Genomic DNA, 72,089 nt, shown 5'->3' with positions numbered 1-72,089 from the left:
GCCCGGCTGCCTCCCCCCAGCCCGTGAGGGCGGCCGGGCGGGCTCGGCCACCCCAGGGCTGCTCCGAGCCGGGGCAGGGCAGGGCCCCCCGAGCCACGGACACACCGGGAAAAGGGCCAGGATCTCAGCAATGGGCTCGGCTTCTTTTGGTTATCGGGGCTCCTGGTTGGAAACGGGGCCCGGCAGCCTCCCGAGCCCAGCCCTGCCTGGCCCCACAGGAGAGGGACCCGGGCCAGGTCGGTGTTACCTTGTGAGAGGATGGAAATGCAAGAGGAGCTTTCCCGGGGTTTACTTGCTTCAAATGTGATTCACAGAGCGAACCGACTTTTCCAATTGGATTCTCAGGCAGTCAATAATTAAACCAGCCTCCAACAGGTCCCATCAATTCACAGAGGAAGTTCTCATAGAAAAAAACTTCCTAGTGTGCCCTCCCCCCAGGTGTCTTCAAGGTAAAACCAGCGCACACACACAGAGGATAAAAAATTCTTTATTGATATGTTTTTTATTTAAATGAGCCAATAAGTTTAAATCTAAGTAATCCTAACTATTATTTTATATATATATATATAAAATAAGAGTATTTTTATCTCTATACCCTGTCAAATCAACAATTCTGTGTGATGAGGCCAAGAATTTCACAATAACTAATACCAAGAGAAAAAAGTATGCATTTATTCTGTGCTAAATAAAAGACAAGTTTAATGACTGAAGGAGACAATTGTCATCAGATCTATTGCTTAAGGCAGTTCATTGAACTTCCACAGTAAACTTCCCTAGTTGAGTTGAGCACAGAACCTCTGATTGAATCTTAGAAAGATATCCACGTAACTAGGGAAATGGAAATATTATCTACCATGCAGACAACCATTTAAAAAAAAAAAAAGGCAGCTGGACAGATGCAAAATTTAAAAACTACTTTCTAATGGAACACTGTAGTGGGGTTTTGTGGACAGTTTTTAGTAATAGTAGGGAATATAGAGGTAGCTGCTATAGAAGAAGGAGAAGCTGCCAGAAGCCTCCCCCTCGTCCAACAGAGCCAGTACTAGCTGGCTCTAGAACAGAGCCAAGGCTAGGCCAATCAGAGATAATAACCTGTGATAACCTTTAAAAGGGAAAACAAGCTATTGTGCAGATGTAATTGCAGCCAAAGAAGAGTGGACTGGGAATAGGTGAGAGGAACAACTGTGCACACACCAAGGTCAGTGGAAAAGGATAGGGACAAGATGATCCAAGCACCAGACTCAGGATTTTTCTGCAGCCCATGGTGCAGACCATGGTGAAGCAGCTGTGCCCCTGCAGCCCATGGAAGTCCACGGTGGAGCAGAGATTCACCTGCAGCCCCTGGAGGAGTCCCACATTAGAGCAGGTGGATGTCTGAGAGGAGGCTGTGAATCTGTGGGAATCCCATGCTAGAGCTGGCTCCTGGCAGGGGCCTGTGAATTCATGAAAGAGGAGCTCACACTAGAGCAGGACTTGTAACTCTTTGAAAAACCCATGTTAGAGCAGGCTGCACCAGAAGGATTGCACCCCGTGGAAACAGACTCATGCTGGAGCAGTTCATGGAGAACTGCTGCCCATGGGATGGATTCACACTGGAAAAGTTTGTTAAGAGCTGTCTCCAGTGGGAGCAACCCCACATTGGAGCAGGGGAAGGACTCCTCTCCCTGACCAGAGGCATAAACAACATGTGATGGACTGGCCCTAACCTCTATTCCCTGTCTCCCTGTGCCACTGGGGGGAAGGAGATAGAGCTGGGAAGGAAGGAGGCATGGGGAGGATGTTGTTTTTAAGATTGGTTTTAGATCTTATTATCCCGATCTGATTTTCATTAGCAATAAATTCAGTTAATATCCCCAATTCAAATCTGTTTTTCCCCTTATCAATAATTGGTGAATGATCTACTCCAGTCCTTATCTTAAGAAATGAACCTTTATGATATTTTCTTTCCCCTCAAAACGGAATGATTGAGAAGCTCTGGTGAGTGCCTGATATTCAGCCATGGTCAACATACCACAAATACTGAGGAGCAGTCCCAGACTCTGGGGTACAGATATTACAGATTTCTGCAAAAAATATTGTCATATACACCTTAATTTCATGTCATTATATCATCCTATAACTGCTAGTTCACTATAAAGATTTTGTTTATTTAATAGATTAGGTATAGTTTATATTGAGAGAAACACTGTGCCATTATCTACAGGCAATAATGGGGAAAATATTTATTTGTACTTGAGTAAGTAGATCAGCATTAAGAATGTTGAAATTTGAAGGACCAAGCTTGGGAAAAAAAATATTAACCACAGTCTAAAGATGCTGTCACTCTGTAGAATCAATTCAACAGCAAAACTGCTGTGAAGTTAATGACTATAGAATGTGTTTGAAAATGCACATACTTAAAATGATTAAAAAATATAATTCAGAAAGACACAGTTCACAAAAAAAATTTAACATCATCTTTATAAGCCTGTGATACACTGGTCTGTTAAAGGTTAATGACTCAAACAATCGATGTTTAACGTCTCAAATCCACTGCGTAAAAAAAATCTTCAAACTTTAGATAATCAGATCTGGAAATGCTTTCATCAAGTCAGGAATAATCTACTGAGCTTAACAATATCACAGATTTTAAAAACCTCTATCTCGATTTCCATCATCCATAAAGAGACCTCCAAAATTTTAGATAACTCCAGTTTCTCATCCAATATATTATATAAGTTGATAGGTCAGAAGGTGTCCCTTTAGCTGTGCTTTTCTGAGTAGTGGAAAATCTTTTCAGCTTGTCATGTTTGCAAGTGGTTTCACTCATCAGTTTGAGAGGCAAATATGCAGTTTGTAGGGATGTTCATCTGCTTTTATAGCCCAAAACGGTAACACAGAAAATAGAATATACTTCTCTCTGCTTGATCGTGGACACAAACCACAGTTCACCTTTATTGAAGCTTTTTGGTCTCTGAAGGTGAGTATGTGCAAAACTGAGCACTGAAGAAGAATCTCATCCTGTCATGGTCTCAAGGGCCATGAGGAAGCTAGTGCTGTACAAACACCTGCAAGTTATACCTTGAAAGAACATTTGGGAGTTCCATGGGTTGAACCCCAGAGTTCCATGCATCCTTTACCTTCTTTGTGTTTCCCTTTGTAAAGAACATTTAACTTGTCATCTGTATTTAAGCTTTACAGACAGAAAGTACTAGCATTATGGTTCATTTTCACATACATATAGTGGCTATAAAACTGTACTTTGCAAAGTAGCATCAAGCCTCACCCTTTTGTGATATTAAATATTTACCTGACAAGAATCAGCCTTTAACTCAATATCTATTAAATGTTAAAGAACATAAAAATTATTCAAAATCTGCATACTGAAATATTTTTTCTTCTTATTTCCAGTACATGGTCACACCATGTATGACCAAGGGAAATTGTTTGTCACCCTTGTATTTCTTCCAAGTATTGTGATTTTTGGAATCTACTGAAGATTATGTCTTTACAACAACCAGAAATCCCCCTGAACACCAGAATATACTTGTCTGTGTAAATTTCTAAAATACTCCCTAAAAGATCTTTGTCCTGTACCTCTTCCAAGTAGGTCCATGAACATAATTTAGTAAGCAGATTGTTTCAGGAGCTACTCTTAAAAGGCAGCTTGTACTCAACCATTTTTTGGAGGATAAGAGAGCTTGCTGAAGTATGTCACAATATTACCTGCCAGTTAGTCTGGTGCCTGGGAGAGGTTTTAATCTATTGGTCTAGAAATTGTCTTAACTTAGCTAAAGAATTCTTGTAATGCAGGCGGAAGTAGCAACTAACATTGTTAATTTCATGGCAAACATTATTTGAGTAGCTGTTGAAAACATTAATGAGTTGGGTCCAGTGAAGATCCTATATGGCTCATGAGGAGTACTGAGTATTCTAAAATCTAACTTAAAGGAAAAAATAATAAGTTCATGTCCTAGTTTGAAAGACAGGTATTTGCTAAGAAAGGCAGAAGCCTCCCTTTGAACTGAAAAATGTGATCCCTCCTCCCTACAAATTATTATAATTTTGGAATTAAGGGAGCTCTCAGGCAAAGATATGGGGATAGGAATAACAGTTCTTTACTAGTATATCTAACAAGACAAGCAAGAACAACAACAGCTATGAAATTACCCACAAACAGAACAGTAACTCAGTCCCAGTGTTTTTTGGCTGCAGGCACCTTTTCCCTGAGCTGCAGTTCCCGGTGCTGGGGGCGGGCGGGTCCCGCAGAGCCGCAGGAGGGCTGGGGGTGATGGCAGCGCTGTCCCAGGGGGAGAGAGAGATGGAGAGAGAGCTCTCCGCTCACGGTGTGGGTTCCCATACTTAGCAGAGTGCTGGATGGTGGCAGGTTACAGCGAGAAGGCAGCAGGGCAGGGTCTGACAGCAGTGAGGATGGCTCCTGGCGCTGGGATGGCAGGAATGGGACACAGGCACCGATCGTCCTTCTCATCCGAACTCCGCGGGGGAAATGGGCCGAGCCAGAGCCTTCCGTCTGCTCTTCTGGATGTTTGGATATCGAGGGGTTTCCCTCTTCTCTCTCCTCCCCCTTGCCACCAGGGCCCAGTCAACAGGTATCTTAGCATGACAATGGGGAAAATTCCACAGAGGGAAAAGGGAAAGAACCAAACCCCAACAGTTCCGTACAGTGTCCAAGAGGAGAAGATACATAGGATTAGGCACAAATGTTATGATAATATTCAATAAACATTCAAATGTGGTAGGAGAGTTTACTATAGAGTAAACCCTGTATCAGTGAATATAATACATGTTATAAAAGCACTATCAGTAAAAAACTTAATTGCAAATAGTCACACTACAGAAACACTCTTAAGGTAAGAGTTGAAGAGGTTAATGGGAGAAATAAAGAAAAAAAGCAGTAAGGACTCATTGCAATTTTGTCTCTCTTCCTCCTCACGTTTTGTATCATGTAAAAACCACCTCCAGCAATGATTAAGAAGTTTGCATCTACTCATGACATTGCAGGCTATACTACATTTTTTTTTTAAATTACCATTTATAGGGTTTTTAAAGTGAATGGATTTTACAGCACATTTTTCCATCCTTCCTAATTCTCAATTTCCGGATGCTCCTGCTAGAAAACATGCATGTTTTCTACCAAAATATTTCTTCAGCAAATTGTCTTTACATAAGAAAACTGCATTTCTTTGGAAGACAAATACTTGAAATAATTTTTTCATTTACTGTTGTAAGAAAACTATAAAATCCTTTTTCAACTAAAAATATTCCACTGAGGAAAATAAAAAGTTAAGGCCAGAGCATCTTTTTTCATCATTCTTTTGTTCAAGCATTAGACTGAAACTATTACAAAGTACCCAGCAATTACACCAGTTCAGAAGAGGAAAGAATCACAACTCTGAGTCTTGTCATAGTCAGTTGCTATACATTGTCACAGCTAGATGCCTCACTCCAGGTATTTATATCAGCAGAGCACTGGCTCGCTGTCAGAGAAGCCAACGGGAACTAAGGAAATGACCAGGCTGACTTAGGCTACCTAAACTCACTTCTGAAGAAAAGCACTGGGATCCTTAAGAATATTACTGGACAAGCTCTGAAAGCTATGATCCCTTCACACAAGAGTTTAAGACTACCTAGAGTGCCTATACTATGTTGAGTGAAGGAAAGGGATGGGTTGTGGCAAGTAAACATTTCCAAATATATTAGCTGACAAGCAAGTTCACATTTCTGTTCAGCTCTATATGCAGTAAGCACTTGCATCTCCTCCTGTTTTTGAAAGAACCTAAGTACTCAGCAGGAAAGCCAACATGAAGTCTCACCCTCAGTGGAGAACCTTTCTATCAAGCTCATTCTTGTTAATCTTATAGTCAGCACATAGAAATGGAAACATGCAAAATTAGCACCAGAATTGGAAACCGTGAGATCGCAACTCCCTACATTTCAATTTCTTATACTCTTAAAGCCCAGGAACAGTACTGATTAATGATATTTAGCTACTTCATTATTTCATAATATTTGAATATCAAAAGATGATTAAGACCTGTCAGTTGGAGGAATACAAAGCTTACTCAAAACTTCCGCTTGACCAGGCCTGTATTTGTTTCACTGAATCTTTCCTTGTGGACATCATAATTTCTTAGGCTTTTCATTCACTTCTCTCCTTTTTCAATATGTGGTTACAAGTTTGCTGGAAGAATTTGTTTTGAAACTTTATTTACTTTCCCAAGAAAAGCCATCTTCCTGTAAACATATCCCAAAAGTATGTAGAGAAACACAATACCACAAATCTTCACAAAAACTTATGTGTGTTGGTATGCAAGATTATGTGAAATGAATTGGCAAAATAATTACACAGGCTGTGGAAGTAAATAAAAGCTAAAACCTCCAAACATTACTCTTCTCAGTATCACACTTTCAGGAACTCACTCATAAACTGTTTTGGTAAGGGAGACAACACAAAGCAAACTACAAAAAATCTCAGAAGATCTATATTTGTGTGTATGTTCTGAAATCCAAAGGAGACTTTGCAGTCACTACTAAGTTATGCAGACAGGGGAGGAGCATGACATGCTGTAAAAGTGCTAAGACTGCAGCACAACATAACTGAAATATCCATAACCAAATTTTAAGAGCTCCTAATAATAAACATTGTATAATTGAAAGATAAGCAACATCAGATAAAAGGATAATTGTAGTTGTCACCGCATATGAAGTACTATCTACTGGGAGAAACTGTATCAGAGTATTCTGGGCATGGTCTGGCACTACAGAAGGCTTTCCTAAATGTGAAATTATTTTCATAAGCACTGCTCTGTTAAGGTAAGATATCACCAGATATTAGTAAAACCAGATAAATATGGTTTTGGAAGATGTATTATAGCAATAAATCAACTATTCAGTCAAACAAATTATAGCCCTGGATCTACAATAAAACTTTGGAAATATAGGATAGGTTGAAAAAGAACAGAAGAGTTAATGCCTCTCAAAGACACTAATTAATAATCCATACACCTTGTAGGTTTCACAGCCAATGAGCAGTGTCGGTCATTTGCTTGGCTTCCCTAAGCTGTCCTTTCAAATTTACCATTTCTCATTCTGTTTAGCTGCTGGTCTCAATGAATGGTGTTCATAATCTGAATGTAGAAGGAGAAAATAAAAAGACAACTGAGGAAAAGGTATGTTGGATCCGATTACTCATTAGGAATGGAGATTCTTTAACAAATAGGGAGGCTTTATTGCAAATATTAGTATGTTCTCTAGCAAAGTTTCAGAACTCTTTGCAAACATATTACAAGGTCAAGGAGCAATCAGAGCTCCTTAATTATTTTCTCAGTCAGGAACCTTAGATCCATCCTTTTATCAATTATTAGTATGGATAGGCAGAAATATCTCTGGAAATCATGATTTTCTGTATATATAAAAAAGAAATCTATGCCTGTCTAAACAGACATAGTTATGATCTAAATTGTAGAGTCTGTATCACTAACTGGGTTGACCCAAACCTCCATCTCTGATTAAATATAAAATAACATACAAGCACTTTAATATTTAAAATTGTCCCTTCAGTACCAGAAAAAAAATCAGTTACAGAAAGGATAAAACTGCAGCATGAGGAAACATGGTTTCCAGGGTTCTAATTGGGACTATGTTCTTTGAAGAATCTCTTCACCATAAAACTAGAATGCGGCACTTTGCATAACATCTCACAGGAAATGTTCTTGATGCATTAATAATTTCTATCAGCAATGCTTATTCTACTTCCCTTTTCACTCAAGTCCTAATGAAGGGACTATGACTTGTCCTTCCTGAATTATGTTTCTTAATCCAGCTCCCAGTTTTAGATGAATTTCCCTCTATCCCTCAAGAACTACTGTAAGTTAACTGATACAAAACTGACTGACACTTACCTTTTCATTGTATCTATAGAAAAATTTTAGAAGTTTCAAGAAGGTATTTCAGAGACTGGCAAGATTTCCCTATATATCAAAACTTATCACTCAGCTATTAATTTTGCTATTGCTCAACAGCTAAACAAAACTCCTTTCCTCTCTGTGATGCTGAATTTCACAGCCATGTCTATTACAGTAACAGTATACCCAGCTCAGAGATATTTTGCTAAACAAAACTCCTTTCCTCTCTGTGATGCTGAATTTCACAGCCATGTCTATTACAGTAACAGTATACCCAGCTCAGAGATATTTTGCTAAACATGATACATTATCAGATGGAAAATCAGAATTGAAGCAATTTATTAACAGCATGTAATTAACCAGAAATCAGTGATCTCTATATTTAACATTCAGCAATACAAATAAACCACAATATTAGATGCAAGCAAAATGCTAATAAGCCACAATATTAGATGCATATTAAATGCTTATAATAATTATAATACACACAAACAAAAACTACCTCCTGCAACAACCCACCCAAATGCTCTAATGACAGACACATAAACAGTTACATGTGCACATCTTTCTGTTAGGATCTCTGAGTAGTTACAAGTGCACACACCTAATCTGGGCATGCTTGCTCCCCTCCCTACACATCTTCTCCTAGAGGTGTGGGTGGCCTGGCTTTCCACAGCTCTGTTCAGCAGAATCACACACACACTAGTGTGAAAGAGCCACATGACTCCACATATGCACATCACAAGTGTGGGTAAGTGTCGTTGCAGCCTGAGCTGACAGTTCACTGGCTGGATGCAGATACCTCATGGCATCCAACAGGGAGGATGCTTCTCCTTTAGATGAAGGTTTTAATTCCAGCAGAGCAATTTCTCACTGAGTCAAATGTCTTCCGAGTACTGCTGTTTCCAGTACAGTATCTCTCCTCCTCACAAATTTCCATGCTGCTTTTTTATTTCTTTCCAGGCTGCCTCCTTCTTAGAAGAGCCAATGCACATAACTATCTTTCTATTAAGCTAAAGAAACTATGGTGATCTATCTCCCAGTGTAAATCTCCATGAAAGGATGAACATAGTGTCTTTGAACTTGAATATGAAAAAGAAACTTGTTTTTTTCCACACTCATCTTTCTCTTCCTGCACCTTAGCACAGTAAGGGGACCCTTACCTCAACAAAGAATGGACTATTTCTCATTTAGCTTTAGATGTCATCTGCATCCTCTAACAGCCTTAACATTTACACTTTAGGACAAAATAAATCACATATTTTGGCTTCCAGCTCAAATTTAAGTCTGAGCTTTATAACTAAATTTATGCAAGCAAAATCTCATCCCAAATGTTTATAACGTCTTCTAAATTAATATCTTCTAAATCAGCAATCAGCATGAAGCATTTATCTTTACCTTTTTTTTCTCTTTTTTTTTTTCGTTGGTTGGTTGGTTGGTTGGTTGCATATGCATTGGCTTCTGCCTTTGTCCAGAGTGGGGAGTTATCATTTTTAAGGCTTTCTATTTTCTTGTCCTTTCTTGCATCTCCTTCCCATTTTTCTTCCTGCTCCTAACTACAATCCATCAAAGTCAATTTATAATCCAAAAAGACCAGCATTAATACATATCAATACCTTGTGGATCAGATACACTATTGGAAGTAATTCCAGTTTCCCAGTTTCTGTATTTCAACAGAGTAGATCATGCACTTGCAGCATTCTTTAAAGGTCTGCTTCTTACTACAATCTTTCACTAAAGACTATGCACACTTTTTAAAAATTCTCTTTGTATATTATTTTTGCAGGTTGTCTCCTGAAAAGTTTTTTCAGCTGAATTTTGAATATTGTTTGATTATTCAATGGAAAGGAAAGCTGAGAGAGCTGTAATACCTTCCTACAGACGGGTGGTAAGTTTGCATGTAATGCAAAAAGAAATTCCCACAGACTTTAGTGTATGAGCTTAATGGTAAAGAAATTTAATACCTTTAAAGCAGTTCTAAATTACTGTATGCATATTAATAGATATGTGTAATTGAATATAAGCACTTTGTCTTCATTTGAATACCAGGTTCATTAAATTAGTTCTGATTTTCTGCATCCAAACAGATCCAAGACTGTTGGACAGGAAATGTTAATTATTTTTATGCTCCCACATTCAGTAAGTCTGTTAAATAATAATCATAATTCTGTTAGAATGAACACTACATTGAACGGATGGATACGTTTTCCCCTCAAGTCTCACATGCACAGCCACAAAGCGAGCAAACAGTTGTTTTCCTTTATTTTCTTCCTCCATGTACAAAGATCCATCTGCATTCACATCACATCCTAGAAAGTATAATGTGAAGTCCTGAAGGAGGGAAGCAGGCAAATGTGAATTACTGCAGCACTTACCACAGATTTGGCACTACTAGGTAGATATGCTCTCCCATAAAAGAAAAACACTGGGAACAGTGTTCAAAATAGGAAGTCAGTGTTCTTGGTTTTGGCACAAATATACTTATTGCTCACTAAAGTAAGTGAGAGATAGGAAATTAAACAGAATCTAGCAAACTAAACCAAAAAGAGAAGCAAAACTGACACTTTTGAAGAAGTAAACATCAGAGTTGAAAACTAGAAAACAGCAGAATTAAAGATAATATGTCCCTTCACCACTTATTCTCCCATCTATAATCTTTACCCATTTTGCTACAGGACTGACATACTCATAAATTTTCAACCTTTTTAACCACAATCCTGAACTGCAATACGGAAAACTGTACTTCATACATAGAATAAGAAGGAATCACTCTACCTTAAATGCAACTGGAGAGATTTAATATATTTACCTAAAAAATATCTCTATATAAATTGCACGCTTTTTTTGTAATTCTATTTCAACACTCACAGGTAAATCTATTATTATTTAAAATCAGCTTTGTTTCTAACATAAGGGTGATTCTTGGTCAAAGGCTACTGATTCATCAAGCTTAGTAACCATTCTCCAAAAGATCACCCAATAGCGAACAATGCAGCACATAATGGGACTTCACCAAATAATCTAACCTCCCAAAAATTGCAAAATTTGGAATTCCTCAGCCAGAGATAATGTCTTTTTCTGTTCAGTAGGTATTGGTGGATGTTCCTTCTCTAAATTATCAACTATTTGAAGTCACATAAAATGTTTAGAGTGAATTTGTGTAGCTTTTTGAAAAACATATTATAGATGCTAAAACAAGATGAAGAATCAAGCTTTCTTGCTTGCTTTGAATGAGACTTTTGTTAGCTTCAACTGAAGCTAAACAATTTTTTATTGGAAATGAGACTAAACAAGAAATCCTTAACGCACAACCCTCATACCATTTGGGGTTCTTTAGCCCTCTTTAACATTTCCATAGAACAATCTTTTCTCCAGGGTAAAGAACTCTGGTTTGCCTAATTACTATTCCCTTTTTAATATTACAATTTAGATCACCCTTTTCACCTTTCTTTGATTTTTTTCCAGTTTCATTACAGTGTTTTAAAGATGAAAGAATAACCACCATTAAAACCAAACCCACGTTCTTATAGCAACCAAAGACCTTGTTCCCAAGTAAAGATGGGCAGCTCAAAATCCAACATGGTATTGGCAGAGTTTGGGATGTTTTTATGTACATAACAATACATTTTAGATAACACTGTATTCAGTTACATTTGCCACTTCAACCTTCAATCACTATCACAAAGTCTTCTTGTACTGATAATCAGAGATGGTCTGATTGCAGGCATTGCTAGTCACCTTGAAATAAGAAAACTATTCCGTGTGGTAACTTACGAAATCAAAAAATTAATAAGTAAAACAAAGTTTTTTCTTGTGGGACTTCCAGAACAGTAGCCTCTGACTTTACTGATAAATAAACTCATTCTAAAGTAGTCCCATACTCACATTTCACCCTGCCACTGGTTCTGTTAGGCTTCACTCCAGTGTCAAAGCTTTTGACATTCTGCCCAAAACACTGTCACTTATCTACATGCACACACCTTTATATCCCTTCCTCTCCTTCTTCTTTCATTTAAGGCTGCAAAAATTTCCATAAGCACTTTTATTCCCTTAATTTCAGTTCACACTCAAGGATTTGGTTTTGTCTGTATCATTCCTTTTATATACACTCTTTCTTCCCGTTCTCTTTCATAATACTGTCTTACATATAAGTTCCACTTGTTAGTTTACTTATCTGCATGTTAAATACTTCACAAACTTTTATTTAAAAACAGCTATGCTTTGCTTTTTACATTTGTTTTACATATCTTAAAGAATAAGACATTTAAGCCTTTAACAAAGTCTCTTCCCTTATATTGTTTTCACTATGTTTTTATAATGTTAATACTATGAACTGGAATGGAACAGGCACTACCAGACTTATCTCTCACCTGATGTAGTGGAAATTGTGTCTCCTTACTCCAATATATGGACAGAATTACTCAGATCAATGTCAAAGCCAGGCTTGTAGAGTTTGGATGCCAAACTGAAAAAATTGTGGCTTAATAATCAAATCCTTTGAGAGCCTGTAGTTCCATTTGAAGTACAATTACATTCAAAAGATTGAATTCATCTGAGCAAATGCAAATGTCTAAAATGTAGATATCTCAACTAGTTTTCTAGGTTCAGAGTCACAACAGAGCAGTAAGCACTTTTGTGGTATGATTCATCTGACCTTTTAGAAATGTATGAGATCAACTGAACCCTGCAGGCACCTGTTTCTCTGCTAGGAGTACAAAAGACTAGAGGACTTTCCAGATGAGGCTACCTCTGATGTCCCTTAAGCAACTGTAAGGGGAATCCACAATGAATAGCTCAGAAGATGTCTGCAATAAAAAGGCCTGAAGTTGGCAGTATGAATACCGCAGGAAACATTTCAGCCTGAATGTCATATACATCTGAACACTTCTTTGAAAAGCCTTCTAATAGCAAGCAAAAGTCTAAATTGAAGGAGCTAGTCCTTTAAACACTATGAATCCTTCTTTATTAGCAATTAGGTTCCAGAAAAATTGAAAGAAAAAATTGTTGCAACATATAGCATTTTTCATCTTAAAATTAATGCCAACAGCACTTTCTAAAACTTAAAAGGTACTTTTAGTGCATACTCTTACACCATTTAGACCATCTCACAGAATTCTTTTCTTCCTTCTATTTAAGGGTATTTAACTAATCTTTGTCAGCATTAATATAATAAGACATAAATGTAATAACAATACTTAAATTTATTTTTAAAAAAAAGGAGGTAGCAGATCAGATCAGTACTGACTGAATTCTGCAGAATGTTGCATATGATAAGCATTTCTGCCTTTAAAAAACAGATCACGAGCAGAGCAGCGTGATATGTTGCCACCTGGTGTAGAGGTGATGTAAAACTCCTTGGTGACTCCTGCGTGAGCAAAGGCTGCGTCACTGCAGAGGCACATCTCAGCGTGGCCCATCCTGGCAATGCCGTCAGCTACCCTGCCTGCTGACTCACGTCTCGGGAGGAAATTGCTCAGAGGACAGTGTCCTTCAGCCCGCGATGAAGCGCAGCAGGCAAGCACACGGACTGCAGCCCTTGCCGGAGAACGGGAGGAGAGGAACAGATCGCTGCAGGCAAAGGAGCTGAAAGCATTCAAACCAGAATGCAAATATACATGTTTACAGCTGTCAACAGCCAACATGCTGATCCTGCCATAAGATGCTGAAGAGATGCTAAAACATTTTGACTACTATACAAAAGGCTGACTGTCTGCTGCACATTACGAATTTCAAATTTTTCCTGCACTTCATTTGCCAAAAGAGCCTGTGTTTTATGATGGAAACATCATCCAAATACCTAGTATTCCTTTGTGCACAATTGTTTTATATAAAGATTTCATTTTCCTTAGGAACAGATCATTAATACAATCAAGCTTGGAAAATCTTTTACTTATTTTCAACAAGGACAGTTTAATTGCTGCCAACTCCTACAAGAAATACAGTTCTACCTTCCTGTAAAATCCTGTATGCTGCTTCAAGGAACAATTACTAGCCCAGCATTCATTCTTCAGATATGTTATTCAATAGCATATTTCAGTTGGAAATCCTACTAGTCTTGGAAGAAGCAGATGCTTTGCCTTTCACAGTCATTCAATACTCCAGATTACAGTGGTATTCTATTGCCCCTGCAGCTGAATATGTCATCACAAATATGTTGTACATGTGCACCCTGCCACTGAAAGATCTCCAGGGATGTTGATCGTTTAATATATTATGAAAAGACATTTCACTTGTTCTCTACAGTTTAAAAGGAAAACAAAATACAAAAATATTCCCAGTGCTTTTTGGCAAAACTATTGACAGATCTCTTTTGGTATCACACTGAAAAAAAGATAGAAGCTTGAAAAAGGTTAATATATAGTTACCTAAGGTACTGTAAGAGAAGCATTTTTTCTGTGTAACTATATTTTTGTCTAACGTGTCAATAAGTAATTATAGCAGAAAAACTATCCTTGCTATTCATGAAAAATCTCTTCCTCAATTCTGTCATGATAAGTTGTCACTGATGGGGAAAAGACTGATGACTGACTGATGTCAAAACACTTAACTTGAGTGAAAAACACTCAAATGCCCAGGGAGAAACTTTTAAATACATATGAACACGCTTACTGGGCTTTTTGTATTTATAGGCTCTTCAACATTGCCTTGTGCCTGTCAAGATACGAGGTGATCCACCTGTAAAAAAAAAAAAAGAAAGAAAAAAATATGCATTTTTAAAGCTAACAGCAAATACTAAATTCCAGACAACTTTCAAACTCTAAATAATGATTACAAATCCCACTTCCTGGGATTTTTTTTTCTGAAAAATAATATATACTTGATATATGCACTGACCATTATATAAGAGACAGCATAGACAGAGGAGTATTTTTACAAGGGAAGAGGGGGATAATAGATAGAAGATAGAGCCCTTTGACACTGAGGTGTTCACTATTCACATGTTAAGTTTTTTTCCTACTATCAGCATTATCAAAAGAAAAAAAATGCCAGTAATTTCCAAAATACCTGGAACTGCACTGCCACACTGCCCATATTCACTATTACGCATTATTTTTTTGTATAAAATAAGGATTTCAATTGTATCTGAAACAGTGGTATTTTGCAAAACATTTCTTAATGCAGTCAGAACAAAAAACTGTGATGTTTGAAATGAGTAATCTGTCAATCATATATTTAATATTTCAGTTCGTGTGGTGGAAAAGGAATGGTCCTGGACCATCCAATTACAACAGTCCCAATGCACAAGGCAGTAGCCATAATGTGACAGTCTTTTGAATGTAAAGCCCCAAAAGATGGAGCTTAGTACCCTCTGCCTGGCTCTCTGCCTCCAGACACTCAACAGTTCTCTTCGAGACATGTGGAGCCATGGAGCAGAATTTAGATGGTGAGACCACACTGTACAAGGCACAGATCCACCTAGAAGCCAGGGCTGCACCTAGCACTCCACATGAGAGGAAACAGATCTTGTGTTCACACAGCAAACACTCAAATAGATAATCTGGTAGAGTCAAACAATAACCACTCTGGTATTCACTCTTAAGGTATAACAAAATATCCAAATTTTCATCACAGAATCATACAGAGGGGAAATAGAAAACACTGGAAATGTGTTTCAGCAACTACATAAAACACTAAAAATTCGTTATTGTTTCATATAAACTATATGATGTTTATTTTTAAATTTGAATTCCTCAAAAACTGTTTGAAAGTAAGAAAATATTACTTTTTGACATTAGATATGTTAATGCCATTAAATCAGTTCAGCCTCCTGCCTCCCTTCTACCTGTTTGCTCAGAACAGCACCTGCTTCAAAACTAATTCTTAGTCTGCACAGATGACTATACTTTCGCTGACTTCAATCACTGCTGCAGCATTTAGTTGGCTAGAGCAGCAGATACGTGGTCATAAAAGCACAGAAAAATGTCCTTCCGTGAAAATAATTGTACATTCTATTGCACAATAGAATCCAACATGAAAGATGGAAGGTATTTTTAAAATACAACTCAAAATCAGAAAGTTTCAACAGAAGGTTTCATCAGATATACCACAAAATCCCCAGTGTGAGAATAGGGTAATTATAGTAATTTGATTGGTCTCTAACTACCTACAATTACCCCTTTATACTAGTAATCAGCTTGATACCATTTGATCTCCTTTGCTTTTTATCCACCTAATTACAAAGAAGCAGTAGATGTTTGCATCACAAAGACTGGTTTGAGTACCCATTGCAAACTCCTTCCATTTTCAAATGCCTGGATTTTCCCAGAGATGTAAGATTGAAAGCTATCTACATGTTTAAAGGCTTAGTTTTATGTGCCAATGGTAGTCATGTATTTAAAAACTATTTTATGAAGAAAGATTAATCATTTTTTTTACACCAGCAGCATGCAAAATGAATTAACATAAAAAGCATGATAGAGGCATATGCCATCTCTCCATTTTGATAAATAAACTTAAATTATTTGGTCTGAGACAAGAAAAGTGCTCATTTTCACTTGCACCAGACAAACATTGCAGTAGTTCTACTTTCTTGTGACCTTACGTGAGACACACCCAAAGAAAAAGGTAGATTTGGAGGCTGCTTTAGTAGTTAGAAGGCTCAGAAGGGCTTGTCTGGATTCCATTATTTAAGTTGGTCTTTGGAAGATATTCTTTCTCACTCTTAGCTGAGTGCAGCCTCTTAAACCACCAGATATGTGTGGAGGAGATTCTGTGACCAGACAGCCCTTTGCTATGGAGGCCAACTCAGTTCAGTCACAAACGGTATTACGTCTCATGTAGCATATTCTAGAGTTGAGGGATGATCCAATCCTACAAATTCATTGCTGTTAGGGTACAGTAATAACTCTACTCCCCTTTGTCCAGAAATACTTTGGCTTTCTGGTTTATTGCAATATCCTCCCTCAGCTATGACCTTTCGGAAAAGCCAGTAGTGTTAAGGGAAAATAAGCTGTGCTTTGGTGTGGACATTGGTCATCAATATGTGGTTACAGATAAATGTCAGGTTCAGTTCAGTACTCAAAAAAGGGAATGGGACAAGGTATGAGGCCAGTGCTCCTGTAGACCTTACAAAATGCAATTTATTTTTATCCCAAATTTAACTGGAACTGAAGATCCTATCATAGATATTTGTAACCAAATTGATTTTTAAAATATGTATTTCTGAAACCATACACTCCTTCATTCTTATTAAAATACATCTGGAAAGGCAGCCCTTCCATTATGCTTTTCTGGAAACTAACATCAACCAATCTCTTTGTAGGCCTTAATGAAACAATAACTGCACAGTCAGTGACTCCTCAGGCTACAATTTTTGCTCATCAAATCATGCTGACCTTACCAGATGCTGCAGTTAAAAACAACCCTCCACTGCCACTTTGTCTAAATGAGAACTTCAACGAATGTTAAAGCAGGCTTCTACTATGTGAAAAGGCTCACTTTAGGAGGACTTAAATGCCTCTAGGAGAGGTGAAATTTTCTAGTGGTTTCCTTATTTGTTCAACTGTTTCACAGGGGCAAAAGAGCCAAGACCTCCTTCTGCAGCATTACTGAACATACTTAAAACTCCTGCTCGGAGTTATGGCTTCATTATTAGCATAGATGGAAGCATTTAAGAATGAAGGAATTCCACCAAGGAATTCTCTTTCTTCATTTCCAGTTTGGGGTGTGGTTTGTTTTTTTTTTTTTTTTTGGTTGGTTGGTTTTTATGTTATTTTTTCTTGTTTGGTTGGTTTTGTTTTTTTGTTGTTGTTGTGTGTTTTTGGTTTTGTTGTTTTGTTTGGGTTTTCTTCATTCTCCACAGGAACGCCTGTCAGCAGCTGCTCTCCAACATGGAGACCCTGACCCCGCAGCAAAGCTTTTAATCTGGCAGGGTCCCCTCCCCGGCACCGTCAGGGCCACCAGGCACGGCTCTGGCTGCCAGTGCGCGGCGGGAACGCGGCACCCGAGCCCGCCATGTCCTCGTGTCCGCCATTTCCCCCTGTCCGCCACATGCCGGGCCCCGCCATGTCCCCGTGTCCGCCATTTCCCGCTGTCCGCCCGCCGGCTCCACGGCCCAGCCCCGCCCCGCGCCCCCGCCGCCATATTAGCGCGCTGCAGGAGCCGCCGGCAGGCGGGGCGGGGCTGGCGCCGTGCGCGCCCCCGGCCTGGCGATTCGATTGGCTGTTTCGCCGCCAAGCCGCCCAATCGGAGGGTGCCTTGCAAAGGCGGCCCGAGCCTATCGCAGAGGTGGTTCCTCTTCCGCTCCGGCAGTTTGAAACCGTCGGTGCCGGCGGCCGGCGTGGCTGGAGCCGCAGGTGAGCGGGGGGGCCGGGGGCCGCGCCGTGCCGTCCTGTCCTGTCCTTCCCACAGCACCCCTGCTCCTGCCCGGAGGTGGGAGCACTGTCGCCCGCAACCCCACCCCGAGTCTCCTGAGGGTGCTGTGGGCACTCCCTGCTCGCTGGTTGCCTTAAAAGCCCTGTACAAGAAAAGAAAAGAAAAGGAGGATCTTCCGTTCATAATCTATAGTATTCCCCGCTGCCTGATCGCCCTGTGCCTTCCTGGTTTCTGTGGGGCTCTCAGCGGATTGTCGCTGTTGATCCCGGCTGCCATGGCAGCCGTGGTCTCGGTTGTGTCGGGGTAGCTGCGGAGCTGCTGTAGTGAGTGAGGAGATAAAAACGTGAGCAGCGCTGCTTTGCAAGGGGGTGCAGCTAAAGGGGACGAATATGCCCTGCCTCTACTAGCAGGAGGTGTAGTTCTATCACTGGCAGTGTCCCCTATGGTTCAGTACTGGGCCCAGAACTGTTTAACTTGTTCATCCATGATATGGGTGAAGGGGCAAATGCCTGCTTAGCAAATTCACTGAGAACACAAAGTTGAGAGGAATGGCCAGCACCTCAGAGTGCTGATGCAGTGCATCCCTTCAGAAGGACCTCGGTAGGTTGGAGAGATGGACAAAGAAGAAACCCGTGATATTCAGCAAAGGCAAGGGCAGGGTCCTGCACCTGGGGAGGACCAACCCCAGGCACCAGCACAGCCTGGGGCTGACTGCTGGGGAGCAGCTCTGCAGAGAAGGACCTGGGGGTCCTGGTGCACAACAAGCTGTCCATGAGCCAGCAGCGTGTCCTGGTGGCCAAGAAATCCAATGGGATCCTGGAGGGCATTAGGAAGAGCATTGCCAACAGGTCACAGAAGGTGATTCTGGCCCTCTATTCAGTCATGGTGAGGCCTCACCTGGAGTGTTGTGTCCAGTTCTGGGCTCCTCAGGACAGGAGAGACATGGAGCTCCTGGAGTGGGGCAGTAGGGGCTACAGAGATGATGAGGGGTCAGGAGCATCGCTGTTAACAGGAAAGGCAGAGGGAGATGGGCTTGTTCAGCCTCAAGAAGAGAGAACTGAGAGGAGATCTCATCAGTGTCTATAATTATCTGAAGTAAGGGTGTCAAGGCAATGGAGCCAGGCTCTTCCTGGTAGTGCCAAGCAACAGGACAAGAGGTAATGGGCAGAAACTGACACACAGGAAGTTCCATCTGAACATTAGGGGGAACTTTTATATATATGCAGGTGACCACGCACTGGAACTGATTGCTGAGAGTCTCCCTCATTGGAGATACTCAAGAGCCACCTGGATGCAATGCTGGATGTACCATGTGCTAGGATGACCTTGCTTAAGCAGCATGGTTGGACTAGATGACCCACTGTGGTCTGTTCTGACCCTACCCACTACATGATTCTCTTTCCTAGTTGTTGAGTCCTTTGATTTGAAAGCACTAAATTATTTGGAAAATACCACCTTTAGTTAAAAACAAGGCCAAACCCACAAAAACCTGAGCACAGCTTAATTAATCCAGAATTGATGAGAGCAATGACGGTGAGTCAGACCAAAGTCTTTATAGTTGCAACCTGTTTCTTAAAAGTAGCAGTGTTACTGTTGCAGTTGTATGCATGTGATTTGGAAGAAACTGCTGCAGTTAGCAGGAATCTTTCCTGAATGAAGTCAAGACATATATTTTGACCGAAGTCTGGGTAAGTTTAGAAGAAACTGGTAAGCTTGAGGATGTTCTTCTCTCTTGTCTTATACAATATAATGTTTTACAGTTTAGCAAATTAGCTTGTTGCCCAGAGGTGATCTCTTAATATTCCTTTATTTCTCTTTTAGAAACTTATCCGTTATCTTGTGGTACTTAGTGCTTGTTCACTGAGATCAAAGTTGACAAGTTATTCTTAGGCCACCTTGGCTGAGCAGGGATCTTCTTCTGAAGCTAGCGCCAAAAAAGGGAAGCATATGCCAGTGGAAGCAAAGTCAGATTACATGGGAGAACTACAGAGATTCAGCTCTCCATGGTAGACAGGAAATTCATGTATCCAGAGCTCAGTTAGACTTGAAGCTGGCCAGTACTGTGGGGGACAGAAAAAGTAGTTTTTAAAAATATGTCAATAATAAAAGGCAGTCCAGAAATAACATGAGCCTGTTACATGATGAGGATGGTCACTTCATGAGCAGAGCCACAGACAAGGCAGAGATTAGTTCTTTGCTTCAGTGTGCAACGTTGATGAGGTCATTGATTCATATGAAGGTCCTGCCTGAGAAACTTAATTCCCTTTTATGACAAGGTGACCCACCTGCTTGACCAAGGGAAGCCAATTGATATGATCTTCTTGAATTTCAGTAAAGCTTTTAATACTGTCTCTCACAGGATCCTTCTGGACAAAATGTCCAGCACACAGCTGGATAAACACATCACATGATAGGTGAGCAAGTGGCTCACAGGTTGTGCACAAAGGGTTATGGTGAATAAGGTGATATCAGACTGGGGACCTGTCACTACTGGGGGGTTCCACAGGGCTCCCTCTTAGGCCTGGTGCTTTTCAACGTCTTCCTAATTGATTTGGATGCAGGTCCTAAAGGTATACTAAATAAGTTTGTTTACAATCTTAGATTGGGTAGGGCTGTTGATTTCCTCAAAGGCAGAAAAGCCACCTGGGACAGGGCAGCCCTGGAGGTATGAACAAACTGGAAAATGAGAGGCTGGAGAGCAGCCCCACTGAAGTGGTCTGGTGGGTCCTGGTCAATGGCAAGTTGAACATGAGTCAGCAGTGCCCTGGCAGCCAGCAGGGCCACGTGTGTTCTGGTGGAGCACCAGGCCAGGCAAGGGATGGGATTGTCCTGCTCTGCTCTGAGCTGGAGCAGCCTCACCTTGAGTGCTGGGGGCACTTCTGGGTGCCACAATATGAGAAAGACATTCTCCTATTTGAGAGCATCCAAAGGAGGGCAGTGAAGATGGTGAAAGGCTTTGAGAGGAAGCCGTATGAGGAGTGACTAAGGTCACTTTGGTTTGTCACTTGTGATGGAAGGAGCCTTTTGAGTTTTGGAAGACAGAGAGTAGTTTCAGTGATAAGTAGGGAGCTAGATCCTCTAGATTGCAATATCAGGGGCATGATCTTAGAGAACTAAAAAGAGAAGTCAGGACAGTGATCTTAAGTTATTCCTCGGACTTGTCTGTGTTCACATGAAACTCCTGTTTCTCAGAAAAATCAACAGTATAGTTTTTTTGAAGTGTACTGAGAAGGGAAGATATAACAATATTTCTAACTTCTGGCTGCAAATGCACATACAATTCCTGCTAGAGCTGGATAGTTTGTTCTTTGTGATCTTCACTAATGCATGCACATTCTTGAATAGATCCAGGGCTTTGAGAGTAGTCAGGATGCACAATTTGAGAAACTTTGTAGGAAAGATATGAAATTGAAGTTGACTTTTTAGGATTGCAGTAGTAATTTTTGGTATTGAAATAATTTATCATCTGAAAGAAGGTAAAGTGCTAGTGTAGAGCTGTTTGATTATGTAGAGAGGCTAAACCAAGGGTGTATATGTAAGGATTAATTCATGTGAGAGAGGAAAGAAGAAAATTATCTGACCAGGAGGCAATGAAAAAGGCGGAGCTGAAAAAGGTAGTATTTCTTCTGTCATCTACACACAGATATACAGGAATAAAAAAGTATGAGGTAAACCTTCACTAGACTCCATTTTCTGTACTTCAAAAACGTGATTGGTGTATGAGGGCTCAGCAGGAAGTAAGAAAATGATAATCATGTCTTTTGAACCTTGAGCTACAGGAAATCTCAGCATCTGAAATTGTCTTTATACCATTTGTTAAACATCCATCATTGGCACAGAAATGAGCTTGCCATTCTGAAAGGTATAAAAATATCCATTGCAGAGAGAGCTTTTGTGGTATGGGAAGAATCAGTGTTTAGAATAGCTCAAAGGGCAAAAGGATAATTAACTGCTATCTGTATTCCTATATATAGAGAGAGGGCTGTGTGAGGGTTTGAGAAACACTGGTGGTGTTTAAGTAGGATGTTCCTGCCAGTTTTATGACAGTACAACTAGCAATTTAAAATTAACATTTCTGTCAGAAAATGTATCTGTTTAAAAAGCAGAGTATTATAATTGACAGTTGTAAAGATCTCTCTAAAAATAAATTTTCCTTGCAAGTTGTTTGCTATATTGTACAGTCAGCCAGTTTCTTTGGTCATTTACTGTGGTGTGCCTTCTCTCCTGTCAACTCCATGCTCCATGTGTCTGATTGTCCTTCATGTGCATCATGCAGTCTGCCATTTATTCATTAAAAAATTCACTTTGCTTTATACTCAGTTTCCCCTTATTTTGTAATTTCTTTCATCTTTCCCTCCCTTGCCAAATCCTTTAGAGTCCTTTTCCCTTTATTGTGTCAAATCTTACCACAAGAGCTTCAGCTCTTCACTGAAGGACCTATTCAAGGCTGTAGTAAATGAAAATATGCATATGTTTTTCACAGGGTCTTCTTCAAGCTTCTTAACAGTTCTTCAACATCACCCACTTCCTAAATATTCAAAGAATCCCTCACTATCATGCTAAGGAATTGCCGGAATGATTGATATTTATTGAACCTAAGGTATTACTTGTCCTTCCATATCTGTTCATCTTCCTGGGCCTGTAACTCAAAAAAGTGATGGGAAACTGATATTGACCAGTAAGCTTGAGGGTGTTGAACAGGAGTGTTCAGGGCACTGTCTTGTCTTGGTCTGTGTTTGAGGTCATGTAGTGGATGGGTGCAGTGTACCTTATTCATTCTTATGTTTCCCTGAAGGAATTTTGTACTGAAACAGGATGGTAAACTCAAAAATGATACAGTGTGAATAAGAATTAGAGATTGACACAGGAGTGTTTGTAACTGCAGCAACTGACATTGTTGTTTTCGGGTCTTTCCTCGTTTTCTTATAAGTTAGTGAAAGTATTTCCATGATTTTGAGTATGGTGTGGATCAGACAGTTTCCAGCCTAGCATTATATAGTGAGACTATTCAGTTTAGTGTATAGAATAGGCATTGGTCCAGTTTTTACAACAGAATCTGTTTCTGGGGAAAACGTTGGTAAATATGTTTACATACTGAAACTGAAAAATGACATTCAGCTTCTACTGTTTTATAGACTTTGTGCACAATGTCATCAGATGAGGAGAGAAGCACAAGTCCAGTTTTGCCAAAAGACTTTGTTCAGGACAGTTCTGTTTCTTCAGATCCTCAGGTAGGACAGAAGCAATATAATTTGATTTACTGTCATGACATTTTATTTGGCAAAGGATCACTACAAGGAAATCTAACTAAATGTGCATCTTTTTCATATTTTACATACACAGAAAAATAATAAAAACATTAGTGAAAAGAAAGTAGACCGCAAAAAAATGGTACTGAAATGCATTCAATTGGATTCCCCTTCTGTGCATTTCACATGAAATTTATCTAAAAATTCTTATCTAAACTGTAGAGTTTGATCAGCTGCAAGTAAAATAGGTAATTGTCTTTTTTTCCTGGTGTTAGTCTTTGTGTTGAATCTTATCAAAAAGACAGAATTTGACACAGCATAGAAACCCATTATTTTTAAAAGATGAAAAGTAACTATATTTTAGGCTTCCCCCATGATGTTATAAAAACTGAATTCTTTTAAAATTGATCTATTTCCCTTGGAGTAGTATTATGGCCAAGTTAGTCACAGAAAGGAAAAGATTGGGGTTGTTTTTTGGGTTTTTTTAAATTTCTGCATCAAATACATCAGGAAGTGCTGTAAGTATAATACTGGAGGGTTTCCTTTTCTGTACTCATCATTCGTTCAAGAGGATGCAATGATGCTGGATAAAGTCTCGTACCATTCTTTTGAAAGCAGCAGATTTTCATCATTTATTAATTGGTTATTCCTATTTGAGTAGTAGATTATATTTTTTTTTTCCTTTGTTAGGATACAGTCCAAACCAGGATAGTTTTGACAATAACATGTTTTGCTAGTGGCCCTGTAGAAGTGCATCTCCACGTTTGTCACCTGGTGAAATGGGCATATACAGCAGCAGCACTCCTTCATTAAAGGGTTTTCTTCTTTATTTTTTTTACCTTTTGGATTGACTTATACCTTTTAAACAACATTTTAAGAGGCAAATAATTTCTGCAGCTTGTGTACTTCTCTATTTGTATTTGTATATTATGGAGAAGTTTTCATAATCTTTGTTTAGGAATAGTAATACATCTGTGTTTCCAGTGCTTTTTGTAGTCAGAGAACAAGATAAAACCATCAAGCTACAAATTTTGAAGGACCAGAATTTTCTTTTATGACGTGGTTGATTATCAGAGGCTCTAAGGCCACCTTGTAGAGAATGATAAACTTATAGTAATGAGGAACTGTTTTGTCAATGAGAATGTATCTAGACAACAGTAGTTCCAATTGGAAGTGACCTATATCATTGGCCAAACTGCCTGACTATTTTGTGGCTGACGAAAGGTTAAAGCATGTTGTTAGAAGCCATTGTCCAAATGTCTCTTAAACAGTGACAAGCTCATAGCATCCACCATTCTCACTAGGGAAGCCCTTTCTGGTGTTTGATTGCCCTCTCAGTAAAGAAATGCTTCCTAATGTCAAATCTGATCCTCCCTGACACAATTTTGAACCATTCCCACTCATTCCATCACTGGGTCTCAGGGAGAAGAGATGGACATCTGCTCTCACTTCCCCTGCTCAGGAAGCTGTACAGAACAAAGAGGTCACATCTCAGCCTCCCTTTCTCTGAACTAAAGAAGCCCAAAGCTACCCCTTGTAGAAGTTTCTTACTGTTGAAAAAGAAGACCTTTGAGGTCACAGCTGGTCAATAGGAATGTTGACAGGGAGGTACTCTACTCCATTTAGATAATTTTGGAAGGTCTGTTCTGTTTTGTTTGGTTGGGGCTTTTTGATAATGTGTTGCTTTTAAATAGAGACCAGATTATTAATTTTTCCTTACAAAAGGACCCACTCTTAGAGAATTTCCACTATTTATAATGGGTTATGTGAGACTTTACCTATTCATTCTCTTTTTGTCATATTGTATGGTAACCTTGACTACCATCCTTAGCAGTATGTGTAAATTTTTGCTTAAAGAATAGAAAAAAATATCAAAAAGCATCTGATTTTTTGTTCATTGTATCACTGCATTTACTTCTAAAAAACCAAGGCATTAAACAGTCAAAACTCCACTGACCTTCATGTCATAGAACTATATTTCTCTAGTTTTATACATGAACAGAATCGTTTGCAATTGACAAAAGAGCTTGAAAATTTTGTTTAAATCAGAACCAATATAGTAAACCAAAGATATTGTTAATTTTATTTTAATGGTTTTATTTTAAATGTACTGGTCAATGTCGTATTCCAGTTGCAGCATACTTGCTATGGAGTATTTCAGATTGAGGTAATACACTTAATCACTCAATGTTTCCACACATATCCCTTTTGCTATCTCCAGGATTTTTTTTGTGTGTGTAAGTTTCTGGTTACAACTTGGAAACTGTACTTTCTTTAATATTTGCCTTTCAAGTTCATTTCAACAGTGTTGTAATATTGTAATTTATAAACATTTATTTCCAGATTTGTCACTGGATGCTGTCTATTGACACTTTCTGTTGGCGCGTAAGCGTGCATATTCCTTTTCAGAATGGATTCTTTGAGTCTTAATAAAAAGAGTTAGAACTTGAAAGAAATTTCCTACCATAACTTGATACATGTATTTTTAATGCTAGACATGTCTATAGTAGGACAGATAGTTTGATATTGAGTAAATGGAGTGACTCAACATGAGACACCTACTTGCATCTGACATCTAACCTGCTAGGTCCTTTGAAGTGACTGAGATAATCATGGAAGCAGCTGGAACAGCTCTGTCTGAGAACCAACTTGTTTGTGGGGAAGAATTAGCTTTAAGTGGCTATTTGGTTACATGATCTCTTAGAAGAAGACAGAGGTGTGATCTAACATCTTTTGCAAAATCATTGAATTTATATTAGTTGAGGCTAATATTGGGGTTTTTACTCAGCTGAAATTTTGCTACAGGGAGTTTTATATGGTTCCATGTAGCTCCTGGTTAAGAAACAGATCTGAAGATAGCTGTTTTCTTCATTTCATACCTTATAAAATGTAAACTGTATGCATTTAGGAACATGTTGTTGGAAAAATTGGTAATTTGTTGATTTACAGCTAACTATACTTTTTACATGGAATGTGACACTTACTTATCCGAAAAGTAGATCATGTATTTGTAATTCTATAGCTTTGTATCCATTTATTTAGGCTTTTACTTTGAACATGGTAGATTAGAAGATGGGAAATGGGCATTTAAATGGAAACTAGAATTCAGATAAAATGTACCAAACCTAGCTTCTTAAATTCTCTAATTAGTTAAAACACACAAAAATATAGAAGTTACATTGAGAGTTTTGAAGTGTTATCCTTTTCTGTTGTTAGATTCAAAAACATGCTGCATGTAATTGGTACCTTTCATTGATTGTTTTCACTCTAACTTCCCCCAGGTTGAAGAGGAAATAATTTTTGAATTCACACTTGGTTTCTGAGGTTTGACCTCATTAGGATACTGAACAGAACTAATGTGATAATAATAAGTGAAGAAAAAATAACTGCTAGTGGCCTGATTTAGTATTTTCCAACAGGCATTGTTTTCCAAATCTTTAATTTGTAGATTTGATTGGTTTTAGTATGTAACTGGTACTGAAACTTGTTTAATTAATTACTAGATTGTATGTTTAAGCTATAATACATTGATGTTTCAAGTTTCGCAATGAACACTAAATACCTTCATCCTGAAAATCTGTTTCATTATGACGTCTCAAAAAAATATTAATTGGCTTACTTCGGTGCACAGCATAATGCCACATACCAGTTAGATGGGTTTGTAGCTTCTTAACAGGAAAGTTTCTTACCAAGTTATACATACACATTCCATATACCTGAGTAATTTTAAAAATAAATAATATCAGGTGAGAATTATTATTCCCACTCTAAACAAAATTGTGGGTAATCAAATCTCTTTTGATGATTGGCTTTACAACTTCCACCAAAGAAATTATAATGTTACAGAATATGAAGTGTGACTGTGTTCAGTAGCATCTTTGTCATGGCTATAAAAATACGTGTTTTTCTTTGAAGCACCAGTGGTAGTGATTAGAAATAATAATGGTCAATTAATAATTTACGTGATCTGGGACTGACGTTTTTTTCTAGTTCTTATTTTAGATGCCTATTATAGTATCCCATGCTGACATCTGGCAGAGTCTTTCTGTGCAGCTATTACAGTGCATATAGTTGTAATCAGAAGGAATGTGAACATTAAACAAGAGAAAGTTAAGTTATAGTCACTCTAGGAAAACAGCTCACTTTTGCAGCTTTAAAGGAAATTCTCGTAGTTTTCACTGTTTATAATAATAAAAAAGAAGCCTCTCAAAATTGTAGAAAATAATTCTCACTTCTTTTAACATACGCCTGATTTTTAAAAATGTAATTGTAGTTTTATAATTCTTTGTCACTACTTTGCAACAGGATGAATATGAAGAGCTGTTTCGTTATACTGTAGTGACTCCGAAGTTTGAACAGTGTGTCTCAAAGTTGCCAGAACCTGCCCCAGAACAGAGAGCACCTGACAGAATTTCAGGGGTAACAGATGATGCCAGTCACCATAAAATTCCAGGTATTATGCCCAAGGCTATGTGTTGAGCTTACAAGAACAATGACGCAACTTTTATGACTTACATTTTTAAATAGCTTCAGTTTGAAAAATATATTTACCTCATTTGTAGTACATTTGCTTTTTGCACAATAAGAAATATAGGGAGGCATATTCCCTTAAGGGTTCTGCTCTGGCATCTCTTTCAGATGACAGTGTTGATGTGCTGACAATTCTTTGTGTTTTGTGGTGCAAATGTTTAAAGATGGTCGGTGTAATAACAGAAAAAGGGATACCCTTACTTAGAGTATACTTCATTTGAAATTTGATGGGTCACAGCTGTTTTTTGTTCAAGATTGTACTGCTGTGATAGAGAAATGCATATTGAAACAATGATTATTTGGAAGGGAGGATTACCTTAAAAAGGCTTTGTGTGATGACTGATCATGTCACTACACTACATGAATGTCATTCTTGCCATTTTAGTTCAATCCTGTTATTCTAGTTTTATTTTATTGCTTAGGTATTTAGACATAGCATCTTGTGATGCATTAATAACATGGATATTTTTCGATCATGTTGTTTGTTTCTGTCACTAGCATTTAGGTTGAGAATTTTGCTTTGCTGTTAATTTTGCTTCAGAAGAAATAGTAAACAATCATACCTCCATTATTTTTTTTCTAGGAAGTTAAACATAATCAGGAAAATCTAACTTTAACTTCTTTATCATTCTATTTAATTATAAAAATATATAGCTACCTTTCTGTCTTCTCTTTTGAAACCTTTGTGGATGGCTTTATGTCTACTGTTTAGAGTACCTAGTGACATATTTATACCTTCCAACTTGGAAGTTTGGTCAATGCTATTTCTTTAAGTTTTTAGGTTCTGAAGCAACTGCTAGACAATCTGTATGGAAGGATTAAGGCTGCAGGAGATAGCAAGTGGTAGTGATGTCAGCTGCATAATAACCTTTAACCCTTCTGTCCATCATGTCCTGCCTACCTTCTGCTCTCACTTTGACCTCATGGCACCACTCCCAGGATACACCAGGACTTACATGAGCAGTTAGAGCATGAGCAGAATGTCTGCAGTGCACAGATCGCAATGCAGCTGTGACTCCTGTTGCCAGTCTCTGTATGTGAATTATCATGACACAAGCTGTTCCCAGTTCTGCAAGAGTCTGTGTGGGTTAAAGCCGGCTCAAGTCCATTGCTATTTTGAAAGTTCATTTTGCTGGTTGCTTAGTTTTTATGCTATACTGGCTCAAGCCATGTTTGTCTGGCTAGCACAGAAATGCCTTTGGAGTTCTCAGTTAACTAAGGCCATTTGCACAAGCAGTTGATCCACTGAACTGGTGCAACCTTTTATGAAAAACAAAGGCCACTCAGAGCATCTTCCTGTGCTGTGATAACTTCAGCTTTCATTAAAACATGTGTGGTCACTCCCTGTATTCTTCCCAGAGCTACATGAGCAGAGTGCTTACCTCCTCTGAATGTTTTTCCATTGTTTGTCAGTCTCATTATGAGTAGTGGATTGCCAGGATTCAAGTACATTTGCAAATTGATTTGTCTACTTGATTTGTAGACTAGTTAATGACAGCTTCTGGAATTGTTTCTCAGCTTGAGTTGGTTTTCTTAAAAGAGCAGTAGAAAATTTCAAATCCAGGTATGTGGAACTATATTATGGAGTAAATTCTAATTTTGGTATTGTCTTCAGTGCACTGTAGGCTTAGAGTTTTGTCTCCCAGTTTGAGTGGAATATTATTTTGTAAGGGAATGTTTGTGACATTCTGCTGAGAATATCAGAATCAAAGCACTAGACTCTTGGGGCTTTTTTGTTACATGACTGTATACTTTACTTTCTATCATATTTGTCTGAAGAGAAAATTGTAGCCAGTCACCCAGTCTCCTGTGTCTCTTTAACTCTTTCAAATGGGTTATACTCTTACTTTAAATTGTTTTTCTGGGATGTATTTGGCTTGCATGGCCAAACTTTAGTAGTGTGGGTGCTACAGGGATAGCTTCTGTGAGAAGCTGCCAGAAGCTTCCTCTGTGTCCAACAGAGACAGTCCCTGGCAACTCCAAAGGATGGGAGTGCAGCTGGCCAAGGCCGAGCCAATTTGAAATGGTGGTAACACCTCTGTGATAAGAGATTTAAGAAGAAAAAGAAGTTTTGCACATCTGTAATTGTGACCACAGAAGAATAGAGTGAGAATATGTACAAGGAACAGCTCTGTACACACCAAGGTCAGTGGAAAAGCTGGGGCAGGGGGTGCTCCAGGCACTGGAGCTGGGACTTCCCTGCAGACCGTGGAGGTCAATGGGAGTGCAGGGATCCACCTGCTGCCCATGGAGGAGACCCACACTGGAGCAGGGAGATGTCTGAGAGGGGCTGTGACCTCTTGGGGAATCCACAGTGGGTTCAGACCCATGCTGTCTGAAATGAAGTTCTGGTTATGAAGTATTCTTTGGTCTGGATGCTACCATTATGATGGTAGAAGTCTGATTACTGGTAGTCTTTATTTCTTGCAGAAAATTTAGGTATATATAGTATCTTCCCTAGCAGGTTTCAGTCAAATAAGAAAATTGGAATAAACCATGTTGTAGTATTCAGTTCAGTTCAGTGTCCAAATGTTTTTAAACTTTGAAACATAAAACTTAATTTCCTGTTCTTGTTACCAGTTTAGTTGATTAAATTTGAAAACTACTAAGACTGAAGCAGTGAATTATTTCTTGCAGAGATGTGCAATGATGACTCATTTTCCAAAGAGTGGAAAAATTCCTTTTCTTCAGGCCTACCAGTACTCAGTATATATCCATTAGACTTCTTAGAACATTTTAGCAAATTGCTGTGCTCAGCTTGGGCCACTAATAGCATATCATGTGTGAGAACAGTCTGTCAGCGCTTATTTACTTAATAAAAGCAGAAAAAGTCAGGTACCAGAACGACACAGAAAAACCCAACAGTAGTAACAGACATCTGGATAAACAGTTAATTTCATTATCTCTGTCTAGAGATTTGTTGCAGTAAGTGTGTGTGTGTACTATTTAATAAAGTACAATACTATACTTACATTATCCAGATGGTTCCAATATCATTGATACCTTAACACACTGTAACTGAATGACATAATATAATTCTATGGAAGGAATACAGGTGACAGAAGGAGAGCCTTAGAAATAAGAATTAAATTAATATGTGTACAAGTAGAAAATTATGGCAGTGTTGGAAGGCCAAGATGAATTTCATAAAATATGTTATAAACATGTAACAGACTTGGTGGATTCAGTGGAGATACAATACATCCTATGTTAAATGAGAGAAATGAAAGCTATGTTAGGATAATCTGTTCGTAGGCAGAATTAAGGTGAATGGAGTGATGAACTAGTAATACTGTGATTTTCAGGCTATGGCAGTTGTCAGTCTCTTTTAATATCCTGTTTTGATTGGCTTCATTTTGTTCTATTGGGGTTTTTTGGGGTTTTGTTTTGGTTTTTGTGGGTTTTTTGTGTTGTGGTTTTTTTTTTTTTTTTTGTTTTGTTTTGTTTTTTTTTTTGTTTGAAGGTATCTTACAAACTGTGCTGTGTGGGTTGGATATCTTCATAATCTGATCAAGTAGAAGTACAAAAATAAAAATAAGGCTTCATGCATTTCATGTCACAGCTGAAGGAAGGAGTGGCATACAGGAATGGGGAAATGTGGTGAGGGACAGAACTGCAAATATTTGACAATGGTAACAGTGTTAGGTAGTTTTATTGTCTGATGCCAGCCAGATTCTTCATCACAGAAATTAGGTGTGTTTCAAGTAATCTGGATCATCTGTCTGGCATGTATTTTGGAGATTTTCACAAGCAACAAGTATTCAAATTCTGCCACTACCTTAGCAATACTTCTGTCATTATCAAGAGAAACAGTGACAAAAAGCTACAGCCTGATTTTAATATACTCTGTGATGGAGAATAATCTCTTTGTTTTTTTGCTTCTGTATTCGGTAGGGCCTTCAGTCAATTGGAGTGATGTGTTAGGTGGCTACTCCTGTAGCTCAAGCTAGTGTTAATTTTGTGATGTATGGTTGTGTATTAGCTTGAGGAAATACCAAAAAGCAGGTGTAACTGCCTCTGTTTCACAGTTCTTCCTTATTTCCTTTTTGTTTTGGAGTATGGATGTAGTAGTTTTGTGGCAAGAAGTATCAGCAGACAGTTCTTCTCATTTCCTTAAGAGAGGGGACCTAACAGTAAAAATAACTGTAAAAGAATATCAACCATCAGGGTTCTGCCTTAAATAAATTAGAAACACATTTTTCTAGTGTCCACTGAAGGTACTGCTTTGTGACAGACAAGCTTATCTCTTCTAGGTTGAACCAAAAAATTGTACCTATCACATAATATTTGTTTTCAGAAGTGAAGACTAAAATGTTGCTGATTTCCTCTATTTATGAAAAAAAAAAGACTATTTTTTTTAAAGCTGCTGTATTTGTTGTTATTATCGGGAATCTGCTATATAACTCTTCTTTCTAATTTTCTTTTATTCAGTTGTCAACTCAAATAACAAATTTTCTGTAAGAAATGACTAAATACAAAACAATATTTATTTTACTTCCCAAGTTTGCTTAAATATTAATTTTATTCTCAGCTCAAATGCATGCAAACTAGCTTTTGGGCAGGGATTAACTTTTATTACAGTAGTACCTAGCCAGACTCCTGAAAGTGAGGATTTATTGTGTAAGGCATTATATAAATTCATGGTAGATACTTCATTTCTCAAATTGCTTGAACTCTAATTAGATGAACAAACTTAAAGCTTTAAGAAGAATGGATGCAGGTACATATTAACATGGAAATATATCCTCAGGCTATTTTGTGAATTTGTAAAGGAACATCACAGACCTCAGGTGCTTACAGGCTCATTGAGGAAAAAGGCAAAAGTTAGTAGATTGCTGGCCTGAGATGTTAATTGTCAAGAAGCCTTTACTTAAGAGATATTTCTGTCTGTATTTTTGGTGCTTGCTGTGATCATTCTCTTTCAAACGAACTTATATTAAGATACTGTATTTTAATGGAGCAGTACTTCTGAATTTACTGATGTTACAATAGGATTGTCAGTTTTAAATGTGTGTGTCCAGGAAGCATGTATTAGAATTGGATTAGTTTTTCTTATGTGGGAAGAGGAGGTTTCTTATGTGGGGAAAGGAGATTTCTGATGCTATAAATATTTTATTTCCATTTTACCAATGCCAATCTTCTGACTTCCATCCATAATATGGACCAGTTAGCCTTTCCAGAGTGTCAGTCCTTATTCTTTTGTTTCATTTTCAGTCTCAGCATCAGTGAAGCAGGCTGTTATGGAACAACCTGCTCATTCAGAAGCAACTTCTTCTCAGGGGTCCACACATGGTCCAAGAGAAGTCATCAAAACCACAGTGATCGAATTAACTTCACCAGATGAAAAAGTCGCTCAAATAGAAAATATACTTGATCTTTGGAGTGGAAGTCTTAAGGTATTTATATTGTATGTAATCCTTGAAAATCATTCACAGTTATCATTCATTCACAGTTATCATTGTATTGTAGTGAGAGTACAGGAGAAGTTGTGTGATTGCTGGGAGAATAGTGTTTCTTGTTGTTGCATATTGTACATAAGCATATGTAGCATGGAATATCTTGTTTCCAAAACTTTGGAATAACTGTCTCCATTATGGATGTTCAGATATCACGATTCAATAGTTCATTGTGTCTGGTAATACTTACAGCTGTACACAGCCTGTGTAATGAAGTTATCACTGTAAATATTCATGTATCCTTAATTGCTAAGTGTTTTAAGATTAAAATAATGGAGAGGAGGGAGCAGTTCTGACTCACTGCGTTACTATCATCCTTTTAACTTTTCAGACAAATATTCTGACTGAACTGAAAAATTGGAAACTTAATTTGGTTCAACATCACGAGCTTCAAATGAAAAAAGAGAAAGAGAAACATGCTGCACAAGTGAAACAATTGCAGAATGAGGTGGAAAACCTGAAGGAGTTACTTCATACTTATGAAATCTCTATTAGCAGGAAAGATGAGGTAATAACTCAATTTCATATTTTAATAGTTCCTCTCTGTTTAAAAATTTCCATGCTAAATTTTTTGGTCCATCTCTTTGAACATCTTTTTTGAAGCAAGTAACATAGAGAAGTAAATAATACATTCAGACTATGTAGTAGCAAAATAATTATTGTTGCTAAAAGGGCTGTCTATACTAACAATGCAAACATATACGTGCATACTTTGCATTGTTTGCTTCTTAAATCCAGAGTCTGCTCTTGTTTCTTATTTATTTCATGAAGATCACACAGGCTATTAGTTGTTACACTTTAAAAACCTCTACATTTTCAATTATTAGACTGGTTTTCCTCAATTTTAAATGGGCAGCATTCTCATAAGTGTTGCAGAGCTTCTATTTTAGGATTCTTAGAAATTCTACATTTGTACATATACTTAAGATTGAACATTTGGAGTCTCTGGGTTAAAATTTCCTTTTGTCAGCAGTGTAAACAACTTCAAAATTAACTAGAACTGTGAACATGGATATAAAATCTTGACAGTTTTGCAGTTGCATAACATAATTGAGTCTTCTTACTGCTACCCTGAGCATTTAACCTAGTACTTGAGAACACTTAATGGAGTCTGGGTTCCTAATTCTTACTTACATTTTCAAAAACATACATTGCAGGAGTTAAAATATGAATGAAGAAGATGTTCTGTGTCCATTTGGAAAACTGTCTAATCTTACAGACCAAGCAAATATAAATAATTTAACATTACAATAACAGGATTAGTCGTGTACAATGTAAACTAGTACCTATGTGCATGGTTATTTCAGTTTACGTCTTTCAAAGAACTAATTCTGCTGGATATAATTGTATGTCAGTCATATTAATATGCCATAATTCTCAATGATACCTTGAAAGCTCTATTTTGTTTTCTGCTGCCAAAGAAATAATTTCTTCAGCCAATTTTATAGTTCTGTTTCTAAGTAAAAAAATAATTTGAATAGAAAATTACTATTGCTATCACCTGAGTGGAAGGTGGCAGTGCTTCCATGCTTCCATATATCACTCCATAGTTATGAAAACTGCTATATCCTGATATGGGCATAAACCAAGGTCCATCAACCTCAGAAGTATTACAAGTATTGTAGATTCTTATTTCACATTGTTAATCTCAAATGCTTTCTATTTGCAGAAATATGCTAATTAACAAAAGTATACTTAGGCTAAGACTTTAGGATACAGCATTGAAAATTTATTTTTATGACACTTTTTCAACAAAAGTAATTAATGTTTCATTTACTTTCTATTTTAAATTTAGGTATCATTCTTTTCATTGATGCATGTTCAGTGATTATTACTTGTAACAAATGCAATATAACGTTAACAGATGCTAGCATGTATTATCACAAAATGTTGTTCTCAACAGTATTTATGCAGTAGTTTAAATAACTTTACATTATTCTCCAAAGTCCCAAGATAGTCCCTGTTGACCATTGGAGTTGCTCATATGTGGCTGATGGCAGAAGCTAGCTTAAGAAGTTGGGCAGAAATATGGAGTGGTATTCAGATTTGGTCTGCCAAATTTGCATCACAGCTGGCTTAATTTTTAATTGGGGAACCTCAGCTGTTTATATATAGTCATTAAATTCAGAGATTGGAACTTGGGACTTTTACCAGCAATCTCTTTCCAGTATGACATCTTGCCTCTCAAATGTTTTAATTGCTATTATCCTGTATAATATCTTTCATGAGAACTTCTAAAGAGAGTAACAATTCTTAATAATATTTTTCTGGTTCATTGCAATGACTTAGCTTGTTTATTCCTTTCAGACAAGTGAAACGAACTTCTAAAATTTGATTCACCAAAATTCTCTTTGAAATAAGAGGTTCTTCTGATGTTATTCTACAGTAACATTTAATTATAAGAAAGTAGCTCGGAAACCACCAAATGTAGGAGGAAATAAATAACAATTCAGTTGAACTTCTCCTAAAACAACACAATGGAAGTGCCGCAGTCTGAGTGTCGAAGCCCGAGGAATTCTAATTCCGATTTGAACTCTGATTATTGTTTCTTATTTGATCAGAGTAAGGGGAAGTTTCAGTAGAAGACATGTTAAAAGCAAGTGCTTTAAGTGAAAAATAGCTGAGACATATAGTACATTTTCTTTGATCTGACAGTGATCATAGCAGTTGAAATACTGTTAATAAATATTTTTGCAGGTAATTACCAACTTGACCCAAGCATTACAAAAGCAAAAGGAGAGAGTAGAGTTGATGAGAAAGTTTACGCTGTGGCGGATTCAGCATGTTAAAGCCAAACAAGAGGTATGTGCATAAAATCAAAATGCAATGCAAATTAAACCTCTGAGCTCAAAATTTGAGTCAGAGCTGCTGCAGTTCCTGTTACAGTTTGAAGAAATTACGGTGTTTCTATTTTGATGTGTTTGACAGTGTCAAATAAGAGTTTGAAAAGATGAGTTCAAAAAGGAATGTTGCTGTCAGAATACTCTCTGAAATGAGAAAAAAACTGTTGTCTGCTGACATTTTGAAATAGAGTAGAACAGTAGAGTTATTTTAAACTAGTTTTTAAACAATCCTGAAGTCTAAATTTATTCAAAAGGTAAGTGGCTTATGCTATCTGCAATCTTTGTGACTTCAGGTTTTATATGATTCCTGCAGTGAATCCAAATGTGCCACATATCCAACAAATGGCTTCACGCGTCTCTGTACACCATGTATGTAAGGTTGTTGTTTGAATGTCATTAAACAAGGAGTAAGACCACTGTCATATGTTCACAACACACAACACAAGGAGTTCACAAATGTGTTTTCTTCTGGTGGGGACAGTAATGTGCCATGGCACATGTGCAGAGACAACACCGAGCTGCTGACGCTGCTTGTGTAACACTTCACTGCAGGACCTGTAACTCAGTTAAGGGGTTCCTACTGTGATTTGTCTTACACGCTGTAAAACAATGGAGTATCAGACTTAATCAACCCTGAACTTCTGTATGATGTGCTTGTATTTACTTCCTAAGGAATATGCAATTAGAATGGCAGATAAACATTTCCAGACAGCTTTGATGAAGAAAGTGTGGGCAGCGTGGCGTTCTGTTAGTGAAGAAAGATGGAAAGAAAAAGTAGCAAGAGCCTGTCAGTTAAGGGCAGAAGATATCTGTGTTCAGCTCACCAATGATTTTGAAGCCAAAATTGCCGAGGTAAAGTATTTTTTTTCCTTCTTTTACTCCTTGACTCCCAATCCCTGTCCTTCCAAAGTATCTCTTTCTCAGCAAACCTAACAAACATGAGTATTTTCCAGCAGGACAGAGCTCCCAAATATGCAAGAAGATCTGAATGGATCTAAGATCTCTGCTGTGTTTTTAGACATGACTTTTTTTCCCTGCATCCGATATAAAATGTTGCCAATTTGCATGCACAGATGAATTAAATTAGGTTTTCCTGAAACAATGCAAGTCTGTTTGCCTACCAGTGGGAATGGCATTTGTTTTCTAACAGCATCCTATTAGTATGGGCTATACATTTTGTGGTCTTAATGAAGAAAGCAATGGAAATAGAAGAGCATTTTTACTTTGAATGATCATGATGAGTACAATTTTTTTCTGTAGTAGCTACTCTGTTAAAGGCTAAAATTAAGTTTGATTTTTCTTTAGCTTGCCAATTAAACTTGTTAAAGAATTTTCAGAGCTTAAAGTAAAATTGTCAACCTGTGCATTGGTGCATACTAGGTAATCAGCTTTTAAAAATACAACTGTTTAAGAGCTTTGTATTTCAGCAAGAAATTAAACCTAGAATTTTAAGAACAGGCTTACCAAATGTGTCTTAACAGCCCAAAAACCATAAGTAGAAACTTGCTCTTTTCTCAGCATTTTTTGGTTTTTACAGTGCCTAGAGAAGAGAGACTGGTGATGAAAATTTACCCTTATACTTAAATAATTGTCTGAGAACACTTGCTCTTCTGTTGAATGAACCCATGTTTCTGCAGAGATCTGGGTTGTGCCACATGCCAACTTCTAAAAGACAAAGGCTTACAAGATATATTTCTGCTTAGGTAGAGTCTGATCGTCCTTTTGAGTAGTCTTGTCCTTGATATGCTCTATTATTAATATTGTATTAATATTGTGCTGTACTACAAAGAAACTACAATGAGCTGTTCATCTCATTTTCAAGTGAAAACCTCTATCTTTGTAAATATAGTATATTATTTTTAAAGATAATTGATGAATATGTTTGTAGTTGGCATTCAGAAGTAAGAGCGAGCTGTTTCCTCATTCTGTTTTATAGTTAACTGCTACTTTGGAACAGACAAAAGCTGAGATTCTGCGACTGCATAGTGAACGAGATCAGTATGAAGACACCATGAAGAAAGCCTTTATGCGTGGTGTATGTGCTTTGAATCTGGAAGCAATGACCATGTTTCAAAGCAAGGATAGTAGGCCAGATCCTGGTTAGTATGAATAGCAGGTTTAATCTGGTAGTGTGTGGGCATTTTGGTTGGATCTGTTTGGGATTTTTTGTTTGTTTTAATGGAAGAATTCTTTTTCTTTTTGTGATTTGTGAATTTTTGGCTATACAGAGTTTATTAAACTTTTATTGCTTTAAAATGTCCTGTTGAATATGTTGAGAAATACTCTGATGATGGATTTCCTACTGCTGTAGCTGAAAGGAGGAACATGTTCTTTTCATCCCACATTGTTGGGTGACTGCTAACCTGCAGCTGAAGGCAGAACAGGAAGTCAGAGGTGGCAAACTTGATAAAACACCAGGTTATGGAGCAGTGAAGACAAAATCCTGAAAATTCCTTTATACTCTGGAATCTCAGTATGCAGTGAATCAGCTTTTCCCAGACAGCTCTGATTCTTTCTTAATCTTGCTTTTGAATGTAAAAAGGGCAAGCAAATCTCTCAGGTTCTGTATTTAGTTTTAAATCTGTGCCAGAACAGGAAACACCAGTCTACTTTTATCAGCAGCATACCTGTGAAACCTGTGCAGCTACACAGGAAAGAGCTGCACATGCTTACAGATGTAATGAAGTCACTCCCTCAGAGTGAGGCAATCCATAGCAGTAGGAACATAATTGTGCTGGTGCAACAACCTACATTAAAGAGAAAATAGCTGTGCTGGCAGGAGTGCCACAGCTAGACATGTGGCTCAACACCCACCTGTACTGGTTAATAGTCTTAGACAAGTAACTTCACTTGCTGAATTTAACAACCTTACACAGAAATTTCTGAACTACTTTAGGGAAATACTTCACCAAAAAAGGTAGATAGGAAGAGGAGATAAAAACCTGAAGATGATGTAAGAGGATACTTACTTGAGCAGCAGTCTAATCCTGTTAAATATAAGTTCTATTTGTGTAGTTGCTTAGGAATTAATATGATATAAGCTAAATGTAGTAGCTATGTGCTGGTAAAAATTTAAGATCAGTATTTGTAGAAGGTTAAGAATTAATGACTTCTTGAAGATATTGAGTTTGGGAATAAAATTACAGGGCATTTCCCAATACTTTATTTTTTCATTTCATAGAATTATTCTATCTTGAAGCATTTTCTTTTATTTGTTTGTTTGTTGTTTTAAAAAAAAAACATGCAACAGACAACAGGTCTCCCTGAGGTAAATGACTGGTGTGAAAGCATTGTTTCTGTAGACATATGAAAATGAGAATAAGTAGTAAGGAAATTAAGAAAACTGAGCTCTAGAATAGTTGTGACTAACTTGAGTTTCATGGACCAAAGATTTTGCTTGATTTTTACTGAGAAGCTGGAACTGATACTCCATACCAGCACAACACCTAAAAACACCTTTGTTATGCTAGATGTTAGGCTACCCATAACTCATTTTTTTGTGTGTTCACTATTATGCTTTCTAATCAGGCTTCATAACATCTCACAGACTCTGTTGTCCTGGTCCCAAGCAGGTCATCAGTTTCCACCACCTCTGGTACCACCTTCTCCCCTGCCCCAGCCATGCTATCTTTTTCTTACAGCCAGATGGTGGTTTTAATGAAGTTGGTTACATAATTATTTATTATGGTTGAACAACTGTTCATCTTCATTCTTAATCAGATAGAACAGTGATCAGGACACTGGAGGACTGCAAACATCAGAGGAGATGATTGTGATTTGTTTCTGTTAGTCTGTTAATCTGTGAACATCAAAACCCATGTGCCAGAATCAGTCAGCAATTACAAATTTTTATGAGCACTGCAGTGCCACCTACTGTCACTGGATATAAAAAACAGAATTTTATCCCTTTGCAAATTTATTATTAGTTTATTTTAATATACACACAATTTACAGGGAAAATACATATATATCATAATGTATTTATTAATAGTGTGTATGTATCACAGTCTTAATGGCTTAATAATAGTGTCAGTGTTGATGGTGTTAAAGTTATCTGCCTAGTTTGCTGACATTTTTATAATTAGTAGTATATTAAGATTATTTTAACCTCTTTATGTATTTAAAGGAACACTGAAGCTACAGGAACTCAACTTTTTGCTTATAAAAATCCTAACACTGTTTTTCTTCAGTAACATAGATCAGATCTGACTGGTCTATAACTCTGCATTGGTCCTGTCTCTGCTTAAGTGTAATGAGTGTACACACACATAGATTTGTACAAAATTCATATTCTGGCATTCTTTTACTCTTGATGTCTACAAGCATTGCACAGATTTGAAGCACCTTCATTTTATTTTTCCTGCTGATTTCAGCTAATAAAAAAAGCCAAACACAACTACCACATGGTGTCACTCTAGTTCCTGGAATGAGCAAATTTCTCTCATCCTGGAACTCCTGCTAGCATCAGCTTCTCAGAAATAGGAGAGTAAATGAGAATACCTCTCCTTCCTTTTAAAAAAAGTGTGTATTCTAAAAAGAAAAGGCTGGAACTGTTTGGAAAAGACTGGGCTTATGTTTGTAGATCTGGCATCCCCAGTGTCTTCACTGGGAGATAAAAGTATCCTAGATGGTTTTTGTTCAAGTTTGTGCTTGCCAGTGAGGGGAGATGAGAGCTATAGGGTGCCTGTAGATTGTCCCTACAGCCAGGATGAGGCCACTGTGCAGCAATTATATGTGGGGATGAGATGCTGCTGCTGATGATAACATTTGCTTTTATTGTCAGTAAGCCCCCTTTAGGATTTTGTGCCCTCACAGAAGTCTAGTATGACCTTTTTGCTTTCCTACCTGAACTGGATTTTGTCTCTCAGGATAAGAGTACCTCTTGCACACTGGTTTTAGTTTTGGCAAGCAGTAGAAAGAACCTCAGTTCTTTGAACTACAAGTAGTTGACATGTCATGGGGATGTTGAGGCATTAGAAAGAAACAAGCCCCTTGAAAAGCATTTACAAGCATCCCAAAAGAAGATAAAATACAGGAATGTTTCTTTACATATGTGTACCTACCTCTGTAAAGAACAGTCTGCTCGCTTTAATTGGATTTTACAGAAATCACAAAGAAATACTAATATTTTTGTTGTAACTTCTCCTTCTCCATATCCCCATCCCTTAGGGTTAGCTAGATTATGTGCTTATCCCATTACTTTGTGTTTCTAATAATAGATATAGGAAGCAGGAGAAATGATAATGCTACCACTGGTGCAGGAAGGCCACCTCCTTCACAATACAATCAAACCTCACCACCACCTCCACCAGCATCTGTTCTTCAAATGGAAAACATGGTAAGCATGTGGCTGGAACAGAATTGTATTTCCTAGTGACAAAAAATAAATTCTTTGATAGGGGCTTTTTTGAAGAGAGCCCAGGAAGGAAAAAAGGAAAAAGGAAACCTGCACATGTGGAAGGATGAAAAGCTGGCTTGACTTCAGACTTCGTTTTTAAGGGGGTAACACATACAGACATTGAGGGAACTCAGCTTATTGTCCTGTCATATCAACTCAGCCAGATCATCATCTAGTAGAGTGGTTGTTTTGGACCTGCCCTTGAGTCATCCTGAAAACTTGCCACTATAAAACATTATCATGCTAGAGAGTAGGTTAGAACAGAGATGATGTGCGTGCCTCTCTCCTGACTTTTCGTTCTAATGGTGACAAATGTCATTCACACCATTTCTACAATTTACAGACAAATAATTTTAAATTAGACAATAAGCAGTAACACCAGAGATAAAATATCTGCAAAGACTTTACAATTAAAAGGGTAATTGGGATAGTAAAAAAACCAGACTATCTAAGGAGTAAAACCTTATTTTCTAGAAGGTAATACTCATTCTGTGTAAACTCTGGTTTCATTTCAGTTTTCTAGCCACCTGGCTCATGCAAGCACTCCTGAGACCAGACTAGATTCTGATTCTCCGGTAATCGTCACTAGCACAACATCTGTATCTGGTGTGACATCATCTCAAAAGCTGGTAACATGCTAAAGTTATCCTGCTCTTTGAAGTTTCTTCCTCATTCCCTTTGCTGTGCTTCGTGCTAAACTGCCCTCCTTTCTTTTCTGCTTTTGATACAGTTTGCTATCAGCTGTCAGAGAAAGATGCATTATTGTATGCATGAGAGTTTTTTTATTATCTGCTCTGTCATTGCTAGGCAAGATTTCCACAGTGATGGAAGTACCTTAAGCTGTCACTCAAATATGCAATCAGGAAGCAAAGCTAAACTATCCATGCTGCTTGATTTTTGTCAAATTATTCTTCTCTCAGGTCAAAAGTCATTTGCTTGAAATGCTATCTCACAAGTGGAAGAAATTGAGTAATTCTGGTTGCAGCCAGATGGAGCAGATTCAGTCCTGTGTAATGTAACTGGGTTACCTGCAATATCACATTCCATTTAGGCATGTGGCAGATAAAATTGAGCAGAAAAAACACTAGAGCACTGTAAATACTACGTTTAGAATTTTCTACCAATTAATATTTAATTTATTTATAGCCCATGGCAAAAGTAATAACATCTGCACAACAGAAAGCAGGAAGAACAATCACTGCTCGAATCACAGGCCGAGCTGATATGGGACAAAAATCCAGAGCTGCTGGGAGTTTAACAGTGATGGGAGTTTCTCCACCCATGAGTTCAGTCATTGTTGAGAAACATCATCCAGTCACTCAGGTAAATTGGATTATGCTTTTCAAAGTATTTTTATTACAACATATCTGGTAATAGTCTGAAGAAAAATTACCTTGTGAAAAAAATTACCTTGTATTAGACAAAACTCAGACTTGAGACCTGTTGAAAACGGTACTTACCACCTTTGTGTAGAAGGTGCTGGTGAGGAGATGTAGTGGTTTAACCCCAGGCAGCAGCCAAGCCACCCACAGCCACTCACTCACTCCCTCACCAGAGAGATCAAGGAGAGAATCAGAAGGGTGAAAGCTGGAGAACTCATGGGACAGTTTAATAGGGAAAGCAAAGGCTGTGCACACAAGCAAAACAACCCAAGGAATTAATTCAGTGCTTCCCATGGGCAGGCAGGTGTTCAGCCAGCTCCAGGAGAGCCAGGCCCCACCATCCCCAGCTGACTTGGTTACTTGGGAAGACAAATGACATCTCCACAAATGTCCCCCTCTTTCCTGCTTCTTTCCCCCACTTTATACACTGAGTTTGGTGCCACATGGTCTGGAATATCCCTTTGGTCAGTTTGGGTCACCTGTCCTGGCTCTGTCTCCTCCCAAGCACCCCAGTCCCCTCACCAGTGTGGCAGTGCCAAAAGCAGAAAAGGTCCCCATTTCCTGCCACGACTCACAGCTGTGTGGTTTGCTATATATAGCTTTCAAGAATTTGGGCTCCTAAGCAGAATTAATACTTAAATTGAATGTTCTTGGGAGTTTAGAGATTCAATGCGGTAATTATTTCATTAAGAACAATTTCTGGATTCATATTATGTGACTAGTGTGACAAGGAAAGCACCTGAACTGCTGTAACAAAAACTGACTTTAATGTAATAAATGTGGCAGCCCTAGAGATATATTCTGTATACCAATTCTGCAAGTGAAAATCTAAATCAAGTATTTGTCTTGTCTTAATTTGAGAGGGAAAATAATTTAACTGGATTAAAAGCAGAATGACTACTGTTTATTAGACTGGTGGCTAGTTTTATGGGCAGAAAATTAATTCTTGATAAAATTGCAAACCTTTTATTTTCAAAAATCTTTTAGAGACTGCCTCATAGCAAATACTTCAAAAGGAAAGTTGGCATGATTAAATTAGCACTACAGGGGAGAATTATGAGCAGTGCAGTAGAAAAATAAACCAACTTTGAAATAAGATCGTGGTGATAAAAGCTCAAGATACTTAGTTAACTGGAAGTTAGCACTTTGTATTCTAAAAATGCGTTACAGATAAGAAAGGGAAAAAACTTACTCTTTCTGTTAAATGACCATGCATTTTTTTCCTTCTTGGTAAGTGTATTTCAGTTTGCTGGATTGCAGGTCTTTCTTTTAAAACTACAGCTCACCTAGAGCTATTTTAATGTGGATTTTTTGTGCCATTAAGCGTTTTGGTGTGTCTGATTCCTTTTCAGCAAACCATATCACAAGCCACTGCTGCTAAATATCCTCGAACTGTGCTTCATTCTTCTGGCTCTACCACTGCAAGACCTGCAGGACAAGCTGGGCGAGTGCTTCAGGGCCAAAGCCATACCAGTGTTCAGTCAATAAAAGTTGTTGACTGAGTGACTATCTTTCTCACTGGTAGGGGTTTTTAATCAAGGTACCTCTTCCAAGTCTTTTCAAATTTAATGCAGTAAGGCCTAAAGTACATATCATGTTTTTACCTTTTTCTAAAAAAGGAAGGTTTTTTTAAGTAAAAGTACTTTTATAATAAAACCTGGAGGAGAAAAAAGAACTTGAACTATTGTTCTACCTCCAAACTTTTATTTTTAAGACAAACACTTTTTATTTAAGGAATCTTTTGCACACTTTTAAATAAAGAATACCATGTGATTTTTGTCTCAATCTCTTGTTTAATCCTAATGCCATTAACATCTGTGTTCAAGAGAAAATGAAATTTTTTTTTGTTACAAATGCAAGTAAGTGTACTTGACATGCACCATAATTATATCATACAACAGTGTGTTTAAATGAAAAACAGCAGGGTTGCATCATCCACACCAAAGGTCCAATTTAGGCTAGGCAACGTACCCAGTCCGTCAAATTCTTAAACATTTTCGTTTTCCAAGTTTATGTTGCAGAACTTGATGAATATGTAGGGTTCCAAGCATCTGTACTTTAGACTGGTAATTCCAAAACCTTAGGATTTAAAAGTCTGTTCCTTGTATTCCTGGGATGCTCTGCTATTGAGTCAAAGAAGGTTGCACACAAGAGGGCAGTTTGGAGTAGGACTTCAGGCTAAGGTACAGATCCCCTTTTTAGTACAAACAGTAGGGTAGGATTCAGCACAAAATAATGCTAGCTATACTCAAACAGAAAAGGCAATTCATTTCCTCCATTCCATGATGAAATTATGTTATTGCTAAGTTATATTGCTATAACTTGCTATGTTATAAAGAAGATCACAAATATAGATATTTACATAATTTTTCAGATATTAAATATATTCAGTAATAAGAAAACCTTTAAATATATTCATCGGGACACTGCCAAGTATTAATTCAAGATATGAACAAGAAATAGGTAAATAATTGCTAGATGTGTTGAGTATTAAATACTGAATGCTCTTTTGGGGGTGTGCATACAGTGTAATGCCATGACAGAAAATTCTGCAGTGATGTTTACAGTGGTGTTTACATGTGACATTTTTGTGTTTCTTCACTACATAAATCAAATGCTGCAGTACAAAGATTTATCATAATCCTAGCAAGAGTTTGTAAAAACCTGAATCCCAAATGAGGCCAGATGCCAGCTTATTTCTGGAAGTGTTAATTGATTTATACATATCATTTTCACTTATTAGATTTAATTTTTTTCATGTAGAAAACATCTTATTTACATTTCACATCAAACACAAAGTAGCTTAATTTTCCGTTCCAGTACAGAATTATTTTATCACTGTAAGGTCAGGTGTAGAAATTGTAAGTAGTGAGTCTTGTTTAGCAGTTAAAAACTGCCAGTGAACCATTTGCTCTTAAATTTTTGTCATTTCTATATAGCAAGCATTTGAGAAAAAATAACCATTTCAGGAGGGCAAGTTCTTCTAGGGTGGAAAAAGTTGTAGAATTTCAAAATAGGTGTTTTGTTTCCCAAAAAGATATTTAAAAGCCACTTTCCATCTGGCATGTAACTCCATCATGTATGCCAAGTTTTGTTGATGAACTCATGAAATGACACATTTCCTGGAGTCCATGCCAATGCAAATTGGAGCTCTGATTTTTTCTGTAAAGAGAAAACACGTGATTGGTGTGCTCTACTTTGCACAAGGTCAGGCTAACTGAAGGGTGGCCAGTCACAATTTAACCATGGGTACAGAACAGACAAGGGAAGCAAAGTTGGCACATGTCTTCTTTTAGAAACCTGAAGTCTGACATAAAATGCTTTTTCTCAAGCAGTCTCACCCCTCAGGAAGGGCAGTGCCAGAAAAGAAGAAAGTGTCCTCCATCCCTGCCCTGACCACAGCTTCCCAGCACCAGCAGGGACCTCAACATGGCACTGCAGTCTCACAGAGGACACTATAATGTGCTCTGTGTCACCTTACCAGCTAAAGGCTGAAGTCCTACTTCCACCAGATCTTCATATAGATGTTTAACAGGATTCTGATGAGCCAGCAATGTACCATGTAACCAGATGAGCAACATTCTGTTTCCGTGTTCCTTGTAACTTTTTTTCCCTATGCAATACACAAAGTACTTGTTCAATCTCCTGGAAACAGTGTATTTTGTGCTTTTGCACTTCCCAAGAGATTTTAAATTTACTTACTTCCTCTTACTACCTTTCTCATCTAGCAAAAAAATGAAGACTAAACCTTATGAAAGCTTTTTTAAAAGTTCTAAAAAGATTTAAAACCTTGTTTTATCCTAACACTACTGTTAAGACATAAAAAACCACCTAAGTCTTAACGTTAATTTTTCCTTTAATTTTTCCCCAGGCTGCAGAAATATATCTTGGAGTAGTAGTAACAAGTACAGTATGTTCTGTAGAAGTACTGTTTTACCAGCACTTGAAAGGCCTGAAACCAAAAACTCCTGTTTCATGGCAGCTGTGCAGACAGAGCATAAGCAAAATCACTCTGTGTCATGAGATTTCTCAGATGCTCACTTGCAGCATGACCCCCAAGACTCTTCTGTGATGCTCATGGCTTCTAGTTTTGATCTCCAAAGAAGGTTCCTTCAGGCCAAGAGGGAGAGCAAAAGTGTGCTGTACTGCTGCAGCACTGCTTCCCAGGAACCAGGGACAAGACTTGTACCTCTCCACTATGGGATACTCACCTAGTTTAAAAAGTGACACTGCCACGTAGGTTTTTTTTATCCTATATATTTGTTTCTGGCCATTGAGATACTGTTACCTGTCCACTGTTCTTCAATAGCTTTAATTTGTTCGTCACTGAACTTCCAGAATACAGCCAGTTTTTTCCATTCACAGGGTTTTAACTGGTTGTATGCTAGATTCCAAAGGGAGGAACGGATTTGCTTGGTCTGTGTACTGTGATCTTGTTTGAAGGACACGCTGAAGTCTGACCCATTACCACTATGGGCTAGATGTGTCTGAAAAATAAAGTAGATGGTAAATTTTGTAACAGAGCTGGCAAACTTTGTTCAGTGAGCAGTGAGTGTCCTGTTCTGATACAGCTGCTGACAGATGATTTGCTCAATGCCTGTAAAGGAACTGTGTATGGCTCATAGAAACAGAACTGAAACAAAGAGTTCCAGTGTCTGTGGCTATGTATTGGTAAGTTAATTGCAAAATAAGCTACTTTCTCTGGTGCTTGATACACAAAAGCAAAGTAACTGTTGCGCCAGCACTGCTATGCTGCTTGGCTCTGTATGTCCTGTTTAGAACCTATCTGGGTTTCAGGCACAGTTCTTATCCTTTTCTCTTGCTTCTCAAAACACTAATCTCTCCCTAGGGAGAGGGTAGGCACCATGGGCACAGTGTCTGCTCAACCTGTTCCTGCCTCTGCCCTGTCAGCTTCATTTGGCTGAAGTGGGGGCTTCCAGATCCTTTGCTGGCATTAGGTTTATCATGGGGACTCCCATTCAGCAAAGTGTCTAAACACCAATGTGCACATATATGTTGAACATGGATCTAGCTTCATTCCTGCATAAGTAAAATCATAGAAACCAAGATCACATGAATTTTATCCTCCAGATTAAAAGTGATGTTGCTACTGTATATATTGCTCACCAGAAATAGGAATGATGGGGTTACCTCTTGTTTGGGCACCTTGGCAAAAACCATGTCAGTCAGTGATTTCAGTGCTAGCTAAGCTGTGTCCAAGAACATTCCTAGGTAGGTAAGCAATTTTTGTATTTCATTAGGTTTATGTACTAGTCCTGTTTCAAATTTTCAAAGGGAAAGAATTTCTTTACTAATTTGATAGAAGATGACAAAGCAGATACTAAACAAAAAAGAAGATGACAGTAGGCCACATTTTAAAAATGCTAAGCATAAAGTGCTTCATTCCAAATTAAATTCAGAAAAATAAAGTAGGGTTATTTCCTAACCTTTTGAGAGACTTAAAGAGAAGAAAAGTCACAGTTCAGTAACTAAGCATGGGCATGTATGTTTGATTCCATTCATCTGATGCAGTCTTTATTTCATGCTTCCTAACACATGCAAGGTAAAGTTTAAGACATTCTACAGGACACCTTCAGGGTCTCTTCCAGTTAGATCCTTTACTTGTCATGTTTAACACACACAAACCCCCCCCTCCCCCCCCCAAAAAAAAGAAAAAAACAACAAAAACACTCAAGCAAACAAAAGAAACCCTTTTTCAGCAGCACAGCTTTTCTTTGCTGCTAAGTGTGTTGTGAGGCAATGGCAAGGTGGGATAGTAACAGGTGCCCTCAAATTCATTTAACCCAGCCTGGACAATAATAGGGAAGTGTTGGGTGGAAGTGATAAATAGAAAAAACGGCAAACAGAGAAATGACACTGACACTTTAGTCATGTGTCCTTTCTCTCAGCTACGTGACATTTCCTTTTGTAACTAATGCTTTGTCACAAATGGTAAGTCAGCTGAAGGTAACAAAAGGACAGTCTTTAAAATAATGGTTCAAAATGCTATAGTTCCCTGTCTGGTAACACCACCTCAATAGCCATATCATATACCATAGCCGTAAGATTTGTTTCAATGGCTTCACTCTCAGCTTCAGGCAACAGGATATAAACATTTATGTTTGTATTTCCCAACATCTCTGGTGCTTCTGCAGAAAAGCATCTGCTTAACACTTTTCAGAAAATTCAATGAACAATATCAAGAGGTTGAAAACATTATGAGCTTGCTGCTTTCAGACTTGTCATGGCTTCTGTGGCAACAGACTACTTCTAATTCCTCTTTAAGCCAAAAGAAACAATAACATACCTGACAATTCCAGCTGAACTAGTACAAATCAAATGCACAATACAGAGTGTTCATGGAGGCATTTTTTGCAATAATTAATCTAGATCTGTGGTTTACCAGCCCTGTAACATTAAGTGTCATGTATCTGGCCACTGAGGGCAGGAGTGGAGTGGTAAAACTGGTAATTCCTGTACCTGCTCTGGGACAGGTTCAGTATGCTTATACACTAAGCTAACTCAGCAGGAAGCAGGAGTGAAAAGGAAGTCACAAACTGATAAGGTAGTTACTTATAGCCCTTTAGAGAAGCCCACCACTATGCAACTGTACATTTAAGTAACAACTAGGGAAAGAAGGTGAGAAATTCAGATCACTTAAGCCATGTCCTTCACACTTGTTGCAAAGTTCTTTTCCATCTCATTGATTTAATTTTAGAATTAACACACAAGGAACAGAAGAGGGAGCTCCTGTTGAAGAAGTTGTGCTCCTGCTAGCAAAGGAGTCACAGACTTCTTCACTCAGTTATTTTTCAACCTCAGATTTTACTATATCAAAGGATCCAGGAATCAACATGGATCCATGTTATCCCAGCAACAATGCTGATGGCACAGTTTGGATTTGGCTTAGAATCTCCATCCTTTTATGTGTAGAGCACAAGGCAGGAAAATGGTAAGCTCTGCTTACAGTTTTACAGCCAGTCAGGAATAAAACCTGGTGGGCTAGACTTTCCCATTCCCAATGCTAACTTTAGTTCATCAAGGCCAGTCTTGCTGCCTGCCAAAAGAAACCACCTCAGCCAAAAGGTACTTCAAAATCAGAATTGGCTTTTCCCTTAGGTATCTTGTGTTTAACGAAATACCATCTTACCTGTTTCATGGCAAAATACCTTTCTGCTTTAATGATCATATCTACAATGAGGGCATGATGGCTCCTTGATGCTGTGGCTAGTGCAGTTTTTCCATGCTGAAAGCAGAGACAGTGAATCAGAACATTATCTTGGGTAAGTGTGTCACAGAAGATCACAGAAGAAATACAGGGACTGCTTACAGAGCCCCATCCCTTTTTCCCGTTTTTGGTTTGGTTTTTTTTTTTTTTCAGGAAAAGATATTTACTACAATTTTATGGCTTTTGGGTAGCTACAATCAAAGTTCTATGCTTTGCATAAGATGTTTTTCCTCAGCCCAGAGGTGGTCGGTTTCCTCCCACATTAAACTCCCGGGTAAAAAAATTCTGGTGAGGTACAGCTGCTTTCAGAAACCTCAGCACTCGGACTGCTGCATACTTCATACCAGTTTTCATGCTCCAGACACTGCATCCATGTTCAAACTACCACAACTACAGTCCATTCCCATGCTATGGTTAAACTGGCATTTCAGATGGATAGGCTTGCAAAGTTGGAAATCTCCAACTTAAAGGGCAAACCTGTGCCTTGTTTTACATGGTAGGAAAAGTTGGCTCAGAGAATGAAAAGAAAATTACTTTCTCATTACAGCTGAAAGGAACACAACTATAGGATCATGTTTCATGGGTATAGAAGGAGTCACAGTTACTAAAAGCTATTAAAATTTCCAGCTGCAGAGGTTTGCTCAGTCTACCTGAACCCATCTCTCCTATCAGCACTTTGATTCACAGACATCATAGTGGTTCTAAAGGGATCTCTCTGCAATGGTCTGTTTTCGGCAGATCTGCACTGAGTGCAGCTGCCTTGGATTTAAATATTTAGGGTGTTGTCCACTTAACAAGTGCTAGGCATTTCTAGAAAATTAGATCTAAAAAAGCCAATCCCTTAATTAGTAGGCTCATTAATTAAATTATAACATATTTCAACTCTCCAGATAGTATAAAGTTCCCTAATATACACCTTTTGAGTTCTAGCTTCTGGCTCTGATCAAGATCTTTCTAATTAACTTGGTTTTAGAAGAGTATCACATTGGAAGGAACATACATTTCATTAAATCTTTTAGGCATAGGCATATTTTATATGTGAAGAGTCCAGAGACCACAAGCGCTCTTCAGGTTCACCTCTGGAGAGGTGCTCTGCATTTCACAGAGGGAGAGAGAGACACTGGATAACGGGGATATTTCTGTACCTCTATGCTAGTGCAGACACTGCTGGCCCTCTGCATGCACATGTAACATAGCAGTCTTGCACATGCTGTCACTCACAACCAAAGACAGTTTTATTTGCAGATGAGTGAAGGAAGAGCTCCCAGGAGTGCATTTCCTGACCTCTGACAGAAGCAGATGCATTCTCTGGAGACTGAGTATTCCTGATGCCAGGGCAGGGAGGCCAGAAAAATACTGTGCAATCAAAGCAGGCTCCCCTTCTTCCTGTCTACTATTCAGCAAGGACAGTAACATTTTTGGCATCTCAGCACCAATTCAGTTTAAAGAGCACTGTACTTGCATATGTTCCCAGCATGGTCTTAGGGGTCATCCAGCAAATAGGCAAGGAAAAAGATACTCCAAGAAATAAAATCAATGCAGAAAGGTGACTTGTACCAGAATTTGTACTGGCTCAGAACCAAATTTTCATAACAAGTCCTGAGCTCTATCAGTGTTGCCATAATAACAGGGCACTGCCTCGCACAAAGACTTGCAGGTGCTTAAGGTGATAGGCATGAAATAATTTTTTGTGACTGTCTGTAGAGTACAAATAAGTTGAAAAAATTTCCCAGTGTCTGAGGTGCTGTTTAAAGTGGACAAGATTTCATTCTGGGTTGATCCCTTTAAGAACTGCAGCCCTTTGGCAAGTGTAGATGATGCTAAATGGAAAGGCTTAACTACAATGCAGAATCTTAGTTCAGCATCCCAAAACATACCAACCATGCAACCCACACTCGGAGCCCCACTCATATCAGGCTAGGGCAAAACATGACAATCCTAATCCACAGAGCTTCATTTCTCATCAGCAGTTTTGCACAGGAAAGTTACTTTTGAAAGGGTGAGTTTTTGCTCAAAATAAACATGAAATCCATCAACTCACTCCTACAGAATATCAAGAAAAGTGGTAACAGTGTAAAAGGGGACATTCAATCTTGCAGTAATTTAGCCAAATTTGTAAACATTTGGTTTGGTTCTCTGTCCTTTCAGAAGCACTTCCCCAGCGACTTTGCTTGGTACTTCTTCCAGCCACTGCCATTTTGTCTCTATCTTTCCAGGCAGAACATTATCTCAGGGTTTAAGTATCCACCTGAATGGATCTGAAATGTCATCATGATTCTCAGATGACCTGGAGTGCCAAAGAGTGAACTCTCCATCACTGCACCTGGTGAAGCTGCATCTCTCCTGGCAATGAGCCTGCCTGCAGGTGCACAGTGCAAGCAGCCTCAGGCCATTTTCCCCTCTGCAAACCTAGACCTTTTTCCCCTGAAACGTCCCTGGAAGCAGTGTTTATCCTTCAGACCATGGAGTACGACAGCTTTACAGCTCTTCACCCAAACCATTTCAGATCTCTTCAAGCTGCAGGTATAGTAATACTAAAAGAAGACTTCCTTTGTAGTTAGCTTTACTTAGCAAACAAAACTGGCAACATGTGCTTTATGCACCTCTGTAAGGAAGTTTATAAAACAAAAAATCATGTAATCCTTACGTGTGTGAGGAATGCAATTTACCTTATCCGTGATCTTGAGATTGCAGCCTGACTTAAGCAGCACTTCCACCAACTCCACATTGCCAAGATCAGCTGCCAGATGTAGAGGGGTTTCCTGCCTCTTCAATTAAAGACACCAAATAAATGCATTAAGTCAAACTTATGCCTAGAAGCAGCACGCTCACAGGCTGAATCTAAAATAAATTCACAACAAGAGGCGACCTTGGTGAGAAAATACTGAACAGAGGGCAATCATTTAACTTTTGAGTGATCTGCTAGCATTGCTTCAGGCAGACAAGACAGCATATAGGATCTCTGCAGGAAAACCAGGCAGAAGTTCCAGCTGGCTCAGGAGAGAGTTGCTGTTATGCCCCTCTAATGTACAGTAAACAAACAAGCTTGCTCTCTCTCTTCCCTCTTAAAGCAAGGTGCTTTGGACAGAGGCCTTAATGTGTCTGGCAACCCACATCCATATTATCTTCTCAAGTAACCTTTTCCCTGCAGAATTTCATGCCAAGACAACTGGATATCCAGTTTGCAACACTATATTATACCACATCCACAGCAGAGCTTTTTAGTCATCCCTGCCACAAAGTGATGATACATTGCAGATGTCTACCTAACTGGATATCCAGTTTGCAACACTATATTATACCACATCCACAGCAGAGCTTTTTAGTCATCCCTGCCACAAAGTGATGATACATTGCAGATGTCTACCTGCTCCATAATGCGTTCAGTGAACCTTAAACAACACACATACTAAAAACCTCAAAACTAAACTATTAAACCAGGCCAAACAAGAAATACAGCTAAAGTGGCATTCAGCTTCAAGGAAATCTTTGAGTCTGAAAAGAGCATTGTATAATATCTACATAGCTACATATACCCAAATATGTATTTATTTATTTATTCTTTTACAGAAATTAGAGTAAGAAAATCCATATATCTGTGCATAAAATACAGCAGCAAATAATGGAGTAATCATGGAAGCCCTGCATATATCGGAATGTTCCTTAGTATGTTTCTAGGGACACATTATCCTCCTAAGCTGAATGTTTTGTGCCTGTGCTTCTCTGATGTTGCAAGTTTACATTCTGTAAGTCTGTTTAGAAAACTTCTTTGGCCTTTAGATCTTAATTAAAGGTTTGCACACTAAGTAACATTAGTCTCAGGGTTCCACATTAAAAGTCTCATCAGTTAATTTTACAGCTTACAGTATGATCACACAATCTCATGTATTTACCTTACTTTTTTATTCCCATAAATGAATTTATTTTTTTATTCATATACCCTACTTTCTTTCCTGCAGAAATTTAGGGATACATAAGTACCTACTGCAGGCAGCTTCAGGTAAGCTAGAGATAAAGTGAAAAATATTTCTAAAAGATTGTTGAAGAAATCTACAGAAATATCTATTGTATGTGACCAGAAAGTCTTATCATTATACTTAACTCCAGCCACAAATGACAGCCTCTGTCTTCCACAAAAATGTGTATAAATTAATTTCTAGCAATAAAATGAACAATGGGAAGGGGAGAACCACAGAATTCTCAAAGACTTATCCTTCTTTCTATCGTGGGGTGCACCTCTACATGCAATGAGGAAGACCAGGCTGCATTTCCCCAGCAGGGAGCCACAGTGCCCCAAATGGGACTTGACAGGCCTGCTGGGACAGTCCTTCCACAGCTGAGATGTAGGGCTGATGGCGAGGGGGAAGAGAGATTCTCCTTGAAGTGCCGCAGATGGCAGGCCAGTCTGTATATGGTTGGACCACTGGAGTCTGTCATGGTCAGGGGCTCCTGTATGTGAGTTCTGTACAGTATTATGTCATATGGACCATGAGCACTGGATGTCACTGAGATTTTTGGAGGCCTAATTGCTAGCCAGGTCACCACAGTTCACCTCTACCACTGCTCCCTACCTTCTGTGGTAGTATACTTGCCTTGCTGGTTTTCAGTATCTTCTTTGTGGACACACTTAGATTCATACTCAGTAAGAGCCATCTCTAGAGACTTATGAGTGGCTGCTTTTGTTAGGATCCCTTTGTCAATCCCTTAGTCCCTAGAGGTGGACCCCAGCAGCTGGGCTCCCCTACCTTCCCAACACTGGAGCAGTCAGGTAGCAGTGTGTTTGCCTTGGTGACAGATGAATACTTGCTGCTTACCTAAGAGGTCATTCAGGTAGTTTTGCCACTGTTGTCATTCTTGTCTTTTCTCTTATCTGTCATGCTACAGGCCAGGCTGCCTCTTTTGAACCTTCCCCCTTTTGCTCCTCAGCAAGAGCTGTTTTTCTTTATAACCAAATCAACATCTCCCTGTGATGTGCTACCTTTGTTTAACCAGAGACACAGTCCTCAAATATAATAATTGTGCCTTGATCAGGCACAATTATTATATTTGAGGACTGTGTCTCTGGTTAAACAAAGGTATGACTCCTCCAATTAAGTGAGTCTTCACTGTCCATATGGTGGCTTCAGAGCTTCTCAGTGTCCTTTTGTGTGCTCATTGGTCAGGAAACCCTCATTCTCTTTTGAGGGCACTGGATGGGAGCTCAGTAGGCAAGAGCCAGACCCTACACAGCATTGGAAATCCCTGTGTTTCATCAGGGTGGGCAAGGCTCCCCTCCTTCAGATGGTGTATTAATTACTTGGGACTACATTCCTGCCAAGGCATGAAATCCCAAACCATTGGAGGCAGTAAGAACCTCAGGCACTTCTCCAAGTCCTTCCACACATGATGCCACCTGAGAATTGACTGCCTCCAGGAATCCCTGTGTGGCACTCCCAATTAGTTGTTAATTGTTACTCACAATAACCAAAACTGTGCTCACAACACACACTAGTATGGACAGTGTGATTACAAGAGAATATTCAAGGAACTGAGCAGTGTTACAAGAAGGTGGGAGAGACCTGTCCTAGGGAGAAGAAGGGGTAAATGCTATTCATTCCATGCATTCAACAAAGCACCTCTCCAAGGAGGGAAAGGAAAAGGTGCAATTGTGGATTTTCTCCATGAGATGGTCACCTGAGTACACAGAGCGTGGCATTGTAAGTGGCAAAACCACCAGATTAGGCACAGTGCTTTTATCATCACTCTACCAGGCAAAGCAATACAAAGTGATACACAACAGAGCGAAAGCAGAAATGGACATCAACAATTATAGGAGGTTTTGTACAGCAAAAGAGGGATCAAGCATGACAGCACCAAAGTAAGTATGGTACATGTCAGTGGTGGATATGATCTACAGTGAACTGGCCAACAACTAACCTGGCCTCCAAAGACTGCTGACAACAAGCAGGGTGAAAGAATCCTGGTTAAGGCAAAGAAGACTGCTCAGTGGATGGGCTCAAACCACCATGCCTTCAGTTAGTGGCTGAGCACACACACTGATTGTATCACAAAGACCTGTGACCTTGTCATTCAGTGTTGCTGTGCTGCTCAGCTCTGCTCAGCTCTGCCCCCTCCCAGCTCCCTGAGCACCCCAGTCACTAAACATGGGGTCACAGTGTGTGAAACAGAGGCCTTGATGCTGTGCAAGGATTGTTGTACAGTAACAGCTTTAACAGCACTGTCTTACAAGCAGTGCCTTGGTCAGTGATCTAAAACACTGCACGCGGTGGGTTTCTTTAAGGAAAAATTAACTTCTTTCTAGCCAAATAACATTCTGCACTGGGTTTCCCTCTGATGCCAATACCAATGAGACTTTTCTGTCATTTATTACACATGAACCATAACACTTGAACAATACATTACTTGACCATTTTCTGAGTGTACAGCATTGTGCTGTATCCTTTTCTTGCTCAAGCAATATTAGCACAGCATGTACCAGTGACTAATACATAAGTACACACACAAAAAGATTAGGAGGGAACTGCCTCTTCCTTCCTATTTTTCTGTACCCTGAGCTCATAAGGAAAAGAAGATTCAAGCAAAACCCACAGAATCTCCCCTTTACAAGTAAAGGATAAAATCCCAGCTTTTCTTACGTGATTTAAGGAGTTTATGTCGTGATTGGCATCCAAAAGGCTTTTTACTACCAGTAGATTATTACTGATAATGGCTAAATGGAGAGGGGAATTCTTCTGCTGTGGAGGGAAAATAATAAATTGTTATACTTGGGTACATTATTATAAGCTCATGCAAACAAGAAAGAGGTCCTTATTGAAGCCCACCTCTTGTAAAGGTGACAGGCTCTAGCAGAGGTTCAAGACTGTAGAAAACACACCTGCATGTGTGGAGTTACACCAGAGGTGGTAGCCTGCTCCTGCAACACCCACAGAAGCAGGTAAACAAATACAGCTGAGGAAGTGCTGAGTGCATGGGTTGTGCAACAGTGTGCCACCACTTAGAAGTGCAGCAAGGCACTCCTCTTAAGTGTTCCTACCTGGGATGTGCTGATATCCTGACAACAGAGGGATTAGGGTAATACTCCTGCTCCCTCAGAGTAGTGGCTTTGCCCTTTCTTGAATAGCCTGGAGACAGCCTCGTTCTGTATTTTGGTAAACTGATGTTGAAATCTACTTTCCAGAAACAAACCCTTGTCACATGTTGCTGCTGGAAATGCTTTTCATACTAAAGTGACTTGCTGTCGTATTTATAAAATATGACAAATTACAGCTAGTAAGACAGAGGTTTTATTTGAGTGATTATTTGTTACTATACCCAGGGCACAGATGCAACACTAGTCAAAATCCACACTAGGTTGGTAAAATCACTTTGTATGTTGAATCTGTGACTGATGAGTTTCTTCTGAAATACAGCTAAAGAATAGCTCCATGCCTGTACCATTCATGGTGCCAGGCACCAGTTCAGTGTCTTTATAAAACATAGACATTTCTTCAGGTCTACAGAAAAATAAAGCAAGCTCTTATCCAACATTGTGATGGAAAGGTTTGCAAAATGTAGGTTACAATTTTTAGTTGCTTATGCTACAGAAAGCTAATGAGAACAAGCAGCACCACTGCCTGACCTTTAAATTATTTCAAGCACATCATAAATTGTTATTCTTTGATAGGTTTCTGCAAGAGGCCAGTGATCATGGCATAAGTCATGAGGTCCAGATTCTATTTTCATCCTGTATTGTAGAAGCAAAAAATAATTTCCTATTCATAGAAAATCTCAAATATGTATAATATCTAAACAGAGAAAGAATTTGGATAATATAAATACCTCTTCCTTTTTAAATTGAAAATAATGTTGGCATGCAGATTTTGAAGGCACTGAGGGTGCATTTACCTGCAGAGGGTGAAAACACTGAAATGTTTATCTACATTATACTTATCTTTATTCAAAATCATGCTGACTCTTTCCATAGCATTACTACTGCTAAGTTCAAGTACCTGGGCCTTGGCTTAGCCCCGGCTTGTCTGCTGTGTACTGCACCAGCCTGCTCAGGCACTCACTGGGTTGGCAACACGACCTCGCATCTGTTGGTGTGTCTGTGTTGCTAACCAGCATCTAGAAACCAAGTAATAATGTGTCTAGGAAAAAATTCAAGGAGCTACTCAATCTCATTCAGTTCTCTGAATTCCCATGGGAGAGCAGGACAGGTTGAGCAGCAGCAGAAGAGTTATTCTGATAAACACTCACCTCAGGTTTAGTAACCAGGTCAATATTCTTATCAAGAAGAAAATTAACCAAGGATATATGTCCATTCTGAATTGCAGCCTGCAAAGCACTGCTATTGTTCTGAAAGAGATTTGATAGACAGAAAGACTTACATTTTTATTGCTGAAAAAAATCAGTATTAAAGAGAGTTATAAATATAGGATAATCTTGCATTTAAATTTTTATCCCCTCCACCAATAAAACATTTTGACAAAATGATACAAAATGACGCAGATCAGAAGTTAGCATGGTTTTGTCAACAGTGAAGTAAAAGTTCATTTTTGCTATATCATAACAAACATACTGAAGAACACCAGTATCCTATAGCCCCATCCAATTTCTCTTAAAAGACAGATCAGCATCATCATCTATACTGTGCCATGGACAAAAACAATGGCAAGATGTCTCTTACTCTGTTTGTTAGTCTGTTAGAATTATCAAGCAAATACAGTCACATTAACCATGAAATCCATAGAATAGTTAATAAATTGATAGAAAAATAAATATAAATAAGTGAATAGAAAATAAAATTTTTAAATTAATTTTTACAAAATAATTCTGCTTAAACAAAGAAGTTCTCATTCTGCTGGAGTCAAAAACTTCTTGCAGCCGGCTAGCCAAGGCCACTCAGCAGATGTGATTTGGACTGCAGTTCAGGAATCAGATGTAGAGAAGCAGTTTGTCATTCAATCAGTCACATACACTGCCAAAAAGGATGATTTTCGGTTATCGTAGTTGGTTACATTTTCTAGTCATATGTTGTACTAGTGGGCATACAGGAAATTAAAAGCTCCACCACAGTACTCCATCAAATAAAGCTAATGCTATTTTTCTTCTACATTGTTTTTATCCTGTTATACTCTCTACATTCCCGATTCTATTTTTCCCCCGTTTCATAAAAAAAAGCAGAGAAAATACCCTTTTTAAGTAAGGTCCTTTCCACAGTCTAGTATGTCCCATGAGAAGGGATACTATGTACATACCTGAGTTAAAACATTGATGTCACTCCCTGCCTCCAGTAAGAGTTCAGCACATTTTTCATTACCTCCTTCAACAGACAAGTAAAATGGAGTTTCTCCGTTCTAGACCAAGAGACAAAATGTTTGTTCCAATATAAGGCATGTGGCTACAATACTGAGACAAAAAACACTTACAGTAGGCTCATCCAACTCTTGAATGACATGGCTACTCACCTGCAATTAGACAGATGACCTTTATCTGGACAAATGTATAGCAAGGTTTACAATGCAGAAAATTATTTCATTAGTATTAATCATGCTCTTTTTGGTGGACAGCAATTGTTGCCATTCAATACCAGGCAACACCACTAGTATGCTAATACATACAGTTATTCCAATTTCTGTTGAGTACAATGCCATGGATTTCTGACAAATTCACAGCCCCAAGTGCTAGCTAGAAGGAAAACTTTCAGCAGAAATAATCCTGTTTCATACTTATTTCACATCTTTTCACACTGAAGGAGTCTTTATGTCTCCATAGCAATTCTATAAAAAGGGATACATCAGTTATTCAATGGTCTAATTCCTGCTTCTCAACATGTGAAGTACACAAAGGTTTAATGGAACTTACTCTGGTGTTTCAACAATCACAAAGGAATCAGTAACTCATATTTTTTCTTTGCTTAAAATCCTGGCACTATTCTGGGAAACTTAATACATTTTAGTACATTGCTTATGCAATGGGAAGAGAGATCTGTTCATACCCAGATCACAACATCTCCAGCTGGATGGGAAGGTCACATCATTTGCCATGCCAAGACAGGGGCACAGGCAGCACAGGTTTTGTGTGCAGAAGCAACATTCTTAGATGAGCCCTGGAAACTTGATGGCTCCACACTTCAAAAAGGATTGTGTGCCACACAGCAGGCACAGCTGAAAATAGCAGACAAGTTGGATGAGAGGGAACTTCTTAGCTCATCAGTCTGCCACTGAAAAAGGAAGAGGAGGGCCTTGGGTTGGAGTTACTAATTTTGCCTACTGCCCAGCAGAATAAACCATCAGCCACATGGCAGGTTCCCACAGTGGGCATGCCAGCCCACAGCAAAGGAAATGACCTTGCCCAGGTTGTTGCAGCTGCCCTCTAGAAGAAACAGAAGAGACACAAACCCTTTGCAAAGCAAGAACACTGAGATGAGCAGTTAGTGAGCATTTCCTTCCTCCACTCTTTGTTTAAGCCTTAAAATGAAGCTCAAGAGTGCATTAACTTAGGGATACAACCTTCCCAGTTAATACACAGTTGATGAATAAGCTAGCTGAGCTTACCAGCACTAACCCAGGAAAGCAAATTGGGTAGGCAGTGTCTGCAGCCAGTTTTGTGCCACTGAGTTCAGAAGGACAAGGTACAAATCTGAGACCCCCTCTGTTGTGATGGTATGTGCTTGGTATGCAAGTCAAACTGGCTCAGTGAATAGCCTGAAAAGCACCAGAACTGCTTAAAGGTGAGACATTGAAAGGAATGGGATTGCATGGCTAAAAATGCTGGATGACAGAAAGCAAGGGAGGTTAAGGCTTTCCTCTGTTCTCTTCTGCCAGTAGTTATGCAAGGACTTGCCAAATGCCAGGGAGGATGTGTGTAAGGATAGAGGATAGAGGAAGATGCTGAAGGAGTTACTGGAGGTTAAATTATTAGACAAGGAACAAGGAAACACAACGTCTCCTCAGTGTCACATCTCTTCCTTTGAAGTTTGATTTTTTTTTTAGAAAATTTTTCAAACCTCTAACTTTATTTTTTTCAATAGTTTAGTATACTTACCTGATTGAGGTCATTTATTTCTTCCCACTGTTCAAGCAGGACTTCTACAACTCCACTGTGACCATTTTTGGCTGCTAAATGCAATGCTGTGTTTCCCTCCTTGAAATTAAAATATCAAATAATATATTTTAAAACCCAGAATAAAGACATTAACTAAAACCAACACAAACCCTTTGGTCTTTTACATACAAGTCTCTCTTACATACAAGGAGAGGGAGGCAGCTACACACAGCATGTGACAAGATTTAGACTAATGCTGCTGATCCAGTTGGTTGTCTGAAAACTTCAGTGTACACCAGCAAAGAGTTCTGAAATTCTAGCTCCTAACAAATGAATCAGAGGAAAAATTCAGGTACTGGTTCCCACAAGGGTGGGTACTATACTGAGACCACTGATTTAAAGAGTAAAAAAGCCTAGGTCAGTGCATAGAAATTTGTTACGGTTTTGATATCAACATTACAATCTTTGATCTCTATCATGGTCAGTCCAATTTCTTTCCAGGAAATTAAGAAACACAAAACAGAAACAAAACCAAAACCAAAAACAAAACAAAACAAAAAAAAAACCACTAAGCAAATAAAAGCAAAGAACAACTTCAGGTAGAGCAGCAGGTTTTGATACAAAATAGTATAAAAATGGCTAAAAAAAATTAGAAGAGTTCTAACTCTCAGAAAAAATGAGAGTTCAGAGCAGTTTATCATTCACAGCATTGAGTGGGAAGATGTGGAAATCCTTTTTACCATTGATAGTTACAGTGTGATTTAGTTTGGTGATCCTGGAAATTAGTTTCTGTCCTGACTTTTTACCTAATTTTGCAGGACCTCAGCATTTACCTCCTGGTGCTGTTGACACCTTTAACTTGCTAGATGTCTGGGACAACACTATCTTTCAACCTCTGCTAATAAACTGCTTAGCACAGCAGAGCTCTAGGTGGCACTGCAGCTTTTAAACTATTACCAGAATACCAGGAAAACCAACATCACTTCTTGAAATGTGGTTCTGTAAATGCAGTATCTGACAATTTCACAATTTTTAATGCATTTGTCCTTAGAATGCCTCAGATGCAGAGAAATATTAACTTGCTCATTCCAGAAATAGTCAAGTAAGGAAAAATAAATTTAAGAGCAGACTTTTAACATTACTAAGACACCTTAAAATACAGTGTCAAAACAAGCTCAATAAGATTGAAATGTTAAGGTACTGCTGAAAAAAGAATTTACAGGTGTTTATTTGCATCCTGAAACTTTTAAACACCTTCGAAAAATTGGTCACACCATGACACACACACGAAGAGGGTTGAACAGTGGGAAACATGATCTTCCAGAACAGAGACTGACACCATTATCAACAGGCTTCCCCACTTCTCTCAACAGAAAACATATGCTAGTCTTGCTTTGTACAAATTATGAATTTCCATGGAAGAGTCTCCTGGCAATAATTCCAATGCCTTCCCTTTATCACTAAAAAATCATCCTTTATATTTATTGGTCCTGTATATCACTGTAACATATATGCAGCACAATCAGATATTTGATTGTATAATAAACACAGTGAAACAAAATAATGTTTCATAAGCACATTTGTAATTGTACTCTTGTGGAAAATAAACATTTACCTCATCTTTTTCAGACGTAAATAGCTTCAGAGAAATCAAATTTTTTATCATGTCAACATGGCCTTTTTCAGAGGCCAGAAGAAATGGCCTTTTACCCTTCTAGAAAAAAAATTGTGGATAGAAACATAGTGTTACAGAAAGTAGAAATACTTTACTTCTAGTTACTAGATATACAGCATGCATGTGTATATGTGTACCCTACATTAAAATATCATCTCACTAAGGAGATTAACACAATAGTAGATACATAGAAGAGCAGTAATAAAAAAATATTCTTAGTGTATACAAACAGATTATACATTTGCATATCCTGAATAAAATATATAGAAACTGTTTAGAAATGGTAAAAAAATAAGTGGAAAATGCACTCAAAATCTTTTAATCCTACTTTTTCTCAGTATGAAAATATTTATCAAAAGAACTGTGTCATTAAAAATCTGACAATATTCAAAACAGGCAGCCAAGAAATAGCAATATTTATTTCCATGGGTTAATTTGTTTGATCCAAATTCTGGAAACAGAGACCAGAACTGGCATATCTCAGAAGTTTCATCCAGGAGGCCTGAATTTAGCACTGTACATTGAGGGGGATTTTGGTGGTATTGAAACTAACAAAGCTTTTCAAACCATTTACAAACTCAGATGCAGAAAGTTGTCTTGACACAAAACTACACCAGTGTTAGTAAGGCATATAACCAGCTAGGTAAAATGGCTTCATATCATGCCTGATAGTGCCTATAGAAATGTTGAGAAAAAAAATTAACACACCTAGTAGAGAATGTAGCCTCAACAGGTGGTTGAGAAGGTGCTTCCTCACCTTTCCTTTCCTAAGGCCTAAACCTTCAAAGGTGTGTTCTGATAAATTAACTCTGTCTAGTCAGACTTGTCATTTGGAAAAGGCATTCAGAATTTTGCACACTTAGGTCAAAAAAATTCAAGAAACTCAGAAAAAAAATGGGATATTTGTTCTTTAGGTGTTATTTCCCATAAATAAGTTTTCCTCACGTAAAGATAAAATATCTGACTTAGCTACATAGCATTTCAAAACAAGATCCCAACACTGCAGAAATTAAAAATAAAAACACAGAAAACCTGATGAGGACGAGACACTGTTAGAGAGTCAGTGCACCTCTGTAGGATGGCTACACATAGTTCCATGCTCTACTTTGATGAAACATGGCCATGTCAGAGGCTGCCCTGTGCTGCTCACAGACATTCCCAGCTGTGAGTGTCCACAGTGGACCACACTGTCTCACAATGTGCCAACACTTAATCCAACATAGAACCAAATGATGCCTCTGTGAAAATGTATTTAGAATAGCTGGGCACTGCTGTGGGGAGGATGCACAAGGGGAGACACAGGAGGAGACACAAGAAGATGCACAGGAGAAGACACAGGGGAAGGTACACCCACAGGGTGTAAGAAGCTTTCTGGAGCAGAGGAAAATAGTAAGAAGCAAAGAGCAGAAAAAGAGGAAACCACTGGGGACTGAGCCCAGTCTCCTCTGCCTCCCATTGCCTTCCCATGACTGAGCATCACATGTAGCAAAAGCAAAGACATCAAAGGGTGTCTGCAGCCCAACTGAAACAGGCAAAGACGGAGGAAAGGTGTTGCCTCTAAGGGCTTGTCTGGCCGTTTCTTTTACCTGCTTCTCAATATCCAAGTCAGTAGTTAAATGTCTATGTAGCTGTCAATTAATTAAAATTCATTTGAATTCCCCAAGTCAAGATTGTTTCCCCCAAAACAAAAGCCTCATGACATCAAATAAATAAAGAGAAATGCACTGTACCCCATCACGTTTGTTCAAGTCATTCAGATGAAGATCTTGCAAGAAATAATCAACTATTTTAATGCTGTTGCTCTGAGCTGCAAAATGCAGTACATTCATTCCTTCCTGAAAAATCGTAAATCGATCTGTAAGAATGTTTGATTTTTTTCCAACATAAACGTGTTTAGGGTTGGTAAAGATTTGGCATCTACGAACCTCATTCTTAGCCTTTTGATCAGCACCTGCTTTAACTAATTTTCGCATTATATCCAGATTTCCAGTCCAAGCTGCAAGATGAATCACTGTCAGGCCATGCTTCAAATAAAATGAAAAAGGCAAAAATTACCACCAAAATACCTCAGTCCAAATTTCTTAAAATTTTTTGATTGATTCAGTGTATTAGTAGGTACCAATCTGCAGGCTTTCAGAAAAGCAAAATGAACACTCCACAGTGTGGGTGGGATTCATCTCACTTAGCTCACTTAAGCTAAATGCAGTAAGACCTAGAGTAAGACTAAGATAAATGTTTGACCTCTTCTTGACAGAAGATCTGGCATCTCTTGAGAAGTTCTCTTCCCATTTTAAGACAGAGGGATTAAGGCCTACCTGGAAATTATTTTCTCTCTCCAGAAACCATGTAGATAGTAGATAGTCCTGGGTGCAGTGGATGACATTCCACGTGATAACGTGCAATGATTATATTTCTATGAATCACAATTATTTTCCATTTAGGCCTCTTTCTAGTGTTCTCACCTCTCAAATTCTCTAAACACCTTTTCTCTTATAGGACAAAAATAGCCCTCTTTTTAACATCTTAAAAGCAAAAGGACTATCTCTATGCTGTGCTTTTGCAGCCTCACCTTGAGTGCTGGGGGCAGTTTTAGCTGCAACAACATAAGTATCTAAAGCTATTAGAGAGTGTCCAAAGGAGGAACACAAAGATGGTGAAGGACCTGGAGGGGAAACCATATGAAAAGGAAAGGAGATCACTCGTTCTGTTCAGCCTGGAGAAGACTGAGGGGAGACCTCACTGAAGTTACAACTTCCTTGTGAGGGGAAGGGGATGGGCAGACATGGACCTGGCAGGACCAGAGGAAATGGCATGGAGTTGTGTAAGGGGAGGTTTAGGGTGGATATTAGGACACCTCCTCATATACCATGTGCTGCATTTCTAATCATTCTAGAGGCTCTGCATGGGACTCACTCCAGTTTATCAGTCTTTCCCATATTTGCAGAAATTGCAATGGAAAACAGTGGAGGGCAATATGGAATATGTACCCTGTATGAAGGCAATAAAATAAATCTGGGCTTCAACAAAATTTGTTGCTGTGGCCCGAAAGTCTGCCCCAACAAACCTTCCAATCTATGAACAGCTGGAGGCCAGTCACAAGCAATGCCCACTAGGCATCCATCCTGGGAATGGTATTTAACATCTGCATTAATGACCTGAATGATGGGCAGAATGCACCTGCAGCAAACTTACAGATGATATTAAACTGGGAGGAATGGTTGATAGACCATATTGGTGTACTGCCATCCAGGGAAACCTTGACAGGCTGGAGAAATGGCCTGGCAAGAACATAAAATTCAACAGGAGGAAATGCAAAGTCCTGCCCTTGAGGAGGAGTGCACCCAGGCAGCAGTACTGGCTGGGGACAACTTCCTGGAAAGCAGTTTGGCAGAGGAAGACCTGGGGCTCCTGGAGCACACCAGGTTGAATGTGAGTTAGCAGCGTGCTCTTGCAGCACACAAGGTAAATCATATCCTCGGATTTGTTAGGCAAACACTGTGACTTGGCCAAGGGAGGTGCCTTGTGCTCACTCAGGTATTCAAGTTATCCAATAGTTTGGGTGATGTGTTTTTCCTCTAAAAATGTGTTTTTCATATAAAATATATGCAGTTCTAAGACAAACCAGAGTTTTTACTGCAAGCTCTTAATTTTGCACAATCGGAAGCACAAGAAAGATACCTACTTTTACTGTTCCTTGAAGGTCTTCTTATACATGTGAAGCAAATCAAGCAAGCCAGCTTACCTGATCTGCCATGTCAAGTCTAGCTTTGTGATGAAGAAGAAAATCCACCACGGACACATGGCCTCCCGCAACAGCAAAATGGAACGCTGTGCGCTTCAGCTGGAATAAGCAAAGCTCTGTTTGTCAGGTCTGTAATACAGTTCTTGTCCCTGTGTAGGTGGTCAGGATTTTGGGATTCTCTGATTGCTATCAAATGTACCTCTGTTTAGATACATAATATTTAATACTTCTCCTTCAACAGTCACACTTGATCTTTATCTACATATTTTGTTTTGTTTCCTTGGATAGAATTTAGATATTGATCTCAGGTAATTCTTGTAAAAACAGAAGGATTTTGTTAGTCTACATAGTATTGTCCCTTCACTGAAATGCTGAAATGGGAATTAGCAGTCAAACACTGCACAGGGGAGGTTCATGCAATACAAGAAATATCCTTGTTTATTATTTTATTGCACAGTGTAATTTGAATAGCTGAGGACTACGTGTACATAGTTAGATTTGCTTTTGATATCCTCCATGCTTTTGACTAAGCCTCTGCAATGCAAGCCAAGATTTCTCCCTCACTCAAGTCCTAGTCACCTTTCCAGACTGGGTCATCTTCTATGTAAATGAAAGCTACCACCTTGCAAACACTGAGTAACTTCACAGAGGTGAATGGGCTCAGTGCTTCTGAAGGAGACTTCCATTAAGTAATTAGTGGTATATATTTAAGAGAGTTGTTAAATTGAATCCAATTTTATTGGAGAGAGTTTTGCTTTCAGTTAAAGTGGACATAACTGTGTTTAACAAAAGTCACTGACAGTTTCCATACAAAGATGTCTAAGAGATTTAATCAATTAATTTTAAAAGTAATTTTGGATTTGTTTTCTTAGCTTCTCTGAAGATCACCTGACTTCTTCATGTATAAATTTAAATTTATAACCATATGTATCAAAATGAATAAAAAGGTGGGATTTATCATGTGCATTTATGTCAGGGAAAAAGCCTCTTGTACTATAGAAAGGGTACTGTAAAAAAGCTCATTTTTTGACAGACTTTCTTATTTGGCTTGAGAGTACAAGTTCAGGAATGATCAACATTAACAAAACAAAAGGCTTTGCCAGCATAATCTACATCCCTACTAGGACAATCAATCAAAGCACTACCCTTCTCCAGCTATGCTAGTAACTCTCATTCTATAGGTCTAATTTAAGGATGACAGAGTAAAGTTTCAAACTACTGGACTGAAAAATGCATTTAGTTTAACTTCCTGAATTCTGGAAAGCAAGAAGGAAGAAAGAACTATTTTTAAGTGACCTTTTAGAGTATAATGAAATTGATACCCTCAGTATTCAAGAGAAGTGTGCTCAGAGTAAATGTTTGTCTCCTTGTCTGTTTCATAAACAAATCAAGGAATGCACTATACTGGCTTCGAAATTCCCCAGTGGGTGAAAACACGTGTGGGCATGGGAAGCAAATTTTTTCAGAACCCAGAATAAGTAATTCATAAATTGGATACTCATGAGTAGATGATTTATATGTAGCCATTGAGAGGACACTGTTATGCAAAACTCACAGATTAATATGACTGCTTCATTGCTGTTGAACTCCCTCTCACGTAGAACACAGTAATATATTTAACTGCTGTGAAATATACATCCTTACATTTTAGGCCCAGTGCTGAAGTCAGCATAAGAAAAGCATTTTTGTGTATCCAAGGTAAATCTGAACTCCGAGCTCAGGCTGGAGCCAGAGAATGATGTAGACTGCTCCCACAGTTTCCATGCAAACCAAAGAGTAGTACTTTCTAGAAATTTGTAATGCTAGCAGCATTAATGCATTCTTAAAGTGTCTGTGCAGTAAATCATCCCACTCTGAAAGACAGAGAACTTGATAGTCACCAAGGAGCTCTGAGTAAACACCAGGGCAGGGGCACAGTTGAGAAGTCCTTAGTTCCCAGTGTGATACACTGACTACTGCAAAACCTGAGAGTTGTGCTGTACAAATATTATTGTCCATAATGGCCATAGGAAATTATTCTTCATCAGGTCCTAGAGGGCACTTCTGCAGCCTCACCACCTTGCAGCTGAGGGGGCATGCTGGCATTCCCCCAGGAAACCATCACATCAGAGGTCTGTCAGGTACTTCATACTCACAGTATCTACAGCATTTATATTGACATTCTTTTTAAACAGCTTTTCCATGGTATCCAAATTGTTCATTTTAGCAGCATATTGAAATTCTCTCTCATCTGGCAGTACTGTGGGAAAACACGATAAAAAAACTCCATATTATTAAAAAAGTAGCCATAACCAACATAAGTCATGATGATACTGTTTATATTTTCTGTTATTTGTACTGATTTAATGTTATGAGAATCATTTGTTTCTCATCATCAAAGAATTTCATGACTGTGTTTTTCTCCTTTAGAGACATCTGGCTGATATTTCTAGTTTCAACTTTTCAGTGCAACTAAAGGGAGACTTTTCACAACATGGATGATCAGAGTTTGGACTCACAGGGCCAGTTTGTTTATGAAGCTCTTACTATCTAACTGCATCCCAAATTACTGCATAGGCATAGCAGTGAATGCTACAAACTACAGCATTTATTTCCTATTCTTTGGGAAATTGTTCTGTTTTAAAACACACCACTGAAACACAATATGTGTAAAGCAGTAACCAAACAGTGTGACAGGACTGGAAAAACAAACCAAACCAAACAAAACCCACTTCTAAACTGAGACTTTCCTTTAATGTTTCCATTCAAAAATAAGCATTTCTTTGGCCAGCTCAAGTAGTTACAAAGCATATTCAGTAACTCTGAAAAGTAAAATTCCAGTGTCTGATAACCAGTTTAGCTGAAGGTCAGAATATTTTTCACATTTCTATCACAACATTTAATTAATCACTTAGAAGAAAATCATGTAGCAGTTACACCAATTGCAAAAATGTTAGTAGATACTTTCAATGCAATAGTATGTGACACTTAAAATATAATTAGTTAGATGTCTTCTGTCTAGAATATTGTGGGCTGAAGGCCACTTGTCCAATGATACCTCCAAGGAGGCACTGCTCTATTGGACCAGGATCTACAGGAATTATCTGTTCCTTAGAACCCTCTCAGCAAAGTTCATCCTACCACATTATGTCTAAGTTCATTATGGCCTAATAAGGACAGAGATTGAGGCAGTATGACTGCAGAGCAAGCTAAATTCAGGATGGTGTTCACTTAATTGCATTTTATATGTTACCCATGGCTATAACCTTTGGGAGAGTAATCACATTTTCACTGTACAAAATTAATCAGAAATTAAACTGGACACTAGCAAAGGTGTTTTCAGTTTTCCTATGAAATTATTCAAGTGCCTCAAGTAAGAATCATTCTTCCAAATTTCTCTGGGAATCACAGTATATGTGTTATTTGTATTACAACATGCAGGCATGAGGAAGAGAAAAAAAAAGAAAGAAAGCATTTGCAAATAAAAATGCACTCGTGGCATCTGTGACAAGGAGCATGGCTGACAGCAAAGTCATCATTATGAACAGTGATCTTTGAAGAATAAATGCCTCAGTCCTACTTTTCATAGCCATTACCCTAGGAAGTATCCAACAGAGCTTTCTACTAACTTGATTTCAAACCCAGGTAAACAATGGACAAAGGATACCTTGCTCAAGGCATATTTATGGCAAATGTGGAAAAATGACACAGCACTAATTAGCTAAAATTAATTACAATTAGGCCACATTAATTCTTGCTGACTGCTGTATCTTACATGAGGATGCAGAGATAAATGTACCTCAGGACAACCAGGAACACCCCCAAGGCTTTACTCAACACTGCCTTCAAAAACAAGATAAAATTATGTTTCTTTATTGTATATGCATCAGCAAGGACAGTTTTGCAGTTCTAACAAAAAATATTCTTTTCTCTCCTGTCCAGATGGCATGAATTGGCCATGTACTGCTAAGAAAGACCTTTTGTTCTGTGCACTGTGTTTTTTAATAATCTCTCTCTCTCTTCATACTTCTTAGTGATTCAGGGGTCAACAACCACAACAATGTAGACACACCACGTGTCATTTGAATTAGCTGAAAAGGTCCAAGGAGGTAATTTTTTTTTTTAGAATCAACAATATTTGGATTCAAATGGCAATTAAAGTACTATTACTCTATTGTTTCTAAAACTGAAATAATGTATTTAAGGATCTAGCAACATTTTCAAAGTTTTCTCTGGGTTTTCTTTTTTTATTGGAAATAAAATTACTAGAGCAATGTAGAGATTTTTTTAAAGTCATTAGGATTTTTTCCTAAAATAGCAATTTTCCATGTCAAAGAAGTCATGGGAAAAACTATATATTGAGTCCAATGGTGATATTTCATTAGTTATTTTCTTTATCTGCCCTCTTTGCCAGCCTGGGAACAAGAAACGCAGTCCAAGATAGTGGCTCCTGGCTGTCACGCTGTGATCGCACGACTGGGGCGAAGCAGGGTTTGGCAACTACCACTTAGTTTCCACAAATCACATGTTTTTATTAGCTGCAGCTCACACCAGAGCAGTCTGCCCTTTCACAGACTGGTACGCAGGTTGAAGGCTGGAGACCCCATCACTGGGCTGTGTTTCTAAGCGCAAGATCCTCTGATTCCTCCTGTGTGCCTCCCAAAATGGGGGTCCGGACTGGCTGTGGAGCTGGTGGCAATGCTCAGCTCCAGGGACGTGACTAATAGCAGCCAACTCTCTCAGAGCAGTTCAAAGGGGAAGGTAAAGCAGGGCAGTGGGCAGTTTGCAGAACCTCCCCTGGGAACACCGCATGCCAAAGCCCAGCTCCCAGTCCCACATCCACACATTTGCTCATATCCTCTACTACACCTACAACAGCTCGTGTTTGACGCTGTCCTCTCCCACCCCCACCGCTCATTTTGCCCTCCGGTCGAGGCAGACAGCGGGTTCGGGTGTGACCCAGCAGCCCGAACGGGGCCCGGCGCGCCGTCCCGGGGAAAGCCGCGGTGCCGTGCGGGATCCCGGGACCCGCCTGGGCCGCGCTGCCCCGGGCGGCCTCGCCTCCCTCCCCGCGGACTCACGGCCCTCGTGGCTCGCCGCCACGGCTCCCTGCGCGGCATCCTCCCCGGCGCGGAGCAGGCGGCTCAGCCCCTTCATTGCTGCCCTGGGCTCCTCTTCCTCCCCAGCCGAGGGAGAGGGCCCCAGGCCGGTGTGCCGAGGGAGGTGTCCTGCGCTGGCCCCGACAAACCGGTTCCCAGGGCGGCAGTACAGGCAGCCGGGCCAAACACACCCCCGCGGGCACACCTGCACAGCACCCCGCCGGTGCCCGGACACCACGGTGGCAAGGGGCACGCGTCTGGA

General features: G+C 38.8%; 2 protein-coding genes across 2 annotated transcripts; one reads left to right on the top strand and one right to left on the bottom strand.

Annotated features, from left to right (window-relative positions):
* Positions 1 to 23,365: 23,365 nt before the first annotated feature.
* Positions 23,366 to 44,727, top strand: POC5 (POC5 centriolar protein). Its single transcript, XM_062513251.1, has 12 exons — positions 23,366 to 23,449; positions 25,811 to 25,858; positions 27,773 to 27,920; positions 33,212 to 33,393; positions 33,785 to 33,961; positions 36,151 to 36,255; positions 36,969 to 37,148; positions 38,233 to 38,395; positions 41,516 to 41,634; positions 42,210 to 42,323; positions 42,841 to 43,017; positions 44,429 to 44,727. Exons 1-12 carry the CDS (start codon positions 23,366 to 23,368, stop codon positions 44,576 to 44,578), a joined length of 1,647 nt encoding a protein of 548 aa, XP_062369235.1. The 3' UTR covers positions 44,579 to 44,727.
* A 1,452-nt stretch (positions 44,728 to 46,179) lies between these two features.
* On the bottom strand, positions 46,180 to 71,885 carry ANKDD1B (ankyrin repeat and death domain containing 1B). The gene is made up of 15 exons (XM_062513385.1): positions 71,810 to 71,885; positions 68,885 to 68,988; positions 66,750 to 66,848; positions 64,933 to 65,031; positions 64,738 to 64,842; positions 62,948 to 63,046; positions 61,333 to 61,431; positions 59,544 to 59,642; positions 58,543 to 58,641; positions 56,940 to 57,038; positions 52,974 to 53,072; positions 50,227 to 50,322; positions 47,365 to 47,563; positions 46,558 to 46,689; positions 46,180 to 46,238 (listed from the first exon to the last, which is right to left on the bottom strand). Exons 1-15 carry the CDS (start codon positions 71,883 to 71,885, stop codon positions 46,180 to 46,182), a joined length of 1,563 nt encoding a protein of 520 aa, XP_062369369.1.
* Positions 71,886 to 72,089: the final 204 nt, after the last annotated feature.

This window comes from Cinclus cinclus, chromosome Z (assembly GCF_963662255.1).
Source record: "Cinclus cinclus chromosome Z, bCinCin1.1, whole genome shotgun sequence".
NCBI classification, from domain to species: domain Eukaryota; kingdom Metazoa; phylum Chordata; class Aves; order Passeriformes; family Cinclidae; genus Cinclus; species Cinclus cinclus.
The sequence above is the reverse complement of the archived record's forward strand: the minus strand, read 5'-3'. Positions and strand labels throughout refer to the sequence as shown.

Coding starts and splice junctions, on each gene's coding strand:
- POC5 (XM_062513251.1), top strand. CDS start 23,366: ATGTCATCAGATGAGGAGAGAAGCACAAGTCCAGTTTTGCCAAAAGAC. Junction 33,394..33,784: donor TTTGGAGTGGAAGTCTTAAG/GTATTTATATTG, acceptor TTAACTTTTCAG/ACAAATATTCTGACTGAACT. Junction 33,962..36,150: donor CTATTAGCAGGAAAGATGAG/GTAATAACTCAA, acceptor ATATTTTTGCAG/GTAATTACCAACTTGACCCA.
- ANKDD1B (XM_062513385.1), bottom strand. CDS start 71,885: ATGAAGGGGCTGAGCCGCCTGCTCCGCGCCGGGGAGGATGCCGCGCAG. Junction 68,989..71,809: donor GGCGGCGAGCCACGAGGGCC/GTGAGTCCGCGG, acceptor GTTTTCCCACAG/TACTGCCAGATGAGAGAGAA. Junction 58,642..59,543: donor ACATCAATGTTTTAACTCAG/GTATGTACATAG, acceptor AATCTCTTTCAG/AACAATAGCAGTGCTTTGCA.